This window comes from Phyllostomus discolor, chromosome 4, assembly GCF_004126475.2.
Source record: "Phyllostomus discolor isolate MPI-MPIP mPhyDis1 chromosome 4, mPhyDis1.pri.v3, whole genome shotgun sequence".
In the NCBI taxonomy this organism is placed as follows: Eukaryota; Metazoa; Chordata; class Mammalia; order Chiroptera; family Phyllostomidae; genus Phyllostomus; species Phyllostomus discolor.
The window spans coordinates 161639203-161711291 of record NC_040906.2 but is presented as its reverse complement, the minus strand read 5'-3'; positions in this window follow the sequence as shown (position 1 = coordinate 161711291).

Here is a 72089-nt window from a genome sequence, read left to right as displayed (position 1 = left end):
AAGGGAGGACTCTATTCAATCAAAATAACTCAATTGTAAAACACTTTGGCTAAGGAAGAGCTCAGCTATGAGAGCTCAATTGTGAAATAGCATGACTGTGAGCTCAGGTGAGTCATCTTGGGTAAGGATGCCAGATGAAGTAGCTCTGGGGTTACAGCTCAGTGTCACCATTCAGCTCCAGTGACACAGCTCCATTTGGCAAGACAGCTCCCCTCAACTCTGGGGTTACATCTCCAGATTTGGTATTACGGCTCCAGCAGGGGAAATACAATATCCAGTGAAAACTAAAAATGTACTTCATAGAGACAGAGGGGAGGTTTACTTATACAGAGAGAAGTTTCTGACCATGGTCCCTGATTTTTATGCAAATGAAAACTTCAAATGCTCCTAGTTTGGTGCAAATAGGATGATCCTGAATGGTTGGAATAAAGCCACTTTGATTAGTTGGTGAAGACACAAATGAGAATATCGCTGCACAGTTCCTATTGTATGGCAAACTTCTCAGTCCTACATGTCAAATTTCAAACCTAGGAGCTCTCTCGTACGGATAGACTCAAGCCTGCAGGAGCACATGCAGGAGGCTTGGCAGCCCTGTCTGTGGCTTTTCCCTGAAATGCAGTGTATATGGGAGGCCTTTGTAAACAATCACTCCTAGATTCTGGTTATGAATTTGGGCTTAATTAAGCACAAGAAATCCTTCCTGGCAGATACACTCTCAGAGTCAAAAGTATCCAATAAAAATATTTAATGCATATGGATGCTATTTTTGTAATATAGAGTGAACTATGGGATTATTCTTTATGGTTGCTCTAGAATTTGCAATAATCTGCTGGCTTTTCCAATGTGTCATAACAAATCAAATTTATTACATGGTAACATCAAAGTTAATAAAAATAAAACCATATCATTAATAAGTCTATTTCTAGAAAATATTTTTACAACTAGGTTAAAAATGAGCAAATGTCCTGAACAGACACCACACCAAAGATAATATATAGTTGGGAAATAAACATTTGAAAAGATGTTCAACATCATATGTCATTAGAAAAATGGAAATTGGGATGCCACTAAACTTCTATGAGAAAAACAAAAATCCACAAGACTGACAACACCAAATTTTGATGAGGTTGAATCAACGGGAAATCTCTTTAATTGGTGGTGTAAACACAGAATGGTACAGCTACTCTGGAAAATAGTTTGGCAGTGTCTTATAAAGCTAAACATACTTGTACCATATGATCCAGTAATCACACTCCTTAGTGTTTTCTCAAATGAGTTGAAATTTATGTTTACACAAAGATTTACATATGGCTGTTCATAGCAGCTTTACTCATAATTTCCTAAACCTGAAGCAACAAAAATATCCTTCAGTAGGTGAATAGATAAACACAATGTAATATTATTCAGTGCTAAGAACGAATTCTCAAGCAATGAAAAGAAATAGAGGGATGTTAAATGCATATTAGTAAGTGAAAGAAGCCAATCTGAGAAGGCCGCATACTATGTGATTCCAGTTATATGACATTCTGGAGATGAAAAAACTACAGAGACAGTAAAAAAGAGTAGGATTGCCATCAGTTGGGGTAAGGCAAGTATAAATAAGCAAAGCTTGGAGGGTTTTTAGAAAGAAAAACAATTCTATCTTACTCTATGATGGTGGACACATTGTGGAAAATACAAAGAATGCAAACCAAAATGAATACTAGGTAAACTATGAACTTTGGAAAATAATGATGTGTTAATATAGACAAAGTGATGTTAAAAATATAACACTATCAAATATGATATTGGAGGAACTGCATATTTGATGGATGGAGGTATGTGAAAAGTCTTTATTTTCCACCAATTTGGCTACAAACCAAAAATTTCTCTAAAATATAAAGTCTACTAAAATAATTTGAAATTGATAAGGCATGGTAGTAAAATATCCTAGTAACTACTTTTGTAAATAAAGTAATGCTGAACAAATGATGCATTTTTAAACAAATAAGTTATTTAAGCAAGTGCTATTTACTTAAATCTTTCACCTTGTAATAACATTACAGGGGCAGGTTTTCCCACATGTAGTATGGTCTTGGCTAAATCTCTCTGTGCATTCAGAAGGCTAAGTAGCAGAAATTTTTAGACTTTTTGAAATAATGTAAATTTTGTCAAAAACGCATAGAAGTAAGATTGTGAGAGAAGTGGAAATTTTTAAAATTCTATGAAATGTGATCCCCACACTGGCCCTTTAATTAGGAAATGAGTGCAGAAGAGGTAATTTATAAAGAATAACCCAGCCCTGGCTGGCGTAGCTCAGTGGATTGAGCGCAGGCTGGGAACCAAAGTGTCCCAGGTTCGATTCCCAGCCAGGGTACATTCCTGGGTTGCAGGCCATAACCCCCAGCAACCGCATATTGATGTTTCTCTCTCTCTCTCTCTCTCTCTCCTCTCTCTCTCTCTCTCTCCTCTCTCTCTCTCTCTCTCTCTCTCTCTGTCTCTCTCTCTCTCTCTGTCTCTCCCTCTCTCTGTCTCTCCCTCCCTCCCTCCCTTCCCTCTCTAAAAATAAATAAATAAAATCTTAAAAAAAAAAAGAAGAACCCTACATTTTATCCAGAAAAGCTGCTGGGAACATGTGGCAAATCAGGTATAATTCGCGGTGCTGCGTGGTCCAGATGACAATGTATAATCCAGAGTTGAGAGAATTCTTCCAGTTTTGCTTTAGAACATAGTATGGATCAGTTAGTTGAAGTGGGGACTAAATAAAAATGTGCAGCATTTAGCAGATCCAAAACATTGCATCTGTGAACTCTCAGACAGATCCCTCTTAGGAGGCAACAGCTCTCTAGCAGTACAGAGAATCAGTAAACTAGCACTGAAGAGACCATGAAAAAACCGCATGGTCTTTATAGAAATATTTAGCAGGAATATGCCCAGGGAAATATAGTAGAGAAACATGGGAGGAGACTTTTTGTAAATATAGAAAGAGTCTCAGAAATATCGTTCATGGTCATAAAAGGAAAATGGAAAATCTGAGTATGCATGTGGAAGAAATGAACTAAAAAATGTTGGTTTTATTACTCACAATAGTAATGTGCACATACATACTCATGGACCTAAAGAATTCTAAATTACTTAAGTATTTACCCATATATTTGTTGTACTGCAAAGAAATAAAAATCGAATAGAGATGATTTCCTATAGGAAAACTTTCCAGAAGAAAGAAAATTTTCTCCATTTAAACAGATAATGAGACCTACATCTCATGGGGAAAATTTTCTTTCTAGCTATGGCTTTGTTTGTTTGCTTGTTTATTTGTCTAGATTTAGAAACATAACATTTGGATAATTCCTCAGCATGTTACTTATGCAATATCAATAACTAAGAATGATAGGAGAAATGTTTCATTACTATTTCAGAAAGAGATTTCTTAAGGTGAATTTGAAGAGGTACTAATTCCTTCTACTCCTTGGTTTTCCCCAACAGAAGTCAGCAGACACATAATGGTTGAACAAAATAAGAAAAGAGGAAACATAAGGAGAAGAAGAAGGACAAGGAGGGACAGGAAGAAGAAGAAGTGGAGAAGGAGACTGCAAGATTGTACTCAGCATTTTGCTCAATTGTTCTATCTAATCCTTACAAATGTATTAAGTTGATGTTTTTATTATTTCCATCTTTATTACAGATAAAAAACAGCATAGAAAGATCTAATAAATTAACAAAGTTTTCAGTTAATAATTGCCCAAGCCTGACTTAAACCCTGGACTGTTTAACATAATGTTACCTGATGCAGACACCAGCCCACAGTGCCTGCATCATTATGGGTGAAATGAGACATTCACACGGACTACTGAGTCTGGTGGAGGAAAGGGGACAGCATGGCTTTTCTCTCAAGGGGAGCAAAAGCCTTGGCCCTTGCCATGACCGCCTTTATTGGGTTTCTCAGCACATTACATGATGGTCCTCATTTACAATGCACAGGTTTGCTTTAGGTGGTTACCTTTTACAGAAAACAAAGGAGCCAATGCCACTAACCACATCATAGAAGAGGGATATTGGCAAACGAAAAGGCAAAAGTGGTTGAACTGGTTACACTCATCCTTGGAAGGTTTAGCATGGATTTTAGGAAGTTACTTTGCAGTAAATGTCCTCAAATCAGGGTGAGGGAGTTTTTTAGCAAGAGCAAAACTCAAAGCGGCCTAGGCACATTGCAGGCTTGATTCCCCACAGGAGAACCTATCTGTGGGTGTGGGTCCTATGCATCTCCAAGTAGCAGCTGGGACCATGCCATGCAGAATGATCTCCTACAGTTACCACAGACACTCAGGGAGCACTGGTGAGTCTCCCCCATTGGCCAAGATGGCACAGGTAGAGGTTTTTATACTAAGTGTGAGCTTGTCAAAAGCTAGAAAGAGGAATAGATGGGGCCCAAGCATGCTAAAGCTAGCAAGATAATTGGATAGAGAAAAAAAAAAAAGCCCTCCTTTCCCTATCCCCATAAGTACCCCTGGGATTGAACAGGAAGCAGGGATGATCTTTGAGATAGGCGTTCACCATTCTCCCAGGTGGCATGCATCTGAGTTTCCTTTTCCACCAATACCTGTCTCATGAATTTGGCTTTCACTGTGGCAAGCAGCAAAACCTGCATTTCAGTTACAATAAGAGCCAGAATTATAACCAATAAGTATTATTGCATTCTATAAAATCAATAATGTGAATTGTGAATTTGGAGAAAAAGTGTTCTTGGCCTTATGGTAGTTAGTTTGAGTAATTTATAATATAGTTGAAACTATGCACAAGAAAGAAGTTTGTTACATAAAGTCAAAGCTAAGGAGTTCTGTTTTTTAACTTAAATTCCATTCAGAACTGCTGAAGACTCCAGAGTTAAAATAAGGTAACAGGAGTAAACAGAAACTTTAGAATGTTTAGTCAGAAAAAGAAAAGAAAGTAGAGACACAAATAATTAGAGTCTTGTGTTAGTATAGAAATTTGTCCATAATGGCTGTCTCAAAAGAAATCAACACATTTTAAGCACAAGATGGTATTCAAATGGCCAAAGGGGACAAATTAGTATTTTTTTGTCTAACTTAAAAATTAAAATTTTATTCACATTTACCTGACTGCTAAATTAATCATCTTCTCCACCTTTCTTCATGTTTATCTACACACTCCCCAATTTTCCAGATTCAAGATGGGTAGACTTAAGAATATAAAGGTAAATGCAATTAATTAAAGAAAACATAAATATATTATTAATGCATATTTTAATCAAATCTATAATTTAAGTAACTTATTTAAGCACCAAAAGATTACTGGTTTAAACATATTTATTTCCTGATTATATTATACAGCTAAAATGATATGTATTGTTAAATCTACATGTGTATGTGTGTGTATACATATATGCACACTTCAGAATGTTTGTTATAACTCCTAATATATATTTACATATGTGTGTATACATATACGCATGCTTTGGAATGTTTGTGATAATGCATAATATTTATCATGGATTATTTTTTAAAATAATAAAATTTATTTTGAAAGTAAAAACCTTGCATCATTCTGAGACATCTGTATCTCAAACATCATATGGGAAAATGAATTTGGGCTTCACATTTACTGAGTTTTGTGAATTTGCCAGCAGCATTGCCTTTCTGAGAAGTATTCCCCACTTCCATTTACACCCATCTGAATGCTCCAGAGTGAACTACGGTATTCTGTGTCATCTTGCACCTTGTCCCATTTGATTGGTTCATAAGTGTACATTTGATCTAGTCAGGGCCAATCAAATCTTAAGAGTATTAAGAGTTCTTGACAACAACAACATCAGAATACGGGGTGGGGGGATAAATCTGATGTACACAGAGCTATTCTAACTAGGGACAAAGAGATCCTGGTGACATTTCAGTTTTAATCCTAGTCCTTTCTGGGCCCCGCTACATATCTGTCCTTCATCTAGTTTAGCTGCAGAAACTTCTGAGGATTTTGCCAGCCAATGGAAGGTGCATATTTATATTGCTAGTCAGATATCTGTCACCTGAAACAAAAAATTAATTTAAACACCTACTCACTTTTGGGCAGTGTACAACAAGTCAATCAAAGATTGTGTAATGGCAGTTTGGGGTGACACAGTTTTAAAGGAATAAAAAGTAAAATACATTTACCCTTTAAAAATACATTCTGAGTGGGATGATTAAAAATTTGACTTTCATCATACTTTAAAACACCCCAGGTTATAAAATACTGTTACAAAGTAAGTGGAGCTCATCCCTAATGAGCAGATATCAATAGATTAGCATTTTAAGTATGGGATGACAGCATGATTGCAACAAACATCTGTAAAATTATTGCTTTTCATCTACATTAATTTGCTAAATGACTGCCATGCAAATAGCCCCAAACCATAAATAAAAAAGGCATTCAAGAATCATTAGTAAATTAGACGTTGGTTACCTGATTTAAAAATCAAAAACAAAATTAAGTGCATTGATGCATTACCTACAATACTAGAATGTAATGAGGAGGTATATGTTAGTAGAAACCAAGGCACTTTTGTGTCCAAAGAGAATTTCAGAGAATGACCACATGCTGCTTTTAGTGGTTACTGCTGGCTATTTGAAATGAGATTGATGTGTATCACTGTGTTGTAAAAGAATGTTTCACATGCTGTGACACCGTAGTTACCTTCAATTTTTGCTTATGAATATGAATCTGTATATTGAGATTGTTGCATTGTACTAAGTTTATATAGGCCCCTTAGCTATTACAACCATGTTGCTAAGAAGTTGATACCAAAACAAGAAAAAAGAAAAAAAATAGAAGACTAGGTAAATAAATTCTTATGTGGTTCTATTTCTATGCAACACACATGCATACCAATCTTCAAAAAAATAAAACAGATTCAGGTTAAAAAGTCTATGAATCATGCTTCATGTCAAACCAATGATTTTGTTGAAATATAGGTGTATTCACATACTCTATTCAAAATGAAATTCAGGCAAATCCTTTAGTATTTGAAATGGTATTTAGTTTTTAATAAATTGTTTACTGAATTTAGAATTCTTAAAATGAGTTTGAATATGTGCACAAGGTTCAAAATATTAAGGTAAAAAAATTTTGTTTCCCTTATTACCTCAAACTGAGTCCTCAGATGAAAAAAATACATAGTGTATGAAAATATTAACAGTAATGACAATCACTAGTCACAGTATGAACACTGTACTAATCTCATTGAAACTATTATCTCATCTAAGCCTCCAAAAAGTCATATGGAGAAATCATTATGATGCTCCCATTTTACAGAAAAAAACCCTACTTTTTGAGGATTTAAGTAATTTTCCTTAGATTACGAAGAAAGCATGTTGCTTGGTACTTGCCTTTGAACTAACTCCAATGACCACACTCCTAATCACTCTACAGTCTTACCTAAAGCCAGACACCTATGGAACCAGGTTCCTGCTCCTTCCCAACCCCAGGTGAGGTGCCCTGAGATCAACACACTAAGTCTTTTGAATTCCCTGACTCTGTTATATATGCACATATATGCATATTTTATGTATATATAACACATGCACATCTCACATATGTGTATTTTAATTAATGTTCTTCTTGTTTTCTGAAGTACACTTGCATTTATGATCTTTAGGATTCTTTTCATTCATCCTAAGAGGCTCAGCAGGTAATATAGTCACCTACATTTCCAAAAACAAACCAAAATCAATTAAAGTAAATCTCTCTTGAATAAGATGGTGATTTTCTCCCTATTACTGTCCTTTACATGTCATATTGCCTTACATTCACTTTGTGAATCGGTCGTTTTATAAGTAGTAAGGTCACGAATGTAAAGAGATAAGATCTTCCCATCTGGTGTCCCAGTATTTGCATGGTATCTACACATTGTGAATTCTCAATAATGGTTTGGTAAATGAATGAATGGATTATGTGCTTGATTTATCTACTGTAATTGATGATCATCAGATAATATCTTCATCATTGCATTGCTGAAAATTATTCCATGGCACTTAATCTTTTCTTGTATTGTAGTGCAAGTTCATATCGACATACTATTAGCTGCATCACATACATATGGCCATGTAAGTCATGCAATCTATTTCACTTGAGTCCTTAGGAAGTTTTCCAATCCTTGTTTCTTTATTTTATAGCTACAAGATTATATCTTTCATAGAACTATGTAATTTACTTTCATAGAAATTAATCCCAGATAATCACATGCTAAACTGAGTAATATTTTTTGGTGTCTATCTTTCCCAAAATTCTATATATTTCTTGATATGGTGCAAATTTTGTTCCTAGAAACTACCATAAAGTATGACTCAGATGTAGAAATCAGCATAAATGGATAAATAAGTTATTTTCTGCATTTTGAGTGTGGAGAAGTCAGTATAAAGAATTGTTTGATACAAAGTCTGGAAAAATGCTGTGCATTTATTGGAACCTCTTAATGTCAAACTGAGGTTAATAATTAAGTTCTAAAAATACTGCTTAACAATTAAGCTTCACTGGACCCAGAGAAAATAGACTTACTTATATTATAAATGTTTCCATGCTAAAAATTTTGTATTGAAATTATAGTATAATTAATAAATCATAAAATTGAATTTTGAGGAACAGACTTTCAACATAGCAAATTTTTCATAATCCTGTCCATCTGAGAGAAGTTTCCAGAGGTTGAAATGATGGTAGAAATACAAGTATTGAGTCTGGAAGTATTGCAATGTTGTGTACCACATAAGTATTGAAAACAATACAATGTACCAAAAGAGCGCTAGAACATGTTGATGAAAAGTATATTATTGGGCAATGTAAGGTAATTTAAAGGGACCGAACTGAATTAAAACCTAATAGAAAAAGTCTAGTACCACAGTTACAATAATAGCTTCCCCCAAACACATATTAAATACACTTGTCTTCTAAAAGAAGTTAATTGAATTATAAAACTAGAGGTATGATTATAGTCTAGAATAGCTTTGTGGTATGAATTCTTTAGTTCCATTTACTACTTAACAAAGAAAATTTTTCTCTTCATAGCAATCAATCTAAGTTGATGAAATATGTATAAAACATGACAGTGTTAAATTTATGAAAATTCTATTATTGGTATATATACACATATGCATTTATATTCTCATACACACACACACACATATATATTTATGTATATATATGTGTGTGTGTGTGTGTGTGTGTGTGTGTGTGTATATTTAAACACAGTCTGTTCAGAAAGTAGCCAGACATCTACTAGGAACAATGAAGACATTTACTGAAGAAGATACAAGATACAAGAAACATTGTACATAGGACAATGACATCTCTGTCCCCTTCGAAGTAGGTACCTTGGGTATTCACACAGTTCTTCCAATCACCATCAGTTGCCCCATCATATTTTCCTGAATCTTTTCAACAGTCTGATTTCTCTTCCTTTTCAAAGGTGATTTCAGTTTTGGGAAAAGCCAGGAATCACAGGGCAAGAAATATGGGCTTTAGGGGAGCTGAATCACCTGGGTGATTTGATGTTTCACAGAAACATTCTGCACAAGACATGATGTATGAATCAGTACATTGTCATGATGAAGCTACTGATCACCAGCTGTCCATAGCTGTAGCCTTCTGAGTCATCTAAATAGTTTCCATGGTAGAATATTCAAGCTTAACATGAAGTCTGATGCAGATCTGTTGCTCTACTCACTCAGTTATTTTGAATGTGATAAACACAAAGTATGCATGCTCACTCAATGGTGCCTACCACCCCCACTGACTAGTGCAGTGAAGACATCATTGTTCATTAATGTGCATTCCAGTCCACTCTCCTTGGCTGCCAGATTACACTGATATCATGCAAATCATTCTCATTATATTAACAAAGGCTGGACTTTCTCTAAGCATACACACACACACACACACACACACACACATATATATGGACTTTCTCCAGGCATACATATACACACACACACACACACACACACACACACATATATATATATATATATATATATATATATATATATGTGTGAAGATACATTTTTACAGAGGGGAAAGGAAGGGTGAGAGATAGAAATGTCAGTGTGAGAGAAACATCAATATTAGAGAAAAATATCAATTGATTGCCTCCTATACTTGCCCCAATGGAAGATCAAACTGCAACCTTTTTGTCTATAGGATTACATTCCAACCGAATCACCTGGAGAGGTAATGCACATTTTTATGAAAGAAGTTCAAAGCACCAGTGAAAAATATTCATAGACAGGTAATAAACTTTTCCTTTAAAATTATAAAATTACTAATTAAATCTATATCCTCATGTAGAATAACATGTAGAAACATTTATACATAATTATATACACAAAAATGAACATGAGGTGTTAAGAATGTCTTTAGCTAAGCAAAATCAACATGATAAGAACTAAAAGATCATATATTGTGTGTGTATATATATATATGTATGTAAATATGGCAAATTAAGTTGGAGACTATAGCTATTTGGTTGAAGCTGCCAACAAGTGTATATTTTTCTTTGTTTATGGGATAATTTTATATTATTATTCAGATCTTTCACATGGAAGAATCCTTTTATTACAGAATATTATTTGACATGAAGTTATTTATAATCATTCAATTTGCTGTAGAATCCCTCTGAGAATAATGCTAAAAAAATCTCTCTTAAGAAAATAATAGAATAAAACTCTCAAAGTCTGAGGCAATGAAGTGTCAAAGGACATAGAATGTTAAGAGTTTTTCCCTCGGATGTTTCCCTTTCTTGTCTCTCCCCCTGTGCAGCTTCCAAGCCCTGCAGGCTGGTCCTGGACAGCAGGCGAGAGCTGGCTGGCCTGGCAGACCCACAGCAGCACTGGCACAGGAGACCGCTGCTCAGTGCCTTCTTGGTGGAAGCAGAAGTCCAGGAGTCTTCACATTCTATGTGTGTGTATTTATGTATGTATTTATTATAAAGCAAGCACAGTTTAGTGCTAAACTAAAAAGACAAATGATATACACACAAATACATATGTACATAATAGGAATATATAAGAATATATGTGTATATGCATAAATATTTATGGAAAAACAAAGTATGATATTCACTCTCAGAAAATAACTACACATGTTTAGAAATTTTTTGTACCATATTACATCTAATTGTTCATATAGTCAAAACCATATAGATGATCTATAACTATCACAATTCTATGTATTTAACATTATTATAAGTATAATAAAAATGCTATGGTAAATGACTTTACAATATCTAGAAGAATATTACATCTAATTATGTGATTAATATAAAATACTTTTATGGCAATGAATTAAATTTTATACTAGAACAAACAGAAATAATTTTGATATCAAATGAACATCAAAATAAAATTAAGATCTAATTAAGATAAAAAAATGATATCCATGAATCATTATTTTTATGCGGGTCATCTTTTCCAGTCCTGTGTCACCCAAGCAGGTGATCATAGCTACCATCACTTCATCTGAAGAACATTTCAATCTTGTTACGATATTTGGTTTCCAATACTATTATTTCATAAATAAAATGATCCTTGATAAGCATTCAACACTAAGTCTTTCTGGGCATAGGCAAATCCAAATGAACTGCAATGTTCATCAGTGCCAGAAAACAAAGCATTTTAAAAATGTGCAGGTACTTAAATAAAATCAAACCATTTTAAATATACTCAGACTTCTTTAGCCAAATGGGAAAAAATGTGAACACTGTAATGAGAAAAATAATTATAACTAATTATAATAAATTAAGTGTGGTCAAATTATGTGTCCTTAATCCTAGTGGAAAAAGAAATTACTGGCAAGTGTGAAAATTTGTACAAAAAGATATGTGGAATATGGAAAAGGAATGGATTTTATAGGTTGTTGGTATTTATATTAAATTTTCATATGATTTTTAACATATGAGCATTCTATAAATACTTCTCTTAAGTATGGGTTGGGTTATACTACACAGGTTTGTAGTGCATTTGGCTGGTAATGGGGAATGGTAAAAATATAATGGGAGATGTAATTGTGACAGGACAGTAAAAATCTAGGAACCCCCTGGACAGGTGGAATGGGGAAACTGAGACAAGAAAATTAAACAAGGCAAAATAGTTTGAGCAACTTAGCAGCCAACCGTTACACCAAGGATACTTGGAGCAAATGGTTCATGCCTCTCCTCCATAACCAGAGAATAAAGAGCCTACGGGGGTGTCCAACACGCAGCCCACAGGCCACATGCGGCCCAGGATGGCTATGAATGTGGCCCAACACAAAATCGTCAAGTTACTTAAAACATTATGAGACTTTTTTGTTTTTCTTAGTGTTTGTGTATTTAAAGTGTGGCCCCAAACAACTCTTCTTCTTCCAGGGTGGCCCAGAGACAGCAAAAGTTCGGACACCCCTGGCTCCAGTCTGGGAAATAGAGAACAGGGGACCCAGTTAATGCCATGTGTGCCAGCTAAACTCAAGGACAGATGTAGTCAAGGGAACAAATAACAAAAACCCTATTAAAAGCTAGAAAGACCCTAGATTAAAGTAAAACAGTATAGCAGACCAAAGAATAATCCCAACCCCACCCAGCATGCTCATTTTGACGTATCAGCATATTAAAAATACAATCAGAAGTCTGATGTATTTTTAGCTGAAACCCTCCTCTAAGATATTTGCCCACAGGATAAAAGATAAAAAGCCCTCAGGACAAAGACTGAGGGCTAGCTCAGCTCACTCTAGAGCTTGCCCATACCTCTTCCCTCTTTCCCGTTTTCTTTCTTCCCAGGCATGAACCTTTTACTTCCTCCAAGCAGTGGCAGCTTGACCCTGGCTTATTCTCTGATCCTGTCTCCGAGGCCCCCTTTTGCTCTGACTTCCCAGGGAGATAAAAGCAGCACCATCTTGGCTCACTTCTGTCTCTGTGACCTTCACTTCTCAGTGTGCTAACAGCAGTTCCTCCTTGGCTCACTCCTCTCCTAGCATATTTCTAGGGAGCCAAGGCAGAGCACCACCTAAGCCTCATTACTTCTTCTACCTTAAGTCCGCCCTTTGTTTCACCCTCCCCAGCTTTAATAAATGTACTCACAAAATCACCTAGACTCCTATTGTGAAATCTTTCCTACAAGAAGTCAAAAACCCATATACTACAGGCCAGCCTGAGTCAGATCTGCTCCAGGCCTCTCCCCAATAGTCTGAGAATATCAGGAATAAAAATTACTAGTGATTACAGTATACACCATGTAGAAAGCTGCTCGAACAGTACATCGTAAAAAAATGGGTTGACTAAATCCCCAAAGAGAAATGCTGAAAGTATAGGCCCAATGTATCTAATTATAAAAGAAAAAAGTCTAAATTTTATTGCTTACTATAAAGGATAACTCAAAAAGAACATCAGAGTCTCCATTAACATTTCCAAATGAGGTCAAAATGCAATGACAGCTGCATGGAAGACTATGTAACACTGAAGAAGTGATATTTGAATAACCCAAAGTGTGAGTTTTAGGAAAATAATTCTTATGGGAAAGAAATTGGATTAAAGAATCATGTTTTTGCTTTCAGCTGAATGTGGCTAAATATATCAACAATTGTTCTGATGAAAATAATTCAAAACAGTTTTAAAATAACTATGTGTCCATGTATCTATTATCTGTGTCTATCTTCTATCTTTCTATCTGTCTATCTATCTATCTATCTATCATCTATCTATCTATCTATCATCTATCTATCATCTTTCTATCTCCCAAAACACTTCAGATCTGATCAAAATAGGAGATGAATAGAATGGTAGAATATGTAAATGGCAAAATCTGTGTATAATATCATACATGACAGATATGGTAGAAGTCGGTACAGATGGAAGTGGCAATAAGGATAAAAGGAGGTCAATCAGAGCATGCAGTCAAAACCAGCAGTCTTCATAGAAAGGCCAAAACAACAATAACAACAACAACAAAACTAAAAATGCTTTAAAAGAGGTATATATACTATGAGGTATATATATTATACCCCTGATTTGCCACAGAAGGAACTTAAGTAGGCTGTTGGAGTGAAATTATCTAACAGAGATGGAGGAGGGGCTCACAGAGATGATCACAGATTTCAGAAAACAGCCTGTCCCTGTAGCAGTTAGAGATAGAATATTTGAACTACAAAACCCATCTTTACTGATAACACATTGTGTACTCTATAAAGGAATCTATTAAAAAATCCTTCTGTTATTTTCCTGATCAGGGCCTCCTTAGATTATGTATTGTTCATTTTTTTTCTACTCCTGCAATGTTGTCATTGGTCTATATGTCTCCACTCTCCATTTATTATTGAACACCCAAATAAGTGATCACTTTCTCTTTTCAGTCTTCCATGACTATTCAAAACCTCATTGACTTCTCCCAGAATTATCTGTTATAAAATATCATTGGATTTTGCCCTCAATCACATGTTTTCTTAAGGTATTAATTGTCTAGTTTGGACACTGCAACAGAATGTAAACCACCCAGCACTAATGCATGAACTCTGTTTTTACTTGGAGAAACATAAACGCTCTAATATTATGGAGAAACGTATTTGTTATAGGAAGTGGCCTTATGCAAATGTAGGAAAAGCCCCAGAAGCAAAGACTTGGAAGGGTTGGAGGACAGTTGAGGAATCAAACAAGTCATCAACCAGTCTTTATGAAGAACTAGCAGGAGTGAAAAGGTAGGGTCATGCTGGAAGCCAAAAACATACAGTCAAACTCAGACTATAAATAGGGAACTTGTGCAGTGGTTTATGGAAATCTGTTGCTCTGTGTACTCTGCCGGTTGGGAGTGTGGATGATGTACAGCAGAGACAATCCAGGTAGAATGAAGAGCTGGACATAGAGCAGAAAAACCAGCGAAAGGATGTGCCGGAACCCAGCTTTCTATCTCTCATCACCATCTGACCACAATAGGTTTATGGGCACTGTATTATTTTACCTTCTGAATCAAATGAAAATTATTTTTTGGCCATCTTTACTCCAGCACCAAATAGGAACAGGATTCTTTGATTTATTAAGTTGACAATGGGATTTACCACAACAGAGTAAAAAGTTATATCTGAGTCTCGACTATGCTTAAAATAATACACTGAGCTGGTTCTTTCTTTGCATTTATTACTTATACACTTACTGATTGCCAACATATTTATTTGTACTATCAACCGTGAATAATCAATATATAGAAAAACATATTGTTCTGCAGCCTGTAATGTACGTACACAGAAAAAACAAATCAGTCCTTGATGCTTCACATATATAAAGTTTTGCACTGCATATTTTATGTCAAATATTTACAGAAAATTAATTATCTATCAATAGTCTGCATTTATTAGGAGCAATGTTTTATTTATTGTCCTTTCTTTTTAAAATTAGGCTTGGAGAATAGCATAGTCATTTAAATCTGTGATGGAAACATAGCTGTGTCTCTCAGTAACCAATTGGTCCCAAACAAACTGTTTACACAGAGAATAATTCTATTGTATTGAATCATCTCTCAATATTATGTTGTTGTCAAAAAGTGATGAGAAATATAAGCAATCAAACATGGTAAATTTGTTTTCATTAGAAAGATTTTCAATTGTAATTTTGTTTTGCTTCCTAATCTTCTTATATGTAATCTCTAGGAACTGCTAGAAGATGAGAGGCACACAGATTGCCTGTCTGCTCCTTACCTCCTCCCCTGAGATTTTTCTGCTGCTTCCAGCAAGCTTAAAATAATCTTCACATAAACAAATATATTCTTTTGTCTTTCTTAGCCTTATCTGTCAAGTCCATTTCAAGAGTCTGAGTATGAACAAAATAATAATGTAGACTGAGAGATTCGCTAAGACTTATACCAGACTTGAATAATAAGTGCTTCACTTTTGTAGAGGCAAATCATAGGAGAGGGTCATATTGACATTTCTTACAGTGATACTAGGTCTTATACTCATGTCAGTAAAATAAATAAATAAATGAGACAAAATAGGCCAGCTTTTACATAAAATGTAATAGATTTACTAGTGTTATAAAGTGCCTGAAAACATTTTTCTATGCTATCTATGATGTTAGAAAGCTTAGCAGTATATATTTCCTACCCACAACTTGTACTGGGACAAAAGTAAGCAAGACACTCAGAAATAATTTGCCCTGGCTGGCGTAGCTCAGTGGATTGAGTGTGGGCTGCAAACCAAAGTGCCTCAGGTCCGATCCCCAGTCAGGGTACATGCCTGGGTTGCAGGCCATGACCCCCAGCAACCACACATTGATGTTTCTCTCTCTCTCTCTATCTCCCTCCCTTCCCTCTCTAAAAATAAATAAATAAAATCTTAAAAAAAGTAAGCAAGACACTCAAAAATAATTTAACAATATATTCACCATATCATAAGATTATAAAGGCCTTGAGATCTGAGTTGGGCAGTTTCCAGAGTGTTAGATTAATTCAGTAATCTTGCAGGTATAATTAGCATTCCTTTAAGTTTATATATATATATATATATATATATATATATATATATATATATGTATATATGCACAACCTTTAAGGTTGTGCATATAAAATATCACGCTTGTGGACATATACAACATGCATACTCCCACACATGTATCATTAAAAGAGAGTAAAAATTATCACAAGAATTAATATATTACATATAGATGTTTACAAGATAAGTTCCTAAAGGTGACATACCTGTATTTTTATTATAACTTAGGTGATATTTACATTCAGAGACAAATGTTTAGATATTTAATATATACAGATCCATACATTCCTATTTTGTCTTCTTTTTCCTTTAGATTTTATACATTGCTATAGTACTCCAAGGACAAATTTGAAACAAGATTCCAAATATGTTATAATAGTAATAGAGATATATTTATAATTATTAATATAAACAAGCAGTGAATTTTTAGTAAAAATTTATTAGTAAAAGATAATCCAGATAGTTACTTTCATTTCCTTAAAACCAACAGGTAATATATGTAGAGAGAGATTTTGAGTTCATGAATGAATTAACAAACAAGAGCTGAACATAAGAGTTCTATGTAAGAAACATAATCCCAAATTCCATATTAAAATAAAAAAATAAAAAATGCAAAAAATCTTATGTTCACTCTTTAAATATTTATTTTTACCAAAATTAGCAGATATTTATTTCTGATTATATTTCTTTCAATGAGTATAGAGCAAATGAGTTTACATTAAAAAACACCATTTAGCTGAGAAAAATAAGTATAATGTTAATATTATATGAATAACACACACATGGCTTTTTTTGTTTAGTGTTTTAGTACCCCGAGTCTCTTTGATCACCGTCTCATTTCCTCTTTAAATAAAGAATAGACATACTGGTAGGTGTATGTCATTTTTCAAAAACCCAAGTCATGCTACCTTGCTTTTTTGAAAGACCTCCATTAGTACCTGTTTTCCCAATTATAAGGAAATCCAGAGGATTTTTACTTTTACCAAAATAAGTGAGTAAATAGCAATCAGAGTTTGTTCTTCAGTGGGCCATTATTGAGGAAGGCAGTATGCACCCCATGCAATGAGACAGCACCGCAGAGCTCTCTCCCTGGAAACTACACTCAGCATCTCAGCAACAAGATGCCATAGCTTTGAACTGCATTTGTGAGAAGCTGGGTTTTTGTTTCATCTCCATTTATTTGGCCCATCCATTAGCAACATGTGTCCTGAGATATCAGAAAAGCCTAAGAGACACTTAGCATAAAACTGGATAAACTTGAGCATCTTAGAATAATTTGGTTGGTTATTTTTTGTGTCTAGAGATGCTAAAAAATTTTTCAACATAAATTAATGGTGATTGCTTCTTTGTTTATGTCGTTTTGATTTGTAAAAGTTCTCATAAGAACACTCTGCTTCTAGAGAATAGGGAAAATCTATATAAAGGGCAGGGCAAAAGTGCATATACAGTTGTTCAGATGAAAAATGATACAATAATTAATAAATAAAACAATACAAAAAACTTTTTTGCATACTCACAACTCATATCTACACTTTCCAAACCTTGTGTGTATGTGTATGCATGTTTGTGTGCGTATATATATATATATATATATACATATCTCACATTTTCTTTAAATGTTCATCAGTCGATGAACATAAACATTTGAGTTTTTTGTTGTAATGGAATGTTATTCAGCCATACAATATGAAGGATAATTTGAATATTGAGGACATTAAGTGAAACAAGCCAGAAACAGAAAGGTAAAGATAAGTATTACATGAGCTCACATATATGTAAAATCTGAAAGAAAAAAAAATGAGTCTTATTGTAATAGATGCCATCCTTACCAGAGTGTGAATTATGGGAAGATGAAGAAGGAGGAGGAGGGAGAGGAGGAGGAAGAGGGGGCAAGGGAGGAGGAGGAGGAGAAGGAGAAGGAAAGAAAGGAGAAGAACAAGGAGGAAGAAGAAGGAGGAGAAGAGAAGGAAGAAACATGAGAAGGAGAAGGAGAAAAAGAAGAAGGATGTGGAGGGTTGGGGGAGAGAGAGAGGGAAGGAGAAAGAGGAGAAAGAATAGTAAAAAAAGAAGAAAAAGAAGATGAATAGAAGAAGGAAAAGGGGGAGGGGAGAGAGGGGAGGAGGAGGAAAAGAAAGAAAGTGGAATGATGATTACCAGGATCTGAGGGCAGGGATTCACAGGGCGTTATTTTTCAAAGGATAGAGCTTCAGTTTTGCAAGATGAAAAGAATTCTGGAAATGAACAGTAGTGATGGTTGCACAATATATGAATATACTTAATACTACTGAATTATACACTAAAAACAGTTAAGAAGATAAATCCTGTTACGTATATTTTACCACAATAAAAAAAAATTGATGTCCTCCTGCCATCTAAGGGATGTTTCCAAACTACAAAGTACTTATAATCTTAAAAATATTTATATCTTCATGTTTGTCTTATTATCATTATGCATTTTAACTACTTTGCCTCCAGGAGGCCAATGAAAAAGATTGAAAGAATTAATGCATATTTATATAAGCAGATATTTTTTGCATTATTTAAGTTTGTGTTTAATAAAAAGAAATGTAAATTATAAATTTCTAATACAAATACAAAATATGATTGGCAAATGCAAATAAAAATTATAAATTTTTTGTGTTAACAATTCAGTTTTTCCAAAACAAGCTTAATGAACTATTTACATATTAAAATTATTTCTTCTTTTTTAAACATATTTTAATTAAATTTATTGGGGTGACATTGGTTACTAAGATCATAATAAGATTTCAAGTGTACATTTCTATGATATATGATCTATATATTGCATTGTGTGCCTACCATCTGAAGTCAAATCTTTCTCTTAATATTTCATTTTTCATTGCATTTTCCATTACCATTTATCGTACCTATACCTCTTCCACCTCCATCCACCTTCTGCCTCTACCCACAATCACCACACTGTAGTCCATGTTCATGAGTTCTTTTTCTTTTTGCTATCCCTCCACCTCCCATCCTTTTAGAGTTGTCAGCCTGTTCTCTATCTACTTTGATATTTTAGTTCAACATATTGTAATACATGCATTATATAACTTAGTTGTTTTCTACAGTGAGACAATCATATTTTTTTATTTCTTTCTCAATTTAATTTCAGGAGATTATTGTGGTTAAGAAAGTAAGAAATTGCCTTGACCTTCTAAGTATAGGTAGACATTTAAAGTAGAGATACTATTTATCAATAGTATCTTTATAATTTGTTGTATTTATTGACTTTAGAGAGAGAGAGAAACATCGATTTATTTTTCCCCTTATTTATGCATTCACTGGTTGATCTCCACAACCTTGGTGTCTTAGGATGACAGTATGACCAGCTGAGCCACCCTGCCGGGGCCCTACCAATAGTATCTTCACACATTTGTCAGTGTTCTACAAGTATAGTTACCAGATTTAGAAAACAAAAATATAGTATACCCAGCCAAATTTTAATCCCAGATATAGAAAGTATAAGTATGTTGTAAATATATGCATAAGGCATATTTATTTAAAAATCATTGTTTAACTAAAATTTGTATTTAATTTGGGCAACAGTGGCCTCAATCTTAGTTTAAAACCTCCTTTTAATACCTCTGACATTCACGATCAGACAGAATTACAAGTGGTTCTCTGATGTGGAAGATAATGGAAGGCATCAAATAAGGCCACCAGGCTACTTTTTTCCCCATTTAAAATACACCAAGCAAAATACCTTTATAGTGGTTCTATATTGTAAGAGCTTACAATCTTCAAATATAATGCTTGATTTATTAGCATGTCTTTTCATTGCACTTTTTTGGCAGGTTTGTTGACTATCAAATACAATTATACACATCTATTAAAAAATTCATTCTCTAAGAATAGTTAAAATATAACATAGAAATTAATCCAGCCTTTTGTATCCCAGAAAGAAGAGATTTGGACCCACACCTACTTTCTCCCCTCAGGGTTTTTGTCTCCCAAGATATAAAGTTGAGGATAAATAAGAAATGTCCTATGCATTGTGAATACCTAGGTATTCAAAAGATAAAATATCATGATAAATGTAGAAGCAAAATTTGAAGTTTAAGCAGTTATTCAAATAAGAAAAATGTCCAAATATTTCACATTTTGCTTATTGAAATGGAACAATTTGAATATTAATTGTTTGGTAGAATATATCTTACTCCTCAATTGATATGTCAGAAATCTTTTCTCAAATTTTGCTTAACATTTTTTTCTTGAGGAATTTAAATATGTTTATGGGTATCAAAAAAGTCACTGAGTTTGTGCTTCACATTAAATGTTTAATAAGTGTCAGTAATTATCACACTGATTCAATTTATATATTTATATAACTAGCTACCTTTAAAATATACATATACATATGACACTACACGATCATTTTTGGAGAAACTTAAACCATTTTAGTTTAGTAAAATAATCACATTCTCAATCATTCACTATTAATGCTTTTATCATTTATTTAGTTTTTAATGTAAAGAAACTTGATTTATTTTTACTTATCAAAATGTATTCAGATTATTTAGAAAATCTTTCAATATGTACATAAATTTTCCATAAATATGTACCTTTTTATTTGAATGGATATCATGGCAATCTGTTTTTCTACAGAGTTGTGGAAGTGGCCAATAATTTTTGTGTCTATAAGGAAACTAACTTGGAGAAAACTTTTTTTAGTCCTGCAAAAATTAAACTATTTATGTATTAACACATCATTGACTGAGAAAAAAATAAATTATTTCATTAAGTTCTCTCCTCAAAACTTTTTACTGAGTTCTTCTATAATACTTCAGTTATCTTGCAGCATAATATATTAGGTGTAATGTATCTATTTCTTTGGTGCCATTTCATCAAAATAAATAAAATGTAGACCCATTAACCACCAAATACAATGTATTAAATTATTTAACTTCATTCATGTAATGTTCATTCTTCTCAATGTGTATTTTCTTTCATAACTCATAAAAATTAATTGAGCTTCATTGGAAATATTCAGTTTCTTTTTTTCTGTTATAGACTTAGCTTTAAAGAGCATTGTTCATACCACCCAAAGGAAACTACAGATTTGATACAATCTCTATCAAAACTCCAATGACATTTTTCACAGAAAAAAATAATAAAATGTTTAAATTTGTATGAAAGCATAAAGACTCTAAAAAGACAAAGCAATCCTGATAAAGGAGAATAAAGCTGGAATCACCCTTCCTGATTTCAAACTGTATTACAAAACTGTAGTAATTAAACCACTATACTATTGGCATAAAAAACAAACACATAGATCAAAGGAATACAATAGAGACCCCAGAAACAAACACATGCATATATAATCAATTAATTTACAACAAAGGGGCCAAGAATATATAGGGGGAAAGAACCACCTCTTCAGTAAATAGTGTTTGGAAAACTAGACAGAAACATTCAACAGAATGAAACTTGACCAATATCTTAACTCTATACAGAATAATTTTTAATAACAATTTATCCTTGAACATAAGATCTAAAACCAAAAAATATCCACAGAAAACCAGGTGGTAAGTTCCTTGACATCAAACTTGGCAATGAGATTTTAGATTTGACACCAAATGGAATGGTAACAAAAGCAAAAAATAGAAAGAAAAGTGGGGCTACATCACACTAGTAAGTTTCTGCATAACAAAGAAAACCATTAAGAGAATGAAAATGTAACTTACTGAATGGCAGAAATTTTGAAAATCATCAAATCATATATCTGATAAGGAGTTAATATCCAAAAGGTATTAAAAATTCATACTGTACACTAGCAAAAAAAAAATCTAATAAAATTGAGACATTATTCCAAAGAAGGCAAACAGCTAGCCAACAGATAAATGAATGATGCCCTTATAACTAATCAGGTAAACTGACATCAAAACCACAATGAGATACTACATCAAAACCATTAGAATGGCTAGTATCAAAAGACAAAAAATAACATGCTGGTGAGATTGTGGGAAAAAGGGAATCCTAGTGCACTGTTGGTGGGAATGGAAATTGATATAACTACTATGCAAAATAGTATGAATTTTCTCAAAAATTTAAAAATATAACTACTATACAATCAAGTGAATCCACTTCTGGGTATTATCCAAAGAAAATAAAAACACTAAGTCCAAAATATGTGTGCACTCACATGCTCATTGCGGCATGGTTTTCAAAAGCCGTGCTATGGATGGAAACAATCAAAGTATCTATTCATGGAGAACAGAAGAAGAGATTGGTGGTTGCCAAAGGGGGCTGGGATAACAAAATGGGTAATAAAGTAAAAAAGTACACACTTCCAGTCATAAAAAATTAAGTCATGCAGATGTAATGTACAACATAACGACTGTAGTTAATATTGTATTGCATATTTAAAGTTTCTAACAGAGTAGATATTAAAAGTTCTATCATAAGAAAAAAATTTCTTGTGTGATGACAGATTTTAATTAGACATTTGTTGTGGTCATTTTGCAATATACACAAATATCATTATATTGTTCACCTGAAACTAATATAATGTACATCAAATGTCCCATCTCCGTTTGCCTTTCTATGGAAAAAGTCCAACTGTGTCTTCAGAAAACCCCAAATAAAAGCCAGTGTCCAGAGTTTCTGCTTCCTATTAAAGCTTAGTCTTTCGGATCCCATATCATCTGCTGTGGGCCCTGGTAGTGAGGCAGGAGACAGCATAGTAAGAACTCTGAGACTGCAATACTGTCACTGGCCAGCATTTAGCACCCTGGTTGCCAGGAAACACCTTTTACCAATTAGGTAGAACAAATAGTAGACCGAGGCAGGAAGGAGGAAGGAGACAAGCCGCATGTGCTAACTCAGCAGTCCTGAACCTGGTCTGATAATATTGCCAGGTGTTCCAACATCACAAGAAACACTATACCAGCAAGAAAGAAGGGAAGTCTTTGAAATTCTATGTAACATTTCCACTATCTGGGAAAGAAAGCCTTTAAACTGTGCTTTCATCCCAAGGCCTGAATGTGGGAGAGGGTCCATGGTGCCCAAAGAAAGAGCCCATAAAACAACTTTGGCTAATGGTGACCTACCTCTGGCCACTATCTATTTTACCAGGGAGTCCCTGATGCTTACAGGAAGAGCCCATAAATAACTTTCTAAAGTGCCCCAATTTTAATTAACTGCCTCCTGTCACGTATTTGTTTTACAACAAGATAAACAAATGGGGTCTGGAGCAAGATAAGGATTTGGGCTAACAGACCCACATACATACCTAAGTTTGGGTAGTCACATTCCCCCAGGAAAGCTGGCACCTGTTAATCAATATTGATTTACCTGTTAATCAATATGTTTTTCAATAACTTTTCAATAATCAATAACTTTTTTCCCTCCTATCCCACCAACTACATAAGTCTTGAGAACAAAGGAATCACTCCCTTGGGGGCTGAGGGTGCTCTTGGCTCTCGGGCCACAGGGCCTCTAGCCACCCGAACTCAGGCTGCCCAGGTGCTTGCCACCCTGGTCTTCAGCTACTCTTGCTTTTCTCACCCTGCTTTGCCCTGAAACTTTGCCTTTCACCCTACTCTACCCAGTCCTGTTCTCTTCCATGGGAATGGGCCACTAATAAACTGATTACATACTACTAGATTTGCTGATATGTAATTCTTTACAGGCATCAGCAAGAAGAACCAGGTCTCTCCCATCAACAATAGCTGCTAGATCCACATGGTTGTGTGCCCTGGAGAGATACTACACACAAATAAATGGGGCCAGTGCAGGTTCCTGAGGGAGGAGAGGAGAAGGGAGATAGAAGGGTAGGGCAGAGGGAGAGGGGGAGGAGAGGAAGAGCTTTTTCATTCTCCCAGAGATTATATTAGCTTGGGTTTGGGAAAGATTAGGGGCATTTTCAAAATATCCAATCAACTTCCCAAGTTTTCTCAGGCTTTTGATAGGTCCACACCCCTAGTTAGACTGACAGGCCTCTATGGTTCAACACCTCACCCTGTGCCCCTCAACAATCCAGTACTAAAGAGAAGACAGTGCTCCTGGGGAGATTTTCTGTGCTTTTAGGATTAAGTTGCCTTGGCAGCAGTCCCCTGGAGTGTGTGAGTGAGCCTGTAAATGTTATAGCTTTTTGGCCAAGAAAATACGCTTATGCTTCCCAGTTTATCAAGCTCAATTCTCTTTGCTCTCTTTTTTATTAAAAACTAGTAACTACTTACTGTAACAAAATCATATGGTATTTGTCTTTCTCTTTCTGATTTATTTTACTCAGCAAAATACCCTCTAGGTCTACCTGTGCTGTCCCAAATGATAAGATTTCATTCTTTTTTATGGCCAGGTAAGATTGCATAAATGCACCAACACTTAATCCACTCATTTATTGATACATAGCTGACGTCACCTAGAAATGTATGTGACAGTCTGACAGGACATAGCTGAGCAGTAGCCATTCTTAGGTAGAAGCTGACCAGCAGCCTTTCCCAGATAAGCAGTTATCTCAAGGTCCTACACTAACCTTCGCTTTCTGCTTGCTTATAGCAGCTGCTTTCCCCTTCCTCCTTCTGCCTGTGTAACAAGCATATAAAGAAGCCCCAGCCTAAGTTGGGTGCCCAGAATTTGGAATTTATCTCCTCTGGGTCCGCATGCGTGAATAAACTCCACTTCAAAAACTCCCAGGCCATCTGAGTTGTCTTTTCCATAACAACAGGGTGGGTCCAGCCTAAGATCACTGAAATGCAAGGTATCCCCCAAATCTAGCACAGAGACTGTTTGTGATGAAAGGCAGGGGGTGGGGAAGGCTGCCCAGGCAGCAGATCAAAAGCACCCTGCCTTCTCTGAGGCAGGGAGGAACCAATGCAGCAAAAGATATAGTGCTTAAAACACATTGCATAACAAAACACAGCTATCAACTTTAAAGGAGCCAGCATGTGTAACCTTGACAACGAGGCAGCCAGTTCCTTCCCAGCAGTATGGGCTGCACTAGGAAACTCATTAGGCAAATATGGCCAACACTGGCCTTCATTGGTTGGAAAGCTGGACTCTCCCACAGGTTTCAGGAGTGCATTGGATTCCCGGAAAGAGGACTTTTTTAACAGGAGGTGAGAAGAAGTTAGCTCTCTTGCTATGGTGCTTGCTACAGACTCTTGACTTTTGGCACTTTGGCTTGGGACTTTTGGTTGCAGATGAACTTGGATGTTCTGGTTCTCTGGCCCTTGCTCTCCACATGGACAGGAGCCTGCCCATGGGCTGTGACAGAAGCCAGGCCCATCAGGGGCTCAGGCCTGCATGGTGGAAGCCTGCTTCTGCAGGCAGGCTCCAGCCCCTAGGACACTATGATCCACTTCAGCATGGCATATGGGTCCTGGACTGCTGCATGGAGACTGAGAGCAGTGCACCTCAGATCCTGAAAGAGAGAGCTGCTACAAGAAGAGGGCAACTCTGAAATCCAAGAATGTACACTCCAAAGAGAATGGAGATCTTATTTGCTTGGCTGGGCTAAGGTCCAAAAGAACAGGAAAGGAGATGGGAAAGTTCTGGGCATGGATTTGCTTTGTGACCTTTTAGAGAGCAAGAGAGATTCTGGGTCTCCTGACAGAGAAGGGTTCAGAGCAGGAGTGTTTTCAACATCCCCCAAAATCACAACCCTATTAAGAAATATCTGTTTCCTTCAATACAGATCTTTGAGTCATGTATCAAGGCATTAAGCAGCTGAACCCCATGCTGCACAATAACATGCATTCAAATAACCAGAGAATATATATGTACAAATACATGTATTATTTATAATTGCTAAATAATTGAATCAAGTCAACTGCTCATCAAAATTAGAATACAATATAAAATATTCACTCAAGAAAATACTATACTTCAATGAAATAAAATGAAATCTCACTACGTTACGGAAAAGACGACTCAGACGGCCTCGGAGTTTGTGAAGTGGGGTTTATTCATGCATGCGGACGCAGAGGAGATAAAAATCCAAATTCTGCGCCTTGAGCTCAAGCTGGAGTTTCCTTATATGCTTGTTACACAGGCAGAAAGAGGAGGGGAAGGAGTGCAGCTGCTAAAACTGGGGGTTAGTGTACAACCTTGAGATAACTGCTTATCTGGGAATGGCTGCTGTCTAGGAATGGCTGCTGGTCAGCTTCTACCTAAGAATAGCAACTGCTCAGCTATGTCCTGTCACAACTATATGCAAGTAGGATTGGGAGTTTCACAGAAAATATTTTGAATGAAAGGCATGCATACTTTATGATTTCATTAATGTGAGCTTCAAAAGAAAAACAGATAAAAAACCCTAATATACAATAATGTTTCTGACTAGAAAAGGGACTGAGAGAAGTTTTTGATGTGCTGGTATTGTTTCTAATCTCAACCTTAATTTTGAAAATTAATTTGGTTGTGCACTTAAATGTCTGCATTTTATTTTATCCATATATTTTAAATATGTAAATAATGTTTCCAAATATATGTTAATATAAACTAGTTTAAATGTGTGGCATTATCAGAAGGATAACATAAAAGTTCCTGTTATAAATGTAATTCATAATTGGGAAAGCATATTAGATTTTAAAAAATACACAAAAAACAAGCTATGAGTTCCATAAGTACTTTCATTATAATAAAAATAATATTTTATGAAAATACAAAGGAAAGATCAGTTACTTCCAAAGTGGGATCAATAAAAGATCCATAGAGTATAGTTTAGACTTGTAAATGAAAAGATGTTTAGAAGTTCAATAATTAAAAAGACATTGGTAGGACTTAAGACAAAATTAAACTTAAAAAAAATCATGTTAAACTATAAAACTGTAGGCTGCTTAAGCCAGACAAAGTGTACTTAACTGTGTAACAAATGCTATGGTCATATAATCAATGGCTCTTTGGCAACTCTGACATTTCTAAATGTGGAAATTTTACTTTTCCAACCAAAATATAACCACTTCTTGGATAACCTTTACAATCCACAACAGGACTCAGAGTAACAGAAGAATCATCAGAGAAATGCAAGAGAATATAGAGGAAGAAATCATCTCCAGAAAAATAGGGCCTGGCACTTTTGAAATCATTAGAAAGATAGTGACTTTTCTTATAGACTGTGTTTTAGTGTCTATTGGCAAAAATAGTTTTTATGTATAAAAATACCTTGAAAGTGAAGACAGTGGAAGTATGAATACTGAGTAGCATTTGCAGTCATAGGAGCTGAGAAGTCTCTGCAGTCATTACAGAGTAATCTGACACATGGAAAGTTACAAATCTGTCATGGAGTAGAATGTGATATAAACAGCAGGAAGCACAGAGATTGGTGGTAATGCAGGACTATGACTGAAAAAATAGAACCATTTTTTTCCTAACCACATCTGCAATATGTCAATGAGGATGGAATAATATTTAAATTAGATTCTCTTTAATCATTTAATAAATTGCAGTTTATTCCATTGTGTAGCAAAAAAAAAAAGTCTCAACAAACTTTTCATGCAATAAAAATGTTTGATCCTGAAAAAAGGAGAAAGATTCATATGTGGATGATAACACTGCAGGGAGAAGGCAGTCAATATAAGACCTGAGACTTGGTCCCATTCATATGAAAACCCTATCCTGAATGTACAAGCAAGGAGGAACAGTTCAGCCAATAATACACCAGGCGCCTAAGCCTCAGGATTTAGGGAGAAAAATGGTTGAGTACTGCAGTGTCCAAACACAGATTGATCTTATCTATGGATCCTATGTCATTTAGATAACACTCACTAGAATTTAGTTATCACAGGATTGGACTGACACAGAGGTGATAAATCATTAGCCATCATGGAGGGATAAAAGGACCCCACTCTTGAGGTACTGTGCAGAATATAAGAAAATGAGAAGATGTAGAAACTTCAATAACTACTTACTCTAGAGCAAGCCCTTTGAGAGAGAAACTCCTATGGAGGGATATTCTAGGTTATTGAATCACTGATAATAAAGGAATTAAGATAAATTTATTTTTGTAATAGGATTAGCATGTTTACACTAAGAGACCTAAGAGTCAAGTATTGACAGTTGAGGATTGGACAAAGCTATTGCATTTGAGCAATGGAATTAGACCTGAGGAAGTCAGTAACAAGACAGAATATATAATTTTTTAAAAAAGATTTTATTCATTTATTTTTTTTTAGAGAGAGGGTAAGGGAGAGAGAATGAGAGGAAGAGAACATCAATGTGTGGTTGCCTCTTGCTTGCCCCCTACTGGGGACCTGGTCTACAACCCAGGCATGTGCCCTGGCTGGGAATTGAACTTGAGAACCTTCAGTTTGCAGGTCTGTGCTCACTCCACTGGGCCACACCAGTCAGGGCTTATTTTATTTAGGTTTTAACCAAGTTTCTCTCAGCCATGCTTTATAGTTTTTAGTGTAGAAATTGTGAACATTTCTAATTAAATTTATTCCTATTTGGGGGTTTTATGGTATTCTAACACAGTTGGTCCTTGAACAATTTGTGGAGTTAGGGGTGCTAACCCCCAACCCAGGCAGTCAAAAGTAGATGTCTTTTTTCTCCCCCAAAACTTCTGTCTCCCCCAAACTTAGTTGTTCCTAGATATTCTTGGGGAATTGGTTCCAGAACCCTCCATGGATAGCAAATTCTTTGGATGTTCAGATCCCCTATTTCCATCATTTTCTCCATTAATGGAAATGATTATATAGTTTTTCTCATATGTTGTGTTAATTTAGTGAATATGTCTTTTGTTTTTTGGAATGTTAAATCAACCTTACATCTGGGCAAAATCCTATGTCCATTACCATATAGGAATTTGATGTGCTAATGAGTTATTAACTTTACTGTGTATACGTTCATGAGGAAAATTCATTGGTACTTCTATTTTTATTTTTTTGGTAGTATTTTGTTACATTTGGCTATTTGGATTTATACTAGCTATATAAAATTAATTGAGAAGTGTTCATTCTTCCTACATTTTCTACATTACACCAAGATATGTGTAAAATTATTGGTTATTCCTTAAATTATTGGTAAAATGTGTTAATAGTATTTACCATAATTAGCCATCTGTATTGTTTTTCCAATTAGATTTTCTATATGTTGTAATTTCTCTTCACCTTAAAAATTCCCTTTAATATTTCTGATACTGTACAGCCGCTAGTGAAAATTTTTAGTTTTCTTTATCTGCAGAGGTCTTTATTGTGCCTTCATTTTTGAAAGATATTTTTGCTTTATGTAGCATTCTGTGGTCTGCTGCAACTCAACATAGATTTGCACATAATTTGGATTCACCTTCTTGAAAGTGATAGAGTCCAACTCATGAGTTTTTCCACCTTCCAAATGGAAGGAAGTGGTTCCTTCCTTTCTGGGTTTAACTCTTCACATTTTAGTGTCTGTGCTCTCTCCAAATTCTGATGCCTCACTCTGCAAACCAGGAAAACTGTGTCTTTTCTATTTAAGTTAGCCTATCTGCTTGGAAAAGTGACAAACCTTAAGAGTAGACACTATAAATATGACAATTTTACCTGTGTTATAACCTTCTTGTAGACCCATTTGTGTGAGGGGGTGGTGAAAAGGGGCAGATTTCATAGTTACCTGTAGTATGCTATGTTTAGCAGAAGCTTAATTAGCTTTATGGCTTCTCAACTTTTTATGTCACTCATGTATACCTTATTTTCTAGTCTGTTAACCTATAGTACTATTTTTAAGTGAATTTTCAAAATGCAATGATATAAACTTGTATTTTGGATCAATCATATTTTATCAGTGTCTGTGACTTTGGTTTCCTCCCCTGCGTGTGTGTATCTAAAGGCAAATCATAGCAAGCACTCTTCTCCAAGTTTTTCTATTTTTATATAATTTACATTAATTCTACTTACAAGAAAACTATTTTGTAACTTTTATTTTCCAATAAAATTAGCTGTTTTTCTCTTTTATTGATGTTTCTGTCTTTTCTACATTCAGGAAATGGTTACGCTGATGACAGGAGAGACTAACAAACCATTCAGGAAGAGGTAGTTGGAGAGGAGACTAATGGTGTAAGTTTACAGAGACAATTTTAGAGTTCAGAAGAATTATTGTGGAGCATATCCTTTCCAAGATCACTTACTAACTTTGACTTCAGGAAACCTTACAGCTTTTCAAGCCTCCCATGAACCCCATATAAACACAGTCATCCTCCACATCCAGACACAAGTACATTCATTCAATCACATAAACAAACCTATGTGTTAAGAAATAGGACTGTTCCTATTGCCTATCACTGTGTGTGGGTCAGGCTAGAAACAGTAAAAATTTGTTAAAGGAAAATTATTAAATAAAACCACTAAAATGTCACATATCTTTTGGAACATTTCTGAAATAGAGAGCTTTTTGTGAGGGCTTAATTATAAGACTGAAACCCTCACAGAGGGAGAAAAGCTCAAGAATATCTCAAAGTGTGTTTAGCAACTTTTAGATAGTGAAATAGTAGCAAAGGAATCCCAGTTAACTGAATAATGTTTGACTAGCATCAAGAAGATATGTTTTGCCTTCTTTAGAGATCTCTGAAGTGCAAATAAAAATGCAACTCCTCATGCAGAAAAGCAGCCACGTGCTTTCTTTTCAGACCCAATAAGGAAGAATTGTCCTCAACATCTTTCCTCAATTCCCACAGACCTGGTCTTTATTTAAAAGTCTTGAGTGTAGCTAAGCAGCATTATTTTTAGTCAGGACTCCATAACATTTATTTATCTATCATCCAGTCAAACTATTGATCATCAATAGTTATCAATGTATATTTACATTCATTTCTACATAGCTTGTATTTACTCAACTTCTCTTCCTCTATTTTTAGGAGAAATTGTAAAGCTAAAACACTGTATTTACAACTTCCTTTGCTGCTAGGATTCTGGATATAATTTAGGTTCTGTCAGTTGGTTTCAATCACATAATATTTAATAAACAGAAGAGAGGCAGAGATGATTTTCCACCAGCTACTGCCCAATAATAGGAGTAAGCAGGGTTGTAGTTTTACTGCAAGAGAGTCCATTGGCCATTGTACAGCTTTGTGGCAGCAACATAAGCACCAAGATCCCAAATATGAAACTGAAGCACATACGTTAAATTAAAACCACATTTGGGGGAAAAACACGCAGAAAGAAGAGCAAGTACAACTGCTGTGAAATAAGGACACACAGAAGCCTGTGTCTGTGCTTCCTTCTTAGTGGGGCGGATGAAAGATGGAAACCAAATCTATTTTATGTGCAGCCTTGCAGTCCGCGGTAACAAGGAAAATTATGACTTAATTTGTAATGGAATTCACTGGTAAATTCAAATAAAAAGGTACTAATGTCTGATATACATATCTGTTACAGAGAAATTCAGAGAACAAAAATAGCATCATTCCATGCTATGTGCCCATGTACCAAATCTAGACTTAATATCTGACCTAATTCTGATCTAATTGCAGTTTCAACCTCTCCCAGAAATGTAAACTTAATCAACCAGTCTGAATTTTTTTTGTTAAGCACCAGTAATCTTACAGGATCCTCTCATCCCCTGGAGAGCGAAGGTAATCTGCATGATAAAAACCTGTACCTTTCCCTTCCCCCAAAAGATACCCTAGTCTAATCATAACCCATTCTTTTCTTAATAGCTCCCTGCCCCACCTTTTTTCCTACAGCCTTCCCAGAGCACCCTTCTAGTTGCTACGTGGCAAGTTGCCCATTCTTGAATTGCTTAATAAACTCAGATAGTTAAACATACTTGGTTGAATTTATTTTATAACATATTGAAACAACTGGCCTTAGGGGGCCTACATAAGACACAAGGGAGACATCAGAGTCATATAAACAAACAAGAATATGATTCACACTAGGTTTAGTAATGGAAATGCTAAGATAGTAGAATTCAAAATGCATTTTATTTATTCTTTTAATTTACTAGTTTGAAAGATGATTGCTTTCTGCATTTGAATTTCTTCAAATTTTTATATTTTCTAACAATTTTGGAATTTTCTCATAATTGTGTTCAATTAACCAAGATATACTTGATTTTACAGAGTTTGATTTATAGGATATTTCTCCAATGGTAATCCAAACCTTCATTAACTGTGCTCAACCCAGACTCCATAACAATAGATTATAAGCAATAGATTTTGGACACCAGTATTTTTTTTCCTTCTGACATCAAATTCCTAAATGAAAATACTTAATCTTATTTTTCAAAATATGAACTTTTCAGTGTTGAGTTTGGGGTTAGAGATGAAACTAGCAAAACAAAACGGTGCCAAGACTCATCCATTGCATTATGACAGTATGTAAACTATGTAAAAAGATTTTTCCAACAATACCATTATTTGAAAGACTGTTGGAAATAATAAATATTATAACTTACATTTAGGAACTACAAGCAGGTATTTTGGAGAGCCTGGGAACTATATTGATGTACCTTATCCTCACTCCCACTCTTAAAGTAGAAAAGAAAACACATCTTAAAATATTAAACAAGCTATAAGATATTAGAATGACATATTGTAATAAGATATACTACCTCTCATAAAAAAACAAAAGTATCAAAAAGAAATAGAAGCTTATTATGAAGCATTGTTCTGTGGCATTTTCTGTGCTGTCATATTAAAGAAGCTTGACAGATAACGTTAAATGATGTGGTATGGCAAAGCAAGCAGTTAAATATTCTCTTTCTCTCTGAGAGTTGCCCGCCAGTCAAATTATTGATTGCTAATGAGAATAATGAATATTGCTAGCAAACCTGACAGAAACATCCTGATACATCATTCAGCAATAAATAACATGAACTTGTCAAATCAGGAAAATGTTTTCTTGGTACTTCAGTCCAATAGATCTTAATGACTGTAATCTATGGAATGAATTTTCATATAGTGTGGCTTTTGAAAGGATAAAATACACTGATAATATTTCTTGAGCTGTGTGGTATGTGAGATATGCTTTAAATTAGTGTTGTAAAGTCTCCAATCATATAATTATTCTTATTATCAAGATATATACAGGAAAATACTGCCATATAAATTAATTATTCAAATGAGTTATATATTTTTTGTTTTGTCAGCCTTTTTTTTCTTTTTTGGTGTTTCTCAACATCTAATAATTCTTGGTGATTTCTCTTTACACTTATTAAATAGGCATTAAATGTTGACAGAAAGCTTAGATGTGTGAACCGATTTGTCCACTGATAGGCTCTTAAATTCACTGTGAACAGTGATACCAGGTTGCATTTTACAGAACATCGATTCCCATCTCCATTTTTACCTAAATCTGTGTTTTGGGTTTTTTTACCTTGGATTGGTCAGTTTCCTAAAGAGGACTCTAAGTTTGGCTTGGTGAGATTAATGGATTTAAGGTATAGAAAGAGAGTTTTATGAAGTAAGGCACCTCTTCCCACCTTCAGCAGGATCCCAAAGTAGTTTCTCTTACTCACCTTTCCTAGGCAATAAATTTCCTTTCTCAACAGGAGTAAAGGAAGACAATTCCTTAGCTAGCAACAGGGATACCAATACTCTTCACATACTTTCAGACAGTACAGTTCTCAGTATCTTTCCTTTGCTCACATACTTTCAGAGAGGTGCAGTGGCCCCAAATCACTGAGAATTTTTAGGGAATTCTGTGTAAGAAATCTACAGGATCCTTGGACTACCCTTCACCTAATCCTGACCCCTAATTTAGCATTCATCAGATAAGGAGATATAAGTAACACTATGCCATTTATTAATTGTACATTTTCTTCTTGCAAACTTGGTTGGTATTTCTTTTTTTAAGATATTACTTTTATTTATTTTTAGAGAGAGGAGAAGGGAGGTAGAAAGAGATGGAGATAAACATTGATTTACAAGAGAAATATTGATTGGTTGACTACGGTCTCCAATGTCCCCAACTGGGGACCTGCCACCTAGGTGTGTGTCCTGGCTGGGGATCAAACCAGTGACCTTTCAGTTTTCAGGAAAGTGCTCAGTACACTGAGACACACCAGCCAAGGCTGTTGGTATTTCTTATTTGTGGTTAATTTTGCTTCCTATATCTATCCTTGTGCTTATTCTTTTTTACATGCATTCACTTTTGTTTTATTGGAATTGAAGAAGAAATAGAGATAAATCTATGTATCTAATCTAAAAGTTTATTTGAAAAAATCTCAATTTTATAATATTTCTTTTATTAAAAATTTCTGTAAATTCCTTGTTCCCTTTATGATTTAATGTATTAACAATGTATCATTTTTACAAATATTAGTGTACAAAAATTCCCCACTACTTTTATTTTTACTTTTCCCCTGAAATTTTAAAATATTTTGGTATATTATTTTTAACTTGAATATTTGTAACCATCATGTATTTATTAATATTTATCTTAAATCACCACATTGTCAAACTAATATTCTCTTCAATTTACTTATTTCATTCTCTCCACCAACTATGTCTATTTTACCACGTAATCCTATTGTAAATATATCATTTTATCTAACTACTCTGGTTTTATGTGTTATTTATAAAAAACTGAAGGTATTTCACTTTAAATTTATAAATTTAAATCTTTTATATTAATTTTTGTAACAGATATATTTATTTCTAATTTCAATGTCCTATTTTTTTTGGTTTTCTTAATATTTCTCGTTATTTTGATCTCCTCTGTTTTGTTGGCTTTCATGCTCATCAGAATAATTTGGCAGGCAGAAATCCTGCTTTTCAAATGCTAGATAAAGTGCATTTATCAAGGACACATATATCAATATATTACAGTGATTAAATAATTATATTTACAATATGATCAATGTTCCCATGTGGATATGTTATTATCCCTGCAACCTCAATTAAGTCACTTATCTTTTCTGATCCTCATTTTCCTCTTCTGTAAAATGAATATAATAATAGGTGATTCAGGACTGTCAAAGCATAATGAGACCACCACTGACTATCTGAAATAAGAAGGTTCAGCTAAGTTTACTCCTTGTTATTTCAGGCAAACGCTATGCCAATTAGGTATGTTATCCTTGAATCTGAGAACAGACTTCTCCTCTTATATAATTTCTGTTTTAGAAAATATAGCATTTTGGGATTCATGAGCTTTCAAAGGCATCAGTGGGATGATATCATGTATAGATGGATGATTACTCAGGTCAGATTTTTGCTGATTGGTTAGCACTAAGAGGTCTACCTAGTGGAGAGAATTGTGATTGGCTAACTTTAATAAAGAGGAGCTGTAATTTACTGGTTGGTGTGCAAAAAGTATGTTCAGAGAAAAAAGTATTTTTCTTATTTTATAAACAGGCTTAAAAATGATTTTGATTGCTATCTATTTGTATCACAGTTATAGGGAAATCAATCTTTTTCTAGAAATGTAGGAATATTTTTTCAGAAATATGTAAACAAACTAAATCATCTCCTACTCCAAAGTTTATATCTGTGTTATTCTCTACTAATATAAAATATAAAGTATTAATATTCTATGCTTTCTGACTGCAGTGTTATTTATTTATCATTTATTTTCACTATGGACTTTTCTTGTGTGACAACAATGAGACCATGTGTCTTATATATCAGCACACAATGAAATACACACACACACAGGGAGGAAGAGGAAGAGAGAGTGTAGAGTCCAGAAAATAAATCATATTTTCAATGAAAATAATTGCACAAACATTTTTTTAATATTGTGTGCTAAAATGAAATGTGTGATATCACGAGTTTTGAAGAACAGGGTCATTGAGGAATGCCATTCCAACTTAGACATAATGTATGTTAAACTAAGAAAGGAAAGGGTGGTTGGCAGAGAATCAATTACTCCAGTAAGGGGAAGGGAGAAAAAATTCAGATATGTAAAGATCACATCCCAGTAACTGAAAATCAGCCAGTGTGAGTATAAAGTGAGAATAGAAAAATAATAGAAATCAATGCTGGGATAATTGAAAGATTCTTGAAACTTACCCTAGGAGCAGTGGTATGACACAAAAATGTATTGTGTGAGAACTGAGTTAATGAAACTTACACATTTTGAACTGAGCAGACTATTAAGTGAGCAACCAATAATAAAAACATAAAAGAGGATTTGTGGTCATTGAGGAGGCTGTTTTTGTAGGTGCACACTTTTTCTGGTGGTTTGATATGGAGATGGTGTGGTACATTGCATTCCGCATGTATCTGAAAGCAGAGTTTATAGGATATAATGAGCACAAATTTGGAAGAGCCCAGTTTACCCAGTAATTATAGCTTCAAAAAAGATGTGGTAGTAATTAATACCCATTAAGAGGTTTTTCTATGTGAGAACAATCAAGGTATTTATTGGAAAACTTTCACCACTTTTCCTCTCATGTTTTAATTGTAAATCAAGATAGTGGTTTTAACTGTTTCCTTAAAAATGCCTTTTTGAAGAATCTTCTTGGCTCCTGAGAAGCTAATAACTTCACTTGAAATATTTTAATCTCTCTTTCTCTGCCTCCCTAAAATATCTTGCCCATGCATCGAATAGAATCTTACAAAATACAAATAAACTTTCAGCCAGTCTCTGCTTTATCTAAAACTTTATTAATGAAAAAAAGAGGTAGGAATTGAACAATGTGTAGAACAACTTAACTGTAAGTAATACAAGCCATTAATGGTTTTGTTTTTATGGTAGGACATCTATAGGGCATCTACATATAACTGTAGCTTTCACTGTTTTTTTCCAATAAATAATATAAAATTAACCTTTATGAGGCCTACAGTAATCAGTTTGTTTGTTATGAGTATCAGAGAAATTCTGTAGTAGTGTAAGCATCTATTCCTGGGAATAGGATTGCTAAGAGAGACAGTTTTATTCAGTATTTTCATCCTAGTTTTTAGTCCTGGAAATCATTTTTCTGGTTTTTTTTTTGTTCCTCAAATTGCTTAAAGTTGCAATATATGGCTGCCCATAGTTTATTGAAGCAACCATTCTTAACAAAGGAGAGACATGGTTCTCCAGTTGCAATATTGTTTATATTGCCTTAACTGATACCAAATGACTCAGTAATTTACTAACTTCATGCTAATATGCATTGTATATTTCCTCAAGCATGTACTTGAAGGCAACTTGAGTCTTGGGAAACTTGCATTTTAGCATTCAGCATCAGGTTTTTATTCTGTTATCTTTGTGCACAAATTTTGTCTACCAGTGTGGTTAAAAATTCTTCACCAATACACAAAATAAATAAAAGGGTGAGAAGCCACAAAGGACTAAGCAACATATATTGCAGAATGTAGTGAAATCAGAACAGCACAGCAGAATATGATTGTTGACCGTCCTGTTTTGTTTACAATGTGGTTCACTAGTGCTCTTTGATCAATGGTGTCAGGTAGATCTGCTGCTAGCTTTCCCACACACAGACCTTTCGATGACCTTATGAGAACTGAAAACAAACTTATCACCTTAGCAGTTTACTGGGTTTCAGGATATTGCTACTGCTTTGTTTTTAAAGCAAAACGTCTTAAAAACAAATTGAGTAATAATGGCCCAAAAAAGTGGGAGAGAACAATAGTAAATAGGATAGATTATAAATGGGTTGAAAGGTAAAGTACATAGATGACTCAAAAATGAGAAAACAACAATAAATTTTATGGTTTTATTTTGCTCCACTAGTGAATAGGAAAATATAAATTTCTGGATGCAGATAAAAACAATTTGAAATGAAAGATTCATGTGTGGTGAGTGATATCTAATTGTAAATCATCATGGTGTAAATACCTTTTTTCCAAATTATTGTTATATTATATAGGCTTAAATGTCTCAGATGTTGAATTTCTTGAGAGGTAGAATGTATCCACATCATAAAAAATATTCCACATGGGCTCATTGTGAGCTAAATATATTAGCAAAACTAAGAATTTAATTACGATGGACAGCATTCCTGACCTCCCTGTTTTATGTGAGCACACACAGACTGTTCTCCCCTGTTTAATGTTTGGCCTCATAGAGACATAATTAGATGTTAAATAGGTAGGTAAAGAGTTAGACAGAAGGTTTTTATATGAGGACAGATCATACAAGGGAAACCAAATGATAACAATGCAATGGTTATAGAATTAAATTTTTGGTCTTCTTTTTTTGTGTTGAGGTAAATATGTATTTATTAATTTGTATCCACCATAGCTAGGGGCTATAGGAAGAGCAGAGAATTTGGATAGACTATTTACTTCCTCTCTTTATGTTCCTAACTTTTTAAATATCATTACCATATTTTGGAAGTAGTCTCTCTTTGAGCACGTGATAGCTACATGGTTTTGCTCTTGAAGGCTTTTTGATTCATCTATTTATTTAGAAACACATAATAGATGAGGCATAAAGAATGTGAAGAACATCTGTTTATGTAAAACTCTAACATAAACCAATCCCTCAAACAGTGCTGGTCATTAGCCAAAAATCACTTCCTATTAATACATAGTGAAATATTGAAAGTCTCCTCATATATTCCATGTAAATTATAAATTGACTTATATGTTGGAGAAAATTTAGATTTCTTTTAAAGCAGAAAAATGAGAAAGATCATATAATGCATTCTAGAATCATGTCTAATTGCAATTAAATGAAGAATCAATAAGAAAAAGTCCTTAGTTTGCTACTAATGCATTAGGTTACTACTAATGAATTTTTTCTATAATGAATTCTTCTAATGGAATTATAAAGAAGTTGGTTTTCCTATGTTAATTTTTCAAATTAAAAGTTTATCAAGTGAAGGCCTTGATATGTTTTTGAAAATCACCTAACTTTACCATATAGCTCAATGAGATAACCAGTAGAAAAAAAATAGAAAGTATATTTTGGAAAGTCAAGTGTATAAATTTAAAAAAACTTAGCCTGTACTGTAGAAATGCACTGTGCTGCTATAATGTGTGAGACACTATTATTTATAATTTGTGTAGCCACAGAAAAGGCATAAAGAAGACAAGCCCATACCCTAGGGGCCTACAACCTGTGGAAGGTAAGTTTAGCAAGTAAAGTAGTTGAAAAAAGGAATTGCTGTACAGGAAACTTTTATTCCCATTCTCCCTTTATCTTAACCATCTGTTACAACAGCAATTTGAAATGTAGCCCTGCTTTACTGGAATGATCAGTTAGCTAGAAACCTTCATGCTATAGGTACTGGAAGTTTGTATTTAGAATAAAAGGCACCCTTGGGCTACAAAAAAAAAGCATTAGTAGGTCATTCTTTCAGGAGGCAAGATTTTACGGTATTAAATTATTTTCTGTAACTTTGAATGACTCTGAAATACACAATTGATCACTGTGGCTATAACATTTTAGTTTCAATGGAGACATTGTTCCGCAATGAAAATTGAATACAACTGCATGGATTGCACCTGGAGAAAAGAATACTGAAAATTGCTAGTGAGACCAGGAGTCAGAAAGAAATAAGAAAAAGAAAGAAAAATCATAGAAAAAGTGACACTTGGAGAAGAACTGGGACAGAAATTACCATAGTGTGTTTAAAGGGAACACGAACAGACTGACCTGGGTATGATGAAAAGGTAATTTTGGAGAGAAATGGGAAATAAATTTGGAAGGCCAAACAGAGTAGTGAAATGGAATATTCTAGAATTTGGGCAATGAAATTAAGGAAAACTCCTCTTACCCCTCGCATTCTCAAATAAATGGGTAAGTAATATTTTAAGGTAGCAACAATTTAGTCTCATATTAAAATAAATAGATATTCTTTGAGTGTCAGATTTCTTAGTTTAATATCATCAAAAATTATTTTGGGTGAATTTGAGTTGAGTTAGATGAATTGTATTTTAGAACAATTTTAATCAATATGACAGCAAACTATTCTGTAGCTAAAATAGAATGATAGTGGTTGTGCTCAAACAAAAATACCAAATTGATTCTGAGCCACCCAGAAATACACACAAGCATGCATGCACAGTAAGACATGCATATATAAAATATTTTACAGTACTAACCAATTGGCAAATTGCATCATAAAACAATAGTTTCATATAATTTTCTGTTAATTATATGAAATTGGTGTAATTAGAATAAGCAAATGAATTGAATCAATATGTGATATTATGATTGATATATCTATACATACAATATATACCATATAATTAAAATAAATTAGTATTGCACAGCCTGCTCCTATAATGAGTCCATGCACTATATTAATACAATTTTTTGAGACAGGTAGTCCTGATTGCAAAGCTTAGTCATTTACTACATTTGGTTTTTATTTTCTTAATTTTATATGGGGTTTTTAGTAGATAATATTCAGTAAAACTCAATTTGGTAGCAATGCATTCACATATGTAAATCTACTTGACTATGTATCATCTTGTATTATTTCTTAGTTGTTTTGTATTTGAATCTTGCCTTCCTGCTTAACATTTAGGTTTTTAGTATTCATGAACAATATTTTCTGATCTCTTTCCTTTCCCAGAATATAGATGTTCACATGTTCCACACTTCTCTCCCCCATGGTCAATTACAGGTTTCATTACCTTATTACTGATTAATTCAAAAGTGCCACCTTGGTCTCTGTCACGGGCCTGACACTGTAATAGGTTCTGGAACTCTAGGAAGGAAAAAAAAAACTCTTGCAAAGAATATTTTCTAGTAGGAGACAAACAAAAATAAAGAGATGTGTAAAAAGGTATTTACCTAAGCCTCATGTAGAAATAGTGTATAATTGAGCAAACTATGATAGTTTATAGGAAATAATACAAGGCTTTGTTAAAAATTCATGGTGATGGTTTTTGAGGAGAGTCTACTTAGATAAGATGGACATGGAAGGCTCTCTGAGGCTATGACAACTAACGGGTGAGGAGGAGTAAACCACGCTTGGAAATAGAGAGAGAAGACTGGTGCTAAGGCACTGAAAAGATTCAGCTTAGACAGTCAGGGAGAATTGTAAATGGTGACTTTAGAAAAACTATGATGAAAGTGACTTGATGAGCTCTATAGCTTTCATTTCTGCATTTTTTCTCCAAAGATATGTTGCTTTTCCATTTTTACACTCACCCCTCCCCCTTCTCAGCCATGAAGTTTGGAAGGGTTTACCCCACCTTAACCTCCAGAGTTAGGGCATGAAGCAAACATTATATTCTCTTCACAGTGATTATTTCAGGAAAAGTATGACCTGTTCTGGTCCATGAGAGAAGAATTACATAGTATTGGGGAAGATAGGGAAAAGAATCTCCCTTTTCCTTATGTTTGCTGTTTGTGGCAAATAATCACATTGTAACAAAAAGGGACTGGGTAGGAGAACACTGACTTCGAAGAACCATACTAGCTTTGAGGAAAAAAGAATTTCTAAATTATAATTTGTATACCTTAAAACTATACTTCAACACTAATTATCTTTAAAGCTTTTTACTTAATATGACCATTGGAATTACCAAATACCATAACAGAATACTGATTTTGTTAATTTTTCACATATTTAATCAGTTGCTAAGCCTGTCTTTAATACCTTGCCTGGTGTTTTTCTGATGATATGATTTTTAACCTAGAATAAACATGTTTGACACTTTAATAAAAATTTCTTTCCAGTATTTTTTTCTTTTAAATTCTCTTACTTTTTAATCGAAATTATATATAATGTTATTTCCAATACAACAAATGCATAGAGAATAATATGACACAATACCACCATTTCCCACATTTAACAAGAAAGACTGTTGTGGCCTTGTCTGTATGTTTTTTTTATCTTTTGGTAAAGTTTATTTTTTCCAGTTTTGTTGAGGTATAACTGACAAGATAAATACTGTGATTCCTTGATATATGTATACATTGTGAACTAATTACCACAACCAAGCTAGTTAGTGCATCCATCACATAACAGGTAGCTTTTGTGAGTGTGTGTTGAGAATAATTAAAAACTCTCATAGCAACTACTTTCATAGCAAGTTCAAGTATACACTACAGTATTATTAACCATAGTCATCATGCTCTACTGCTATCACCAGAACTTTTCATCATATAATTGAAATTGTGTCCCCTGTAATCAACATCTCTACATTTTCCATTTCCACTGGTCTGCCTCCCACCTTTTTACACTCCACTCCAAAGAGTTTGCCTTTTTTGGTTTCCATAGAAAAGTGATATCATGCAATACTTGTCTAACTCCATCTAGCTTATTTCATTCAGTATAATGTCTTCCAGGTTCATCCATGTTGTTACAAATGACAGTAATTCCTTATTTTATTTGGCTAAATATTATCCCATAGTGTGTATGTGTGTGTGTGCACATTGTGTGAATACTGCATTTGCTTTATCCATTCTTCCATTCATGGGTACTTAGGTTGTTTCTATATCTTGGTTATTATTTTGAATAATGTTGTGATGAATATGGAAGTGAAGATATGTTTTTGAGTTAATGTTTTTCTTTACTTCAGAAAAAATACTGCAAAGAGGAATTGCTGGGTCCAATAGTAGTTATGTTTTTAGTTTTTTGAGAAACTTCCATACTGTTTTTCATAGTGGCTGCATAAATTCATATTCCAGTCAACAGAACACAAAGTTTACTCAAGACCACAGGTAGAGGTGTCATCATGGAAATGGGAGAGGGCAGCATTGTTATGGATGGAGGCCCTGATGTGATGTTGTATGTAGATAGGCTGACCAGAGCACTGTGCTCTTGGATCAAGTGTCAGGGAGCTGACTGGCATTCTTTGTACCCTCAGTGAGGTACAGAATGTCATTGTTACTGGGGGCATTCAAGTATCCTGATAGGTACCTTAACTGTCTTTACTGCTTCACTTTCTTCCTAGTAGAGTCACTCCATAGCGTTGATTGGGCTCCACACATTCAGGTAAGGAGAGACCACAGTGTGCATAAGGATGTCTCTCTGTCACCTTCACCTGAGCTTTCTTTAGTTTTTTCAGCTTTTGCATGATACTCATTCAACTGTCAGCACAATTCCAGGTGTCTTGCTCATTTGCCATCTTTGCCATGTCACCACAGGCAGCCCACGTCAAAATTGAGTGAGATTAGATTAAAATTTATTCACTAAATTTTAATGCATTAACCATGTCTCAATGCAGTGTTTAATCCCAGTGGTTAATCCTGGCTTTATTATAAGGAGAGTTATTTTTACAGCTCTTTTATATAAAAGGCAGTGAAAACAGTTTGCCTGATTTTTAGTTAATAAAAACTCCCCATTTTAGGAGTTCTGTACATCTTGTATATTATTTTAGGCATACAGATTTAATTTATTTCTAAGCATAATAAAATAACACATGCAAATGATTTGTGTTAATTTTAAAAGGTATTCTTAGATATCAATATTTATTATGATACATTTCAAATTTGTACTTTTCTAATTTTGTACTGTTTTCTAAGAAATAGTATATAGAATAGCTTACAAAACACTTCTCCAAAACCACTGATGAGTTAATATATTTGGTACCAGAACTGATGTTCCAAATATCCCACTTCACTTGCAGAAGTATTATTCTATGCATACTTATTGTAACAAGATAATAAGCATAGTTTCTTCTTCCACTGAAGTCCCTCAGTAACCAAGTCTAGAAAACTGAGGAAAGATGAGGTACTATTTAAATAAAATTATTCAGGTAATTAAAAATTATGTTAACACATTACAGTTCATATTTAAGCTGTTTATTCCAACATTAATAAAATACACTTAACTAGTGAAAAAATTAAAATATACTCAATGATTATTTTTCACACTTTTATGTAATTTTGATTAAGTTTTAATGAAAATTATAATATTTAAATTATAGTAAATGATTTAAGCAGCACATACCTATATGGCATAGTTTGAATAATATGTCTGAGAGTAGCACATTATTGCACAACACACACATTTGAATCTTTCCAAATTCTTCTAATTCCAAATCATTTCTGCAGTTTTATTGACACCATCACTAAGAATTTGTAATAAAACTTATGTTTATGAGTAATTTTTAGTCTTATTTACTTTGATGTGATTTCATAATATCAATGAAATTTTTCATCATGTTCTATATGCTTATTCATATTTATGCAGTATTACTTTAACTATTTTTAAAAAATGTTACAGAAATATGTAATTTCAAACCATTTTCAAGTCTACATTTTATACTTTAGTGACTTCACTATAATTATAATAGTAAAAGTATACTTTGATATTTACATTTATTTGATAATATTTTTATGGAGGAAATAATATTTTGCTTTATGAATTATGTTAATAAAGGTGAAAAATGTATCTGAACAGATGCTTAAAAGGACAATTCATAAAGTTGCCATGTCTATGAATAAAATGTAAATTCAGAATATTTTCAGTCATAACATATTTTACTTTCAAAATTATGGTATATCATTCAGCAAAGCTACATAGAGTATAACATAAATGACATAGAGTATAACATAAAGATACTTTCGGAAAAACATCACATATACTAAATGGAAATCAGAGATGCTAGACAGTATGGAAGTACTCTCATGCCATTACATTTTTGCCTTTAAACTTCACCCTGTTTGATTACTAATAATTTAAAACTGGTTTTGGTTAATTTCTTTATGCTCTTTGCATTTTTACCTATTGAAAGAACAAATAAGTAACAAAGTTCAGAGATAATGTATGGCTTTGGAAACATTTTCCAAAGAATCCTATTCTGAGAATGAGACCACTGAACATTCAACATGTCCAATCATAAAATAAATGGCTAAGTGCAATACCCTTTTTCCCCTCTTATTCTTCTGTACGTTAAAAAGTGTATGTATGGAGGAGGGACTGAAAATGCTGAAAAGTCAAAATTTGATATACATCTAGAGAATTCAAATTCCTATTGTCAGTTATTATTTTAAATGCATCTTTAATATAAACTTGGACCAGATGCAGAACTATTAAGGTCTCTTTTGCATGCTTAAGATTGGTTTAACAATAATTTGCAATTAAAATGATTCTGCATAGAAGCCCAAAATCAGGGCGAATCATGTTGATATTGTGTAGGATAGACCTGATTTACAGCTGCTCTTGGAAATATCTATCCTTATCTCTGGGGATACTGAATGTTGGCTTTGACTCTTGGCTGTGTTATGGGCTATGGGATTTATAACGTGCATTTTGAAATGTGCAACTCCCCTGACCATGCTCAGTGTTGAGTTTAAAAGTATTTTTTACTTGGTGTAGCCTGTTAGACACCCTGGCTTAACTACATGGCCAGAAGTACATAATCTCCATTTCCTAACTTCTGCTTTGAGCTCTGATGAGGCCAAAATTCCTTGCACAGACCTTGGTAGGTCAATTGATATGAAAATCTAGCCCATAGAACATTATGGATCCTGGAGAGATTGCAACTGGGTGTCTTTCAGCCTTTATTCTCTATTGCTGTATGTTATTTTCACATTTAAATAAAAAACATTATGTGAGTATGCTTTGGGAAGTCTGGTCAGTCCTTTGATATATCCAAACTTGGGAAATCTTTGTAGTATTTAATTCAGTTTTTCAAGGTCAGAGCTGAGATGAGGCAAGCCAAGAGCCTGCAGCACAAAATTTAAGGAGCCACTAACTTTAAGGAATATGAGAGTACCTCCTCTAATTCTGTGCTGTAGGTAGCTCATTTTCTCCATGTTATTGGAGAAAACCTGTTATTGTCAGAATTTCAAATATGTTTCTAATTAAATACATAGGACAACTCAGACTCAGTCCTCTATCACCAGCTTGTCTTTATTGTCTTTCCTACCTCTGTGTTGTCCGACAAGGTGCTCTATGGATTTTTAATCATATCTTCATTAAAATCTGCCATATCTATTAATACTCTCAGCAGCCATTGCCATTAAAACAATTTTAAATACTCCTTTGAAATAAATTATGGTAAAATTTAGTGAGAAAAAATAGATTATAATGTTTCAGTTTTTTTTTCATTTCTAGAGTCTTACAGAATTAGGGCATCCTGTTTGTTGTTCTTCCCCCAAAATTGGATGCTAATGGTGGCAATTTTTTGTAAATTCAAAGGATTAGGAGTACTTTGGTGAGTGATATACAATTCCATACATTAGAGAAGAGTCAAAGCCTTGAAGTACAAATAATTCTCTCCACTGAAAGAGCCTTAACATTTGTGTTTTTGTGCTTTGTTAAAACATGGACATAATATTTAGTTAATGAATTTTATAATATGATAAACTGTCAGAGTTCAAAAAGATGCCACATATTTATTTGCATTATTTCAGACAATTTCAAGTTTGAAATGTTTTTGTAACCTTTGTTGATATCCTCCTTGAATTAGTCTCCACAAGGATTCATAAACTTAAAATATTCATTTTAATTATAATGATATTTTCCCACCATGAGATAGCCCATTAAAATTGCATTGAGTAAGATTGCAGGTAAAGTGCTCAGCTGTTGGTTAATTCTCAAGCCCAGATAAAATCATTTAACTCCAAATATCCTGCTATGATTTCAAGTAACTATCTAAAACACTAGTCAGTGAAATGTGAAGCTGTGAAGTCTTTTCTTCAGGATGTGGCTTGATCTCTAGCACACTAATATATTTTCACTTTGGAAGAAAATTGAGAATAAAATTCTAGGAAAATATACTTCCTTTTTTGTTTATGGTAATAAATCTATTAATCAATGGAAAATTTAATATTACAGATTACTTCAATCTTTATCTTTACTTATAAAAAGACATGATAAAGTAGTTCATACTGATATTCATATAAGTATATTATATTTGAGACCAATATTCACACTGCATAGAATGATGTTCTAATATCTAGAGTAGATCATTTCTCACTCATGAAGAACAATACATCCCAAAATGATTCATGACATTGACATAGTCTTATTGTTAATTAGTTGTATATTAATCAGTCTTATAAACATGTTATGCAGTTAATCTGTATTTTATTTTTTACAATGCACTATTACATAAAGTGTATAGTAAATAAGATACAAAAGTATAATTTTCCAAGAGTTGGTTTTTACTTGAATCCATATTTTGTTGGTAAACTTTGTCAAAAATTTTTTTCTCCTTGAGCATCTACTCCTTCATCATAGATTAGGTTTTCCATGTTGCAAACCATAAGATGTTACAATAATGTCAGTGAAGCTCATGAAATAAAGTCCATATGAAAGTATACAAAAGGAAAATATTGACCTAATACAATAGGCAACATTCATTGAATCTGGTTATACATGGTAGATGGGCTACATCAATGTTTCAATCTTGTTGCATAAACTGCTAAAATGAGTACAAAGACTTCCATCTTCTACCATAATTTTAGAGATCTAGAAGTGTTGCCAGTACTCTTTCAATAAATATAGATTAGAACAAACATTAAATCCATTGACAGATGAATGGATTTAAAAATATGATATCTAGATATACATATATACACACACACATTATCTATCTTCCTGTCACCTATCTATTTATCAATACTATCCAGCCATAAAATAGAAATCCTGTCATTGCCAGCCACATGTATAGACCTTGAGGGCATCATACTAAGTGAGATAACTCAGAAAAAGAAAGACAAGCACTGCGTGGTCTCACTTATAAGTGAAATCTGAAAGAACCAAACCTATAGCAACAGAGATCAGAATGGGGGTTCCCAGAAAGTGAGGGGTAAGGGGATGCAGTGACAGTGGTCAAAAGGTTCAACATCCAGATATAAGATCAGTAAATTCTAGGGATGTAATGTATAGCATAATGACTCTAGACAACAATACTCTACTATATTTGAAAGCTGCTTTCTTGAAAGTCCTCATAAAAAGAATTAAACATTTATAACCATGTGAAGTGATGGATGTTAACTAAACTTATTATGATAATCATTTTAAAATGTACAATCAATTAAGTTTATTGTAAAACTTAAACTTATACAATATTACAAGTCAATAACAACTCAATAAAACTTGAGAGGAAAATTCCAAAAACTGATGAAAGAAATCAAAGAACACCTAGTTAAATGGAGAAAAGGCTCTGGCAGGGGAGCTTAGTTGGTTATAGTATTGTCTTGATATGCCAATGTTGTGGGTTCAATCCCTGGCTAGGGTACACACAGTATTCAATGAATGAACACATGAATAAATGGAATAACAAATCGATGTTTCTCTCTCCCCCCCACCCCTCCTGCCTTTCTTAAATTAATTTAAAAAAGGATAAAAAAGTTCTGTTGATGGATTTAAAGATTCAATATTACTAACATGTTAATCTCCATCATTTGATCTCTAGCTCCAGTGGAATTTCAGTTATATTCTACCATATTTTTGGCTTCCTAACCTAAGCATCTATATGTATCTCTAGCCAAGGGTGTTCACTATGCATAATAACATGTAGTGTGTAAGTGCCTGAGAGTTAATGATCCCAGAAGCAGTCTTCAAATAATGAAGGAAGGGAGGTATATACCACAAACTTTTTGGCTCTAGATAAGATGATTCTAAATTGATTTCTACAAGTCTCTCAGAGGGCCACTAATGGCATAAAACCTTATTGGTCAATGTGCTAACTCACTTATTAACGTTCTCTTGAATAACTATCTCATTCCCCCAGTCCCTCACTGTATTCCTGGGATGATCAATAAATTATTTGTACTATATATGTCATTTTAGGATAAAAGACTAAGAAAGCCATCCTATGAAAATACTTCTCTAAAAAATATTTAAATATAATTCCTAGGAAGAATTTGATCTACTTAGAAAAATGAAATAGTTCAGCTTACCTTCTTGAAATTTTACATTGGATTGGATTAGATTAAATTCCCTTGGCTGAAACTATATCTCTATAGACAGGTTTATAATAATTGTTGATCTATAAAACCAAAGAAAATCAACCTAACCTTCTAAAATAACAAATTCATTAAAGTATTTATAGGTTACATAAATATATGTAAATATATTTATACATTAACCACAAAATGTAATGAAAAAGATTTCCCATTTCAACAGCAACACCGATCACAAAATACCTAAAAAATAATAGTAAAGAATAATGTTTGGTATCTACAGTGTGGAGCAAAAGTAAGTTTACAAATGTTCATATGGAAAATAATACAATAATCAATAAATAGTAATATAAGAATAAACTCTGTACTTACAAATGTGAACCTGTTTTTGTCCCAACCTATATATGAAGAAAACAACAAAGTTTTGTTGGTTGTTATAAAGAAGTCCAGTAAATTAGAGCTGGATGAAAGGAAGAACATGCCACTCAGAATGAGTAAACTATGGTGTATGTACATTGGAGCTGCAATATATTCAACCCATAGTTTGAAATAGATATGGGCTTCTGTTTTGTTCTTGGCCTACTCACAGGAGTGTATTATGTGTCAATCCTGGCCTACAGTGATGCTGGAGAAAAAGAGAGAGAGACAGAGAGAGAGAGAGAGAGAGAGAGAGAGAGAGAGAGAGGGAAATTGAGATTGATTTTAAGGAATTTTCTTCTAACTGTGGAGCTTGAAAAATTCAGACTCTGCAGGTAGGCCTGTGGTTTGGAGACCCAGAGACGAGTTTCAGTCTGAGTCCAAATGTAGTCTCTGGAAAAACTCTCCTCTGCCAGGGAGGTCATCTTTTTCTATCAAGGCCTTGATATTTCTTATTTAATTTTAAAAATCCATTATTATTTATTCTATTACAGTTGTCTCAATTTTTCCCCTTTTACTCTCCTCTGCCCATCCTATCCCCCACTCCCATAGTCAATACCCACACCATCATCCATGTCCATGGATCATTCATACATATTCTTTTATTAGTCCCTTCCCCTTCTTTCCACCATTATCCCCACCTCTCTTCTATGGCTGCTATCAGTCTGTTTCATGTTTCTATGTCTCTGGTTCTATTTTGCTCATTAGTTTATTTTGTTAATTAGATTCCTCTTACAAGTGAGATCACATGATAGTTCTCTTTCACTGACTGGCTTATTTCACTTAGCATAATAATCTTAAGTTCCCACAATGCTATTGCAAAAGGTAGGAATTCTTTATTTCTTTCTGCTGCACAGTATTACATTGTGTAAATGTACCACAGATTTTTAATGTACTCATTTATGGATTGGCACTTAGGCTGTTTCCAGCACTTGGATTGAAACACCAATTCAAAAACACTTATGCATCTCTATGTTCATAGCAGAGCTGTTTACGAAAGGCCTTGATATTTGTTTTAATAATTCTGTGTGATTAGCTCGTTGGCTTCAAGCATCTTTGTGTGATTTGTACCTTATCATTAAATGTAGAAAAATGATCAGTCTAAGGAAACAAATGGAGAAAGAGGTTTTAGGAAATTATTTTTGAACAGTCAATTTAATTTTTTTGTATTTATAGTATCATAATGATTTTTATTTCCATTAATATTATAACCATGTAAGTAATTTCATAGTATTTGTGAAATTATTAGAAGAATTGTAATTATACATGTTTAATTTTAAATGACCTCTATAATTTTTACTAATAGTATTTATAATTTTATTATTGAATTTAAAAATTTTTTTCTACTCAATTGTATTTGTTTAGAAGGGATAAATAGTGCTTATATATAACAACTCCTTTTTTATTCTTCCTTATAATATATGTTTTCATTTTTATTTTTCATCTTGCTTTTCTTAAGAAATTTTATTGTTTCTGTTGAATTATTATATTTTTAGGTTATTTTCATTATTCTTCAGCAATTAATCACTGAATTAATTCTGGATACACCTCATGAGTTTTGATGCATAAATTATCCACTTTTATTACTTTGACATTTTCTTTATTTTTATTTCTTATTAGAAAAAAGGTTGTTTAAAAAGTGTAGTTTTAGACATTGAAAAATTATTAGTGTCTATTTTTATTGCTTTATGATTAGAGAACACGCACTCTTTTTTCACTAACATTGACAGATTGCTGCAAACTTTTGGTTAATTCCCGGAGTTTTGAAAAAGTTTATTCTGACAATTTTTGTCACTTTCATTATTGTTTGTAAGGAGAGAAGTTTTGGAGGGCCTTACTCTGTCATTTTTATTGATGTCACTCATTTACTATTAAGGTCATTTTTTCCATTGATGTTTGAGGATCTTTAATATATTCTGTATACAGTTTCCTTGTAAGATACGTTTTCAGAAAACAATGATCTGTTTCTAGTCTTTTCAATTTTTAATAGTCTTTAGGAGAATAAAACTGCTATAATGTAAATACAATTCAATTGATTAGTTTTTCTCCTATCATAGTTTGTGAATTTGGCAATTCCTTATGGAAAATCATGAGGACTTTTTTCTATATTTTATTCTAAAAAGTTGTTTTAATTTATACATTTACATGGATGATTCATTTTTGTAATAGTGGGGAGTTGTGACTCACTCCACCATTCTTTTGACATTGTTCCTATAAATGTTGGCTCTGAATAATATGTAACTTATAGATAAACATTATGTTTGTATACGAATTCTAGGAACTAACTTAAAAAAATAAAGACTCTGACCTTTGGGATTTCCATCTATAGGAGATTTGTTGACCTTCAAATACAATACCAGGATGATGTAAAACCAGGATGAGGAAAACCAGGATAACAAACACAGGACCATTGCTTGACAAGGTCTGGGGTCCTTATCGGAATAGACTGTGCTAGTCTACATGTAGAGAACTTTTCAACACCCTCCCCTCGACTCTGTTTTACTTTCCTTCTCCCTCCTTGTAAAAATTTCTGCATGCACCAAGATGTTAAAATGGACTTTGAGACAAGAGTCCTACATCTTCCCAGAATGTGGGCATCTGAATAAACTTGCTTTTTTCAACAGCACTTGTCTTACATGTTTGGTATTGTTGTAACAGATATCCAGATCTGTGTTCAGTTATAGCTTTTGGCTACTCTGCCCAGACCACATGGACCTCAGTAAAGCCTGGGAAGCCTAGGAAGCCTGGGGTGGAGTCTCACCTGCTTGTGTCAGGCTGACCCCATGGCAGAGGTTGCAGGAACTTCCCAGCAACTGCTGAAAGGTTTGTTTGGGTGTTTTGTTTTGTTTTGTTTTATCTCAGGGACTCTCCCTGCTCTCTGTTTCAAGGCATCAGCCACCTGAAAGCTTAGTTGGTAAAAGGAAATGGCTATTGGTAGGTTGTTGAGCCTGAGTCTGGGTAATAACCTGGTGTGCATGACTAGAAGTCCTCTTCTCCACCATCAAGTTTTTTGAACTACTCTGGTATGTGTGGGAATCAGTTGGTACCAGTGTTGGAGATAGGCAAGGCTTTGAGATGAGAAAAATTCCAGTTCCCTTGCATGGGATTTGGTTCGAGTATTCTTTCTGGTCTGGTTACATGGATTTCTGAGTTCTAAATGTTTTATGAATTGCATATTTGTTGTGGTGTGTTCTTATTGTTGTGTTTTTGACATTGCCTGTGATTGCCTTGAGAAATTTGTATAGCAAAAATACTATTCTTTTACTGTCTATTAGTTTTTCCCAATTCTTTCATAAGAGGAAGTCAGGTTCAGTTTGAGAGCTCTTGTCCCTCTGAAATGAAATTTTGATTGGCTGGTCTGTCTGAAATGAAACTTTGGTTACAGTCATTCTTTGCTTGCCTTCTTAACTTTTGGGGACTTGGTTTGATCTTTGCTCTTTTGTATACACCTGGAATTCTCTGTCTTTGCTGTTTGGGCTTTGGTGTTGTTTGGAACTCCTCAAGGTCATTTGCAGGACCCATTACTGTGCGGTAAGGTCTTAAGGCTAGTGTCTCAATTCCCTCCTTTTGAAGGATTTAGTTGGAGAGTACTCATTTATTTGAATTTTGTCTTTGCTTTAGATTTTGTTTTTGTTTCTGTTTTGAAATGGGTGGCTTGGTATGGATTCTATGAGACAGTCTATTAGGTCACTTTTTATATTAGAATTGTTATGCCAAAGATCTCGTAAATGAGATAAGAGGCATGAAATCTCATGCCTCTTAAAAATATAAGTGCATTCACCAATGGAAAAGAAAGTTTCAAAAGTTATGAAATGTGTTCATAAAAGTATCAGTCTAAATAATGCTAATTACTTACTTTTAACTGTCACTAAAATAAGATTTCTAAGAATTCAGAATTCTAATTAAGTCAGAATGAGACTGAATAGTTTTTAAAAAAAGGAGGCCCAACTCAAAAGGACTTGGGAAGTTGTGAAAGGATTATATAAGTTTCAGAGTGTCTGCATAAATTGCAGAGGTTTTGTGTAGTTGCAAAGGGTTTGTGCAAGTTGAAGAAAGATTGTATAGAAGGAAGAAGCAAAAAGAAAATAAAATTGAAGTGAAAAAAGGTGAGAAATGGTAAAGGAAAGTGACATACATACTACAGAAAGAGAAGATTTTGAGGAGGAATTCTCAAAAGGGAAATGTAAATAGGAAAAAAAGAAGAAAGGGAAGGAAAGGCACATAGATGATAATGTGGAGTGGTAATTTTATGAAAAAGCTGGGAAGCTCCCTTTCGTGTTTCAAAACCCATCATTACTTCCCCATAGACAACTTGGGTACAATTGACAGTAGGGAATAAATAAATTTAGTTCTAAGTCTAATATACTTTCATTGTAACTTTGAGTGTTATATTAAAATGTTACAAAAAATGAAATTCTTTTGTCAGTTGCATTATAATCTGATTTATAACCATATCATTTTAATTTTTGTCATTTATAGATAGTCATGGTTTTACTGTGATACATTTGCAAAAAATGTTACATCTTCAGAAAGATAAATACTGCCAAACAATAAAGATGAACAAGAATTAATTATGGGGCCAAATGAACTAAGGATAATTATTATCCTCATGACTTTGTTCAAAAAAGTACTGATTTTTAAAAACTTGTTTGTTTTCTCAGAACAATTTGGTAAATTGTACCTTAATATGCAATATTGAAATATTTATATTTTTACCTACTTATCCCTCCTCAATTTAAAAACAGTTAATAAACATTATTTTCTTGGCAATATATTTATTTTCATTATCAGATTTTTACTCTAGTAGGAATCTTATTCCTTCCTAACAGGATGTATGAAGCCAGTTTCCAATTGTGATTTTAATAACCAAAACTTTGACTGGAATATCATGTTTGAGAAAGACATGCCAAGCCTCTGCATGTCAGCAAAAAGCTTTAAGGAATAAAGATTGCCATTGAAACTGATAAAAGCCCCGTGGAGAAATGGCTTGGTACCTTGCTTATTTACATGGCTCATGAAGTCAATTCCAGTAAAGAGTGAAGGTTTCTTTCCTTGCAGACAGCAAGGAAGAACTTTGAGACATTTTCAGAACCACAAGAACTTGAAGAGTATTGCAGGCAAAGCCTAATGGCAACCGCGTGGCTTGGCTTTTTTGGCCTGTGAGTCTAATTAATGTTCAATCTGAAAATTCCTTTTAAGGTTCCAGCAAGACAGATTTAAAATGAATGACCCATGGATGAACAACATTGTGGGAAATGACTGTGGGAGTGGAGGGTGGGATGGTCAGAGGAGAGCAAAGGGGGAAAAATTGGGACAACTGTAATTGAATAACAATACAAAAAAGAAAGTCTATATGATCAGTTTCTATTCCTATTATGTTTATGCAAAGAATCAGGCAAAAATTGAACTGGTCTTAATGTATTAAATGAATTGGTCTTCATTTGGCTTTTTGATAAAAGTGAAGGTGATTTTAGGGGAAAATTTGAGTTTCAATAGAATATATAACACTCAGTTATAGATATTAGACTAGTAAAGTTCATTGTCTGTAAAATTTTATTTTTCATCCAGAAACTAGACTGAATCCTCATTTTTTCTTGTATTATTAAATGTTTTGGCTGCCACCCTCTAACTTCCATGGAAATGGAAGAAAAATTGACAGTGGGGAATTGAAACAGTGGGGAATTATAACCCACCCCACCATTGTTTTGACATTGTTGGTATAAATGCTGACTCTGACTAATATGCAACTTGTAGATAAACAGTATATTTGTATAAGAATCCTAGAAACTAACTTCAAAATATACAGAGTTTTAAAAAAATTCTGACCTTTATTGTTGCTCAAATACAGTTGTCTCCATTTCAAAACATACAAATTTTGACCTTCAGTCATCTGAGCTCTGGGAGATCTGCGGACCTTCAGCCATAAAACCAGGATGATGCAAACTAGAAAGACACACACCAGCCCATTGCTTGACCGGTTAGGAGATCCTTATTGGAATAATAGACTGTCTTGGTCTGCATGTGGAGAGCTTTTCAACTTCATTCCCTTGATCTCTTTGTGCTATTTTCCTCTCCTTTCTATAAAAAACTTTGGTCTGCACTGAGATGTTAAGATGTGCTTTAGGACATGAGTCCCCCATCTTCTCAGATTGCTGGCATCTGAATAAATCTCTTTCCTTTTCATCAGCACCTATCTCATGAGTTTGGCTTTTGTTGAGGCAAGCAGCTGGACCTGTGTTTGGTTACATTTTAAAATAATTTTTAAATATGTTGTGTATATTAAATTTATTTTGAATATGTATATGTAAATATTTTAACATCTTTCTAAAAAGTTTATTCTTTCTTTATTGCAATAATTTTTTGCATTGTCGTAGGAAATTATTTGGCTGTATTTAGGTGGGTATATTTTTTCTCTAATTTGTTCCATTCATCTATGCATATATCTCCTTCAACAATATCACACTGCCTTTATTCCTATAGAAAAAGTGTTTAACCACATAGTTATTCTTAATGATTTTATTCTATTCTATCTTCTTTGGTTTATATATAAATTTTATAGTCCATTTTTTAAATGTGCACAAAATTCTTGTGGTTTTACAGATTAAGTTGAAAGGGATTAATATTAGTACTAGGTTGAGCCTTTCTATCAATATTAGGTTAAATCTTTCAACCCATGAATAACTGACATCTCTCGATTATCCAGATATTCTTTCATTTATTTAATCAATTATTATCATTTTAAATATGTAGTGCCTATAGATTGTTTTATGAGAGACTGTAACAGATAGGTTTTTAAAAATTATTATTCTAGTTTCTAATTGTTAACATATAGAAATATTATTTGTGTATGTTTTAATCTTCTATTTTGTAAGCTTTCTAAACTTGCTTATTAATTTTAGATTTGTTTATGTTTTTGTTTTTCTGGTAGATTCCATGGGTTTTTCACTACAAAAAAAGTATGTTTTTCCCCCAAAAGGGACAGTTTATCTTTCTTTCCAATCCATGTGACTTTTAAATTTTTCTTCCCTAATGCAAGTGGTTTCTAGTTTAATGTTGACTTGGAGTGATGAGCAAGTACAGCTTTGCATTGTTTCTGAACCCAAGAGAACTGAATGGATTCATGTGCTGTTAAGAATGTTAATACTAAGAGTTTTTGTAGATTTCCATTATTATGTTGAGGAGTGCTCTTCTATTCATGGATTGATAAGAGTATTTATCATAATTGAGAGTTGTGTTTTGTCAAATGCTTTCCCTGTATTAATTGATATGATAATGTCCTTTTTATCTTTAGATTGTGAATATGGCTATTTTATTGACAGATTTTCCAATATTGAATTGACTTACTCTCCTATAATAAATCTTACTTGGTCATGGCTTACTATTCCTTTATGTATTGCTGGATTTGATTTGCTAACATTCTGTTAGGGATCGTTACACATCTGTGTTCATTATAATTTTAGTTTTTGTTATTTCCATTTTTTGTTTTGTTAATTTTTATGTTTTATTGTTGTACTTTCTTGGTGTGGTTTGAGTATTAGAGTAATGCTGGCCAAACAAAATATAACTTTTTTATTTTTATTTTGTTTTTTTATTGTTGTTTAAGCTATTACAGTTGTTCCTCCTTTCCTCCCCTTACCCTTTCACCCACCCTTTTTTATTTTCTAGAGAAGAGATTATTGTTAAATTGTTACTCTCTTTAAATGTTTGCAGAATTTACCATGGAAACCTTCAATGATCATATATTTTCTCTTCAAAATATTTTAACTCAATTTAGTTTGCATAGATGTATAAGAATATACATGTTATTTGTTTAATTTCAGCAGTGTCTGTAAGTTTGTGATTTTTAGAATAATTGGTCAATTTAATTTAATTTGTTGAAATTATGAGCATGGAATTGTTCATAATATGGTCTTATTATGTTTTTATTGCCTATGCAGTCTAGTTACATTTTCCCTTTTATTCCTAATACTGATAATTTGTGTTTTATTAAATCATTGGATCTTTGTAAAGAACTTAAATTTATTGTCTGTTATGTTTCTTGTTTATTTTGTGTTTGGAATTATATTACCTTTTCTTCATTATTTACTTTTCTGCACTTAATTTGGCTTATTATTTTAAAGCCTCAGGTAATAATAAAGAGTAAATTTTTGTTATACTCTTTTGCTGTGAATGTGTATTTCTTTAGTAGCTTGAAAAATTCATTGGACTCGTAAAGATAGGATTTGGGCATGCTTGAGTTATCTAGCCAAATATCATTGTAAAACACCACCATAATGAACTTTCCCATACTTTCTTAGTATATATGACTTTTATACATGCCTAAAGCACTATGCAGCTAAGAGTTGTGTTTCACATGATTATGGTCAGTATTTCTCAACCATGGATGCATACTCAAATCATCTGAAGAGATTTAAGAAATTTTGAAAATTGATTTTTATCAGTGATGATTACTTTAATCAGGATATTGGTGGTACCCTGGAATCATCAGTACTTAAAGCTCTAGAGATGTTTACAGTATGCAACAAGTTTCATAATAACTAATGTACATTCTCTACTCTTCAATGAAATATGTATAGATGTGCTTTATGAAATATCAAAGTTTTAAACATGATGGAATTCTCTAAAGAATGAAGTAAATGTATTTATATGTCATCCATTTTTGTTTCTGCTCTGGTGATAATTGACTATTTACATTTGTAAAACACAAGGGTACTGTGGCCTGATATAACTAACCAGTTAGGACAAACTTCTGCTTGGAGAAAATATAGTCTTAAAAGGCTTTATTCTCATTTATCTGCCTCTATTCTGAGACTAATATTTGAAGAGTAGAGAAAATGAGGAGCAGTAACAGCATTATTAGTAAGCAGTGTTTGTACCTGCATAAAGTATGTGATGCAAGTTTGCTAGGTGTTAAAAAAAATCAGAAAGACAAGGAGAAAAGACTTAAGTTTAAATAAAGGGAAATTGAATAGAATTTTTGAGGAATTATCTTTTTGCTTCATTTTCTTTTATTCTAGAGAAAGGAAAAGGACTAAAAATAATTGCTCAAAGAACTGAGAAAATGACCCAAGTCAAACTAATTTATTCTCAGGTTAATATGTTACTCTATTACACTAGGCCTTTTTAAAAAAATATAGTCTTTGAACATATTCTATATCTGAGGTTCAATTCTCATTATATGGAGACTCTCAGCTTCTTCTCTAGAATCTCGATGTGAATAGGAAAAATGATTATATTTCTCTGTCCTTCTTTTTTGATGTCCTGGAAAACTTGTCTAATAAGTGCGATGTATATTCACTAAGTTCCTATAATGACCAAGTCTTTGCTAAATATAACTATACTGTTAAGAATTTAACCACCCTACATACAGAATCAAGGTATATATGAGACCTTAAATGTTAGTATAATTGATTCAGATGATGATAAGAGTGAATAATCAGAGTACATTGATGCCTTAAGGATACATGGATCCCATTTTATTATTAGGTACTTCTAATTGTAAACTTCAATTAAAATGTGTACTGTTGTAATTAAGAATGAGATATTCACATCTTACCTGGCACCATCTCAGCATACTGTACGTACAAGAAACATAAAATAATATTATAATAATTTGTTTGTCTCCATGTCTAGACTAATAAATGACAAAAGGAGTTACAAATTGAAATTTTGTATCTTATGTGACTGAGGGACAGGAATGAGTTTGATAATTTTTCTTAGATAAATTAATAAATGCATTTCTTTAATAAATTGTGTCTAATTAAATAATCCCTATAAAATGTTTTTAGAATTCTAATGTATATAATATTTGAACCAGTATTAGATCAATGATACTTTTCTATTATGTAACTATTTTTTTAAAGATTTTATTTATTTATTTATTTTTAGAGAGGGAAGGGAGGGAGATAGAGAGGGAGAGAGAAACCTCAATATGCGGTTGCTGGGGGTCATGGCCTACAACCCAGGCATGTACCCTGACTGGGAATCGAACCTGTGACACTTTGGTTCTCAGTCCTCGCTCAATCCACTGAGCTATGCCAGCCAGGGTTCTATTGTATAACTATTTAAAAATTAATTTATGTCCTGCTTAATGTCCTGGAAAAGGCTGCACTAACTTCAGGGAAATCAGGTATTGACCTCAAATTATACAACTGAAGAGACAAAAAGGAACTAACTGCACCTGGAGGAGGGACCTTGTGGTTAGTTGATGTATGTAAAGCTACAGACATTAATTAGTAGGTCCTCAAAACAAAAACAAAAACAAATACTGTGACACTAGAGAGAAGTGGATAAAACGGCAACGCATGATGGTTGGTTTTATAGGCAGCTAAAGAAATGGAAAGGGAAAATGTAACTGTTTCTTACTTTCTATTGTTGGCCTTCTTTTCTTAGTTTACCCCTAAAGATTGGAATTTGTTTTTGACCTATTTCTTTTCTTTTTAACATACCATCTGCAGGCCATTCCATGTTCCCTTTTTTTCCTACTGCTTATGTGTGCATACATCTGATTAGTATTTCTAGCCCAGACACCATATAGAATGCTAATCAATTTATCCCAAACAACCAGTGGTCTTCTGTACCTAGATTTCTATCAGGAACTCCAATTCAACACAAGAGGAGTTCATTATGGAACTTCCAAATCTAGTATTTCTTCATTATTGCTTTTTCAGCATATAGCAATAATATTTATTCAGAATGAGGGAGGATTATTTTCATATTCATAAGGTAATTTTTTCATTTTATATGTTTACATGTTTTTGTACACATGTCAACTTCTGATGTTATTATAAATCAACCATGCAAATGATCCCTTATATAGAACAAAATAAGGGACTGAATTGCAAATAATATTACAGTGAAGACTGAAGTAATTGAAAGACAATAAATAATTTATATAATTTTGTACATATTTAATCATTGATAATACTTTTGGCAGAATTAAGACTTTTAAAGGGGAAATAATTGATTCTCATTATTGTTTCATTTATTCTTATCAACCATAATCCTATATCAACTCTAATCTTGGTTCAAATATTCTTGGCTGCCAGTATTTTAACTGATATTAAATATTTGATGAAAAATATCACAAAATTTTAAAGCATTTCTTGCTCATTCCCTTTTCAATTGTGGTTTAACACATTAGATTATTGTCTTTGAGGATTCAGCTGCCATAATGTGATCTCACTACAAGGCAAAGAAAGAGTATTTGTTATGTTGACAGTTAATTAGCAGCCTTAGGATTGAAGTAGTGTAGAGATATTTTAAAAATAAGGAAAACAAACATCGGGAAATTTGTTTTTAAAAAAATCAGAAAATTTTTCATTATAATTAAGTGTTCCTACAGATAATATTTTATATTACATATGAAGTCAAATACTATTCTATTGTGTCATCTCATGATGTAATGTTGCACATTATAATTTCCAAAAACTGCAAATTACTCTTTACTCTCATACATAAGACATGATTTATTCTTACCTTGGTGTATGTTAAACACAGCAGTAGTGTTGGTTTTGTATCAACACATTTTTTAAGGTATTTCATAGAAAATTATGACAATAGTGTAGGAAAAAAGTGCAGTTCCAAAGATGATAATTCTGAGTTTATCACTGACCATTTAAATAAGAGAATTTTTAAAAGTTTATCACAGTTTGTAATTTTGTTTACAAGATTCTCAACAGTTTCAAAATTTTGACATATTATTTGTGCAAGTCAAAGATCATGAGCACAGACAATCATATCACTAGTAGAGGAAAAATAATTGGAATCTATGCATGATTCAATGGAACTACAGTCTTTATTTTTACTTGATTAGATTTCACTATTATATTGCTGCTTTATTGACATTTAGAATAAATATTTATGTTCAGTTATTAGAGATACATATGAAATTATTTCAAAACTGTCTCACATTTATAGAAAACTACCCCTACTAACCAGATTTAATGTATTCATAAAGAACACAAAAATCAAAGCTGGATACAACAGGTATTTCTATTTTTACCATGGATTCTACTAAAACATTGGTTCTAATCTATCCACAGAGTCTTTTTTATCATCAACTTGCTGTATGGCTGGTGTTATATGGAAGTAGTTATAATATAATGATAATATTTAGAATCGGCCTCTTTACTATTATTCTTATATTCACAGTCTTTCTCACCATGTGTGAGAAACTCCTTTTTATACTATGTCCTCCCATACCAACTTCCTTGCTTGGCACAAATGTCATTTCAAATGGTTTACCTACTTGACTTTTACTTCCAAAATTCAGATAATTCATATTAATGATATGCCAGGCCCATTTAACACGTGTCTATTCTTCAAGACCTATTCTATAATTCTCCCATCACTCTGGTCACCTCTTCTATTACAGTACATTTGTTACAATCTTCGAATTTAAACCATGCCCCTCTCTAAAAGATTATTCTCTTTCTCCCACTGAGGAGTACCATTGTAGACTGTTTAACATAGTTCACACTGTCTCTCAATCTGGGCATTTAAAACAGGTGGGTAGGGCAGGGGAGAGTAATGGGGGGGAATGCGGACAACTATAATTGAACAACAGTAAAAAACAAAACATCAGCTGTGTATATACTAAATACAGCATCTGTTTAAGGGATTCCATTTTTATTAATGAGTTTAGCCCACACTATTGCCTGTTATTGGTGTTGTTGGGTTCCATCTCACAGCTGCTAGTTTCTCCTTTAGAGAAGTTGGGTTTCCCAAGTTATTAGTGAATCTGAGGTGGTCCACTCACTCCCTCTTCATGAGTCTACTTGTTAGCATATTTGTGCTGCAGGCTCTAGGCTCTGTGGCTAAGGTATCATGACATCATAAAAAACTTATGAAGCAATAGAGCTAGAAATATTTTGCTAAAATCTACACTAAATCTAAATAAAATTATTTATTAATATGTTCAATCTTTAGTAAGATGCCTTTAAAAATAGTGCCTCTGATCAACAATATCTTTCTCTGTTAATAAGCACATAATAGAATGAGAGATTTATTTTTTAGGGAAAGAAAATCATTAAGCAGGTTTTGTACCTAAAATTTGTTTGGTATTTTTATTTTTCCTTAATTACCATTTATTTAAATGTAAAATTTGCCTTCAGTATTTTCATAATTTCTATTATATACTCTTTCATAATTTGGATATAAAGACTTTTGTTTTTAAAAAAAATTTTTATCTACCACTGCTTATATATTACAACAATATTGAAGCTGAGAACTAAGAGAAGCATTTCAGCTGCTAGTACTTATTTTTTTACATTTTATTTTTGAGATATTTAATAATATGCATGGTGTAATTTCACATTTTTATTGAGAAGAAAAATATTACTTCCTTTGAAACAGGTGGCCATATATTTTAAATTATTCATCAATAAATCAACAAACAACAAGTGTTGGAAATGATGTGGAGAAAAGGAAATCCTTATACACTGTTGGTGGAAACGCATATTGGTGCAACCATTATTAAAAAAGAGTAAGTTCTTCAAAAACAGGAAGTTCTTCAAAACAATTAAAAATAAAACTACCTTATGGCTCAGTGATTCCATTTCAAGGTATATATCCAAAGAACCCTATACACTAACTCAAAATACTATATATATCCTATATTCATCACAGCATTATTTGCAACAGACAAGTTATGGAAGCAATCCAAGTGTCCACCAATATATAAGTAAATAAAAAGTTGGTACATATGAAGTTCTGTCCATAAGAAGTCCTAACATTTTCAATACAATGAGAATGGCTTGTGTGGCATCAATCTATCCTGGTCGCCACGGAGAGTGAACTGGAATGCATTGTATGAACAATGACAACTTCAATGTACTAGTCCGTGGGGGTGGTAGATGCCATTGAGTGAGCATGTACATTGTGTAGCTGTTACATTCAAAATGAGCAAGCACAGCAATGAATTTGCATCAAATTTTGTGTTAAGCTTGAACATTCCTCCACAAAGAAATTTGGATTCAGAAGGCCACAGATATGGGCAACTGGTGATTGGCAGCTTCATCACAATAATGCACCCGCTCATGCATCACATCTCATGCATCTCATGAAGACTTTTTGGAGAAACATCAAATCATCCAGGTGACTCAGCCCCCAGATTGGACACCCTGTGAATTCTGGCTTTTCCCAAAACTAAATCACCTTTAAAAAGGAATCGATTTCAGACTGTCAATGACATTCAGGAAAATATGATGGGGCAGCTGATGGTGATTCCAACAAAGGATTTTGCAGGGTATTTTCAACAGTGGAAAAGATGCTGGGAGAACTGTGTGAGGTCCTAAGGTTCCTACTTTGAAGGGGGCTGATGTGTCCTTGTCCTATTACAATGTATTTTGTATTCCCTTCAATAAATGTCTCTATTTCTCATATTACATGGATGGATACTTTCTGGTATCTGTGTTCTATCTGGTATCTGTATAACAAGGACAATTTCATGTGGTTCAATTAAATATTTATTGTCCTTCACAAAGCTTTTTGTTCTCCAAGAATTTCTTAACATTAATTTGTCCTTTAAATGAACAAGGATGGTTAACTCACAAAAATATGATGGGGCAGCTGATGGTAATTGGGAGAACTGTGTGAGGTCCCAAGGAGCCAACTTTGAAAGGGCCTGAGGTGTCATTGTCCTATGTACAATGTTTCTTGTAACTCATATCTTCAATAAATGTCTCTATTTTTCATAGTACATGTCTAGATACCTTCTGGCAGACCTCATATAGGCAATGGAATATCACTCAGGAATAAAAAAAATAAAATTTTACCACTTGAGACAGCATAGATTGATCAAGATGGTATTATGCTAAGTGAAATAAATCAGATGGAGAAAGACAAATACCATATGATTTTGCTTATATGTGAAATCTAAAGAGCAAAATTTTAAAAATAAACAAAATAGAGATAGATTCGTAGATACAGAGAACATACTGATGGTTGCCAGAAGGGAAAGGGCTTGTGGGGCTGGGTGAAAAAGAGAAGGATTGAGAACTACATAATGTTAGTCACAAAATATCACAGTGATGTAAAGTACAGCATAGGAAATATATCAACAATATTGTAATAACTATGTGTGGTGCCAGGGGGTACTTGAAATAATGGGAGCCTCACTTTGTAAAGTATATGATTGTCTAACCAATATGTAGTACCCCTGAAACTAAAAAATTTGAATGCAAACAGAAAAATAAAATTAAATAAATAAAACTAAACTATTAAGCCCTGAACATTTTACCTTGAAGTTTTCAGCACAGATAATATTCATGTATTATTGAATTTGGATGGTTCTTTAGATACACGCATGCGTACACACACACACACACGAACTAGTCTGTGATTACCCAAATTAATGACAATCCAAATCAATGATGACCCAAGTCAATGGCAGCCAATATATGGGGAGACACTAATTGTCTCTTTCCAAAGCTAGAAATCTGTTTGTGCTCAAGGAGCTAAAGCGTATTTTTCATGTTGCTTTCTTTAAAATACACACTATAATGAATTTATTTTACTACTCCTATTTTCTTAATTTTATTAACATTATCAGTTATGATTCATGTAAAAACAGAGATGACTGGTAGTGAGTTTTATAAATAATTCTGGAATGTTACAATGACATTTCACTGCAGCTTGTTACTTGGTTGTAAATCATTTTCTGTTCTAAGAAGGTTCATACACAAAAAGATTTCTCAGGAATGATAGCAAAGCTTCCCATGACAGATTGGATATTATGTCTTTGGCAGAATCTTTTTGTCTTGATACCTAGCTTTAAAAAAGCCAAATGTGTCTGAAATGTTAAAAGAGAAGACTCTAAAAGGGTATTTTAAAGAAACGTCAAGTCTTTGAAGGTTTAACACTTAAAATATTTATCACAAAAATTTGTCAGAAACCCTATGACTTCTTCATTTTTCTGTACTCACCAAATGTTAATAAAGTAGTGGTGATATATATACACACATATATATACACACATACACATATATATACACACATAATAAAACTTGTGATAAAATTAAAAAGAAAAATAAGTCCAAACACAACAAGACTTACTTTTAAAGTGAACAATTCCCGAACATAATAATATTCACAGCTATTAAAAATCAGTTCCAATTTAAAATAATCCTTAATCTCAGTCATAAATTCATACATTTTATGAGTTTGTCTTAATCTAGATCTACATTAGAGGAAATTTCCTACAATTTTCATGGACAATCACTTTAAAATCTCATATCCCTTCAGAAAAATTGTGTTTCAATTAATGCATCTCTTCTATCTTCAGATTTATTCTAATCAATGTAGTCCAGTTTTCAGTTCAACTTTATGTTTTGAAAATTATTTTTATATTACAACTTCGAGTTTATTTTAAGTGCAGTTTAAGATTCCACTTATGTATGATTCTATTATTTATTATTTTCTTCTCATCAGACATGATTGTATTTTAATACTTGCTATTGAAAATAATGCTGTAGTAAGCATTATTTAACTTGAAACTATATAGAAGTATCTAGAGTTTCTGAAAGACACATCTCAGAGAAGAATATTGTAAGTTTACCAAATAATGATAAATCACTTTCCAAAGGAGTTGTGAAAATTACTTTCTCACAGCAGTGTGTAATTCCCACTTCACCACATCTTTATACACCTTGTTATTGAACTTCTGTCAGTTACCAAAGAACCCCAAAAGACAAAATAAATGCTGAGATACCTACGTGGTGCTTTGGTTACCACAGTGATTCAAGTTGTGTATTCATATAGCCATCCATGCTGAGTTTAAATACATACCTGGCAATTTTTTAAATTCATAAAGAGAGTACCAGATAGTCTCAATGACAAAGGTGAAAAATAATTGAATATTTTATATATTTGTTAGGCTTGTATTTTCTAGGCCAATCTATTATGAATTAAAACATGTGCTTTACTTTTTTTATTATTTATAATTTATAGGGCCTTGTTCAAACACTTAAGCAGCAATAATGAATCATAAAGTTTTATTCCTAAATTTACAGTGTCTCAGAAACATACCAGTTAAACTCCTGTTTTAATAAACACAATTTCTTAGATGTTTATCTAAAATTCATATTTTACTGATTAGATTTCAAAGACAATCAATGCTGTTTGGTAAAGAAATCTACTGAATCACTAAGCATGACACAAGGTTAATAATATCCTATCAGAGAGCTGAAGTTTCTACTGTAAAATTTTGGGGAAAATCATTCGTCTGCCATATTTGATGCAAACAATGTGAAATCCTCTTCTGGGTTATTATCATTATGTTTTGATTCTTCTATACATGAGATTACTTATATGAAAAGTTCATTGTCACTAAAATAACCTTTTTCTCCCTACGTAAAAACTTTCACAATTTTGAAAATATAAATATTGTCATATATTTGTACTCTGTTTTGCACATGATAAGAATCATTTACTGAGCAATAGATGCTCAGCAAATGGCTCATAATTTGCAAATTTTTTCTAAAATTAAAGATGTTTTTACACTATTCTTGTTACTCTAGTAAGGATATTTTAATTATTAATTATATGGATATGACTCATTCCACTTAAAGAATTTCACAAAAACTGAAATGAGGATATTTCAGTAGGTGATTGAGAAATGAGGAAGATTTATACCTATATACCACTGAGCTTTATATATTACTATTGCCTACATCAAAACACTTGCAAGTCCTCTCATAGATCATAATAAAATCCATATTTAAAACGGTAAGGTAAACTATATACTAATATTATTAATGGAGTTGTAGTAGTTTGGAATCAACTGCTGAACATAGTTTTAAATGAACTAAAGATTTGTAGGGTTTAGTTGAAAAGAGGTATCATATTACATTGTATCAACATGATCAGCAATGGAAGTGTGTGCATGTCACTCCAAAAAAGGTCCAGAGAAAGAAACTACAACAGTTCTTTTAACAGAAAAAATACATAAACATTGTTTACTAAGTGTTGGAAGCATCAAATAAAAAATACAAAAAAACACTAACAAAACAGCTTAAATGCAGGAATGTAAGAAATGATTATCAAAGCAAGAGAAAGAGGCTGAAATGACTAAAAGAGCTGTTTGCTGGAGGTCCCTACAGATCTTACATTCAGACTCTTGAGAAGGGGGTGCTGCTATGCTGCTGCTGTTGTTTCTGAAACCAGAAATCCCTATGGAGCTAAGGTCAAGTTTTCCAAGAAGTGAGCCCTGGCCAACTGGAACTAGATCTTTAAGGAACAATATAAGACTGGTTCTAAGGGCATAAAAAATTGCAAAATGGATTCTCCTGCTGTTAAAGGAATAGTCTGGCACCTCCAGGATGAAGGTACACTGTCAGAGTGATGCATTAGAAACAAGAAGCAAAACAGAAGCAAGAAGAAAATTATAAGGCACAAACCCTTCCTCTTTTTTCAAGTTTGCCAATCATCTTCTATTACTTGAAACTGAGAGTAGTTGGCAAAACAGATATTGGTTTGAATAGTCTCACTCCCAACATCATGAAGTTGTACTGTATACTGAAGAGTAATTTTAAAGTTGAGAGAGATACTAGCTTAGGAGTTTGCAAAATAAGGAAAGAGTTTTCAGAATTTAAAAAATATTTTTTTCCTGAAGCATGTATATGTGTGTATGGATGGATGGCTACCGACACACACATGCAAATACATTTTATGCATATCTACATACTCCACACATGCATATATATATATACTGTATATATATATTAATATATCTTATATGCACACATACTTGGGAAATATATATAAACACTATATAGAGATATAAAAATATAAATATATGACATAGATTTAATGTCAAATTCAGAAAATTTATACTTCCTAATTAATATGTTCTACCTATAAGTTATCTCTTGAGATATCACAATGGCAACTGAGACAAAACAAAGAAAAGATACTAGTCATATACACTCTCTATCAATTTTAGAAAATATTTTTAAAAAGTAAAGAAAATCTAAAGTTGTATTTCAGGAAATGTTACTATTAAATATGCTTACTTTAAAAAAGAAAAAGAGCTCATGGATATGGTCAAAAGTGTGGTGATTGCAGAGGCACCAGGGAGTGAGTGGAGGTGGAAGAAGGCCTAAGGGCCAAAAAGGATAATGGAAAAAGTACAATAAAAACAAACTATTTAAATTAATAAATATATAAATAATAAAAATATACATACTTTACTCAATAAAGATTAGATCTAAGATGAAAACTCTCTTGTGTAAGGTTTTGCTATAATATTAGATGTCACAAACTTTAAAGAATATCAAAAATATTTTCCTTAGAAATTTTAATTAAGAGTATGGGTTATGACAAAATAATTTGAAAAGTTCATCATGGGTAATACTATGTTTTTGTTGAAAAGATTCAACATGTCTCTAGATTAAAGAGTATTTAAACAAACTTTTATTAAGTTAATAGGAAAAATATGCTATTATGGTTTTAGTTTTTTAATATATTTTCTCTATTTTTACCTATTAAATGAAAATCTTATTTAAAATTTCACCCTAACAGCTTTTCAATTAAAAGAGAAATAAAAACAAATCACATTCAGCAAATGAAAGAATATCAGTTACAAAATTTATGACAAACCAAGTTAAAATAGATTATATTCTTAACAATTAAACTACATATAAGGTATAGAAATAGTGTCTTAAAGGATATCATTCTTTTATTGTTCTAAATCATTTAGTAAGATTGAAGAATTAAGCACAAAGTTATAAATAATTAATTTAAATAATCATTTCAATTAAAAGGGAAAACCCTAAGGACAAATAAAGCAAAGAAAGATCCCACTATGATATGTTTAAAAGGTTCACTTAAATTTCAAAAGAAGCTTGATGGAAGTACAGCTATATCCCAGGCAAACTGTATACAACAGTCATTGGAAGTGTACCCAATGCAATAAAGCAAGAAAAATGAAATGCTTTCTGATAAGAAAAGAAGTCAATTCATCTCCATTCACAAATGACATCAGTTTGTATGTAGAATATTCTAAAGAAGTTTCCAAAGAACTATTGGAATTACTAGATGAATTTAGGAAAATCATGGAGTACCTCAGTATATAAAACAATCATTTATATTGTATGACTTAACAAGAAAAATATCATTTTAAAATTTTAAATATATTATTCAGATGTAATAAAATGATATAAGTAGGGATAAATTTAACAAATGTATCAAGGCAGCTGCAATGAAAACTTTAAAATATTATGGTGGAAAATAAAGGAACATAACCAATGTGGTGATATATCATAATTACGAATAAAAAACTCAACTCAATATTGTTAAGATGCCACTCCTCTCAGACTTGATAAGGATCTAAATATGTATGGACATTCAAAGATTGTAGAAATAGTTGAATAATCTTAAAGAAGTATAAGCTTTTAAAATAAGACTTACCATAAAGTTACACTAAGAGAAGAGTTATCAGAGTAAGGTAGTAAAAATAAATCAAAGAAATAAAATAAAATAAATTTTTTATAAATATGTCTTTCCATGTATGGTTAGTTGATTCTACAAAAGTTTTAAAACATTTAAAAGGGGACAGCTATGTGCAAAAAAATGAAACTCCAGAACCAACTTACACCATATACAAAAAAATTTATATTTAAGTCTTTTATCAAGGTGGATAAAAGACTTAAATATAAAATGTGACACCATTAAAGTCCTAGAGGAGAACATAGGTAGGAAAATCTCAGATATTTCACGCAGAAACTTTTTTACTGACTTGTCCCCTAGAGCAAGGGATATAAAGGAAAGAATAAACAAATGGGACCTCATCAAAATTAAAAGCTTCTGCACAGCTAAAGAAAACAGTATCAAAATTAAAAGAGAACCAACTGTACGGGAAAACATTTGCCAATGATACCTCAGACAAGGTTTTAATCTCCAAAATATATAAAGAACTTACATGACTACACTCTAAGAAGACAAGGAATCCAATTAAAAAATGGGCAAAGGACTTGAACAGACACTTCTCCAAGGAGGACATACAGAAAATCCAAAGACACATGAAATGATGTCCAATATTGCTAGCTATCAGAGGGATGCAAATTAAAACCACAGTGAGATACCACTTCACACCAGTCAGAATGGCCATCATAAACAAAACAACAAACAACAAGTGTTGGAGAGGTTGTGGAGAAAAGGGGACCCTAGTGTACTGTTGGTGGGACTGCAGACTGGTACAACCACTATGGAAAGCAGTATGGAACTTCCTCAGAAAACTAAAAATGGATCTGCCTTTTGACCCAGCAATTCCACTGCTGGGACTCTATCCTAAGAATACTAAAACACCAATCCAAAAGAACCTATGCATCCCAATGTTCATAGCAGCACAATTTACAATAGCTAGGTGCTGGAAGCAACCAAGATGCCCATCAGTAAATGAATGGATCAGAAAACTATGGTACATTGACACAATGGAATTCTATGCAGTAGAAAGAAAGAAGGAGCTCCTACCCTTTGCAACAGCTTAGATGGAGCTGGAAAGCATTATGCTAAGCGAAACAAGCCAGGCAGTGAAAGACAAATACCATATGATCTCATCTTTAACAGGAACCTAAACAACAAAACAAAGAAATAAGCAAAATCTAACTAAAGACACTGAAATAGAGGACAGGATGACAGTGACCAGAGGGAAGAGAAGAGGGAATTTCAGGCGACAATGGAAGGGTTCACGGGAACAAATTTAAAGGACACATGGACAAAAACTAGGGGGAGGGTGGTAATGGGAGGGAAGTGGGGAGGGTTGGGAGGGTGGGCGGGATTAGGAGTAAAAGGGAGAAAACTGTACTTGAACAATGATTAAAATAAAATAAAAAAAAAACACTTAAAGGGAAAAATAATTTTTCTACTGGAAAAAATATATATACACATACATATATATGATATACATGTATGTATACATATAAATATATACACACCTATGTCCAAAACAAATGGCTTAAACTTCTATTTTACACAATACGGAAAAATTAACTTGGAAAGGATTATATATTAAAGATACAAGCTAAAAATATAAAGCTTAAATAAATAAGATTACCAATATAACAATAATCATAAACAAGATTACTTATTTATGACTTTGTAGTAGCTAACAATTTCTAGGACAGAAAAAAATCAGTTTTTCCACTTGGTAAAAATATCTACAGAAGCCTACAACTAACATCATCTCTAATGGTGAGAAGGTCAAAACTTTCCCATTACAAGAAGGTACACAGCAAAGGTGTTTTCTATTACAATTTTTCAGCATTGTACTGAAAGTTCTGGCTAATGTAATAAGGTAAGAAAAGAAAATAAAGGCATACAGCTTAGCAAAGAATGAATAAATCTGTCTTTGTTCACAAACAACACGATCATTTATGTTAATAAACCAGGTTGTAAGGTACAAGGTTAATGTATAATAGCCAATTTCTTTCATATATACTAACAACAAGTGAGAGCAATTTGAAATTGAAAACAAATTACCATTCGCAGTAGCTTAGAAAAATAAAATACTTAGATATAAATCTGGCAAATTATGTACAAGGTCATTAAGAGAAAAACTACAAAACTCTAATAAACAAACTTAAAAATCTCAATAAATGAACGGTCCATATT